Genomic DNA, 72,089 nt, shown 5'->3' with positions numbered 1-72,089 from the left:
GCGGATTTAGAAAAGTCTACTGTAGGCAGGATAAAATTATAGGCATAACTGTTTCTGATTGTTACACAGACGGAAACTTTTCACCAACACCGTTTGACCAATGCGGAATTCTCTTATACGCGCCTTTCTGTACCAGACCTCCTTCCTTTTCAACCCCGCCTCACGCAGCCTTGTGAGTGCAACGTCAACAATTTGCTTGTGCTGCACTCAGATTCTCGGGTGGAAGTCTATGACTTAACAGATTAGATCTCTGTATTGCCTGCTCTTGAAAATAGTTACTGGTGCTATCTTAGTGACTCAATGTGGCAACTCGTTCATCACACCCTGGAAGTCGTGTAGGGAAACATCCCAGCTTCCATGTCGTTTCGTGCAGTGTATACGCAAAGGGTTCCCAGGATTTTCATTATCCTTCCTGGCGGAGACGATTGGGGATGCCGTATGGATAAGCATATCAATTTATCCAGTATTTCCTTAACATAACTTTGCATTTCTCTGAGGGGAACTGAGGTCCATTGTTGGAGGTAATCCTATTTATATGGCCTACCTGGGTGAGGAAATATTTGCAGAAGGCTGAGTACACTGTCTGCTCTTTTGCGTAATTCAGGATGGTCAAAATGACATACTTGGATATCTGCTCTACCACTCCTAGGATGTAGCTATAATCTCTGCCTGGGAACCCAAGAAGGCCCATTAAATCGATTTCAGCGAGATGTTTTAGTCTGGTTGGAATTATGGGGTGCAGAGGCGCCTGCATTGTCACCGAAGTATTTCTGTTTCTGGCGGGCTTTACACACCGCCAAAACCTTCCGAATTCGTCCTTCCATATTTTTAAAATGGCACAATGTGCGTAATTTCAGGTAGCATTTCCTGTCTCAAAAAGTACATAGCTAAGGTGAGTGTGCCAGATAACCTTGTTCACAAAGTCATCTGGAATGCAAACATGGCAGGGCGGTCCTTCCCTTCGCTGTAGTATTCCATTCTGCAGTAGGTAGAACTGCTTAACCTTACTTTCCATCCTGTCCTTTAATCTATACTTCAGAGCAAGCTGATGTAGCCTTCGGTGACGTCAATGACGACTATCGTGTCATGACTTCCTTTTCCTCCTGCAAGCGCTCTCTTGTGTCTTGATCGCTGCTGATATCCTTTAGGCTCGTGGTGACTTAATTCTGAAAAGGCCAACTACACTCCTGGAAATTGAAATAAGAACACCGTGAATTCATTGTCCCAGGAAGGGGCAACTTTATTGACACATTCCTGGGGTCAGATACATCACATGATCACACTGACAGAACCACAGGCACATAGACACAGGCAACAGAGCATGCACAATGTCGGCACTAGTACAGTGTATATCCACCTTTCGCAGCAATGCAGGCTGCTATTCTCCCATGGAGACGATCGTAGAGATGCTGGATGTAGTCCTGTGGAACGGCTCGCCATGCCATTTCCACCTGGCGCCTCAGTTGGACCAGCGTTCGTGCTGGACGTGCAGACCGCGTGAGACGACGCTTCATCCAGTCCCAAACATGCTCAATGGGGGGCAGATCCGGAGATCTTGCTGGCCAGGGTAGTTGACTTACACCTTCTAGAGCACGTTGGGTGGCACGGGATACATGCGGACGTGCATTGTCCTGTTGGAACAGCAAGTTCCCTTGCCGGTCTAGGAATGGTAGAACGATGGGTTCGATGACGGTTTGGATGTACCGTGCACTATTCAGTGTCCCCTCGACGATCACCAGTGGTGTACGGCCAGTGTAGGAGATCGCTCCCCACACCATGATGCCGGGTGTTGGCCCTGTGTGCCTCGGTCGTATGCAGTCCTGATTGTGGCGCTCACCTGCACGGTGCCAAACACGCATACGACCATCATTGGCGCCAAGGCAGAAGCGACTCCCATCGCTGAAGACGACACGTCTCCATTCGTCCCTCCATTCACGCCTGTCGCGACACCACTGGAGGCTGGCTGCACGATGTTGGGGCGCGAGCGGAAGACGGCCTAACGGTGTGCGGGACCGTAGCCCAGCTTCATGGAGACGGTTGCGAATGGTCCTCGCCGATACCCCAGGAGCAACAGTGTCCCTAATTTGCTGGGAAGTGGCGGTGCGGTCCCCTACGGCACTGCGTAGGATCCTACGGTCTTGACGTGCATCCATGCGTCGCTGAGGTCCGGTCCCAGGTCGACGGGCACGTGCACCTTCCGCCGACCACTGGCGACAACATCGATGTACTGTGGAGACCTCACGCCCCACGTGTTGAGCAATTCGGCGGTACGTCCACCCGGCCTCCCGCATGCCCACTATACGCCCTCGCTCAAAGTCCGTCAACTGCACATACGGTTCACGTCCACGCTGTCGCGGCATGCTACCAGTGTTAAAGACTGCGATGGAGCTCCGTATGCCACGGCAAACTGGCTGACACTGACGGCGGCGGTGCACAAATGCTGCGCAGCTAGCGCCATTCGACGGCCAACACCGCGGTTCCTGGTGTGTCCTCTGTGCCGTGCGTGTGATCATTGCTTGTACAGCCCTCTTGCAGTGTCCGGAGCAAGTATGGTGGGTCTGACACACCGGTGTCAATGTGTTCTTTTTTCCATTTCCAGGAGTGTATTTTTATATAATACAACTGAAATTTTATTCTAGCGGGACTGCGCCACTTCCTTCCAATCCCAAAGGTGAACATGATATCACATTCACGATTACGGTCTTCTCTCCTGCTATGTGCGTAGCAGTGAAACCCAACTTCTGTAGCGAGAGTGCCCATCTCGTGAGTCTCTTATTGCTAAGCTTCGCCGTGAGCCGAAACTCCAAGGCCTTGTGATCGCTGGAGACTCTTTTTTTTCTGCCATATAGAAGAAATTGAAATTTTTTGAAACAAAATCTGATCGTCAGTACTTCAAACTCAGTTATCGTGTGGTTTCTCTGGCATTTACTGAGGACACAGCTTCCAAAACCAATGGTCCTATGCATAATGTTCCTCCTTACTGATATCTCTGGAAGATACTATGCTCAGGCCAGAATATGAGCTGTCCCTCGCAAAATTCCTCCGCCAGGTTGGGGTGCGATAAAATCGGTGCATTAACCAGCGCTGGTTTGAGGGTCTGGAGATCATCTTCCGCCACATTGTCCCAGTCCGACGGCGCCTTCTTCCTGTCAGCTGACATAATCGCGGTGTGGCTATTTTGTTCACGTGAATGAATGTATTGTAGAAATGTGACACCGAGAAAACGACAGAGTTGTTTCTCAGTTGTTGAAGTTCCAAATTTTGCCATTGTCTTGAACTTTTCTGGATATGTCAAGGCTATTCCTTGTTTCATGGAACACTTTCAAATGCCATTAAGTCCACAAATGGAGGCAGATGAGGACACGTTTAAACCGAATGGCAGCCTTTTCAACTGGCAACATCTACCAAAGGCAAGGAATGCGGTGTATTTCCTGCCTTTTGGATGGAGTTTAATTTGCCAGAAACTGGATGGTAAGTCGAAGAGCGAGAATACACTTGCGCCTTAGATCTATGTTGGAGTTACTCCAACTTCTTGGGACTATCTTTTTCTGGTTCTTGATGGTATTAATTTGCCACGATTCCAGTACCAAATGGAGTGAGCAATCAGACTTTTCTACTAACTTGAGAGTGCTGTTGTATGTGGAGGTCGCTGGTTCAATGATGTCTTCATCTGGCATATTCTTTATCTCTAAGAAAAGCTTGTGACGATTGGCCAGGGGGAACTGGTAAGGTGGTGCAAAGAATTTTGTATGCTCACGCACTCGGAATGCATATTAAAATTTACGGATAACTCCCGTTTACGGCACAAATACATCCGCATTTTCAAGCAAGACTTCTTCCAGGTCTTCCCTATCATTCATTGAAATGTTTTTTACGTTCCCTAGCATGTTATCAATGACATTGCGCACATACCTACGAGTTTTTCCATCTTCTTTCACGGTGCAAGAACGCCAATTACTATCTTCCACCCGTTTTGTCGTGAATTTAGGTTGAGGCATTCTGGAGAAATTTTCGCCTCTATTGCATTATCAGCACATGTAATTTTCTTGGCGACATCTTTTTGCAATGTGAGCTCTTCTCGTCTCACGTCCTATACGTCCTGATGTTGGTTCGGGATATCCAAGCCGAATATTATTTCAATTGCTAGCGAAGGGTCGACCAGAAAATTAGCTTCCAAGGTGTACCATTGGTTTGTATCTGCACCTCCGTGTGCTTTCCTCTCAGAGTGCCAGTAATTTCGCTTTCTTCAGCGCATGTGCTGGCCATGGGTGATTGGCAGTGCATCTCTTGTACGCAGATTCCGAGATTGCCGTAATGTGACTTCTACCATCCACATTTGCCGTCAGGCTGATGTAGCCTACGGTGACGTCAATGACGACTATCGTGTCATGACTTCCTTTTCCTCCTGCAAGAGCTCTCTTGTGTCTTCATATTCTAGCATATTGATGTTGCTCGTTCCGATTGTTCCTGTGGCCTTGTTTTGAGCTGTGTCCGCAGCAGAGCGTCAATTTCTATCTAAACTTCTGCTTCGTTCCCCCTGTGGCGGGTTGAGTGCTCTATTCTGGATATTATGATATTGTTAGTTTTATTGCTGCCATTGACTGTTGTTCTCGAAGTTGTTTCTTTGTTGCTGTGGTTCTCTAGTACCGCACTTGCCGCACTAGAACTGGTTTGGACTTCGTTTGTAACAGCACAGTTTAATACTGTAAATATTTTTATTTATTTATTATGAGTAATGTAAAGCATATATTCTTTAATATGTAATGTCTTTGATCTACTTTAAAGAAATGTAAAGGTTTTGTCACAAGTTTACTCTTTGCAAGTCAAGTTCTTTGCATTATTTGGAGGGGAGTAGCATTTGACTATGTTTATTTGTGTTGACTTCTTAATATGCTTGAATGATGAGATTTTTTAAAAATATGTTTGATGGTAACTACGTTGTAACTGGTTCATACATATGGACATGGCATTATATAAAGAAAAGCCCAATTTAGTTCCCCCCTGCAACGGAAGCGAGTTGGCGTGCATGGATAAGGTGGATGTGGCGCTCGTATGGGCTCCAAACCAGAGAGCACAGTAGGCAGTCGACAGCAACTAACTGACGAGCAAACAGCGCAGGTACCGAGTAAGGCTTATAGTGTTACAAGTGGAATGGTGTGGCCTCGGATTTAATATGCGGATGTAAAATGGTGCTCTTGATTTGGGAAAAGCTCTAAAATTATCATTAACAACGCCATGAAGAGGTAAATAGAGCTCATTATTGCCAATGGAAAGACCACCTAGCCACCACATATTCGTCACCTTCATTGCACAACCACTTCGTCACTCTCACGAAAGATCAGAAATGTATTAATGTGTGAAATAGTGATGTTGTGTTTGGTTCTATGGAAGTATAATGCTAATGTTCAAACATGTGTTTGAACAAAGTGTCCAGCCTATGCACTTTTCCAAGTAGGATCCTCTCCGTTAAGTAATGAAATCCGAGAATGTCCTTTGCATAAAAAGCATTAACAATTCTATGGAGCATTTTTTTATGTGTGGCAAAGCTTTAAGCCAGTACACGTAACGTGCTGGGCAAGAATTACTTGTTTCTCATACATATAACAGCGACTGTCCATGTTTGAATGTTTTGAAACTTAACTAGAAAATGAACTTAAAAATCAGTTTAGGAAAGAGTATTACTTGGAAAAGACAGTACTAATGTTTGCTGATTTGAAATTATTTTCAAAACTTACTTGTTTCACAAGTGGTACTTATACTACATTTGCACATTTTGTCTAGAGGTTGTTTGAAGTAGAATTTTACTGAAGAATTGTCTCTGTTTTGTAGAGGTTATTGTCTGGGTAAAAAGTGTTAAAATAGTACAAACTTAATGATCTCAGATTGAAAGAGTAATCCAATCCTAGCTTAATGATACATAAATTTTAAAGTGTATACAATTTTGTTGTTACAATGAAAGGGCTAGTTTGTGGGATCACATTTCTTTTCCATCATAACAAAGAGAATAAATCAGCTTAGTAGGTTTCTAGCTAATGATTCTTGAAGTAATCACTGAGAAACAAAGATAGAAGGTTTGTATTTGTGTGTCCTATTCGCTTCTGTATAGTGAAAGTGCGTATTAATTGTACTTTACTATTATTATGTGTTATCTGGTCTTGTGTGGTTAGTGAAGGGCAGGTTTAAGCAATATTAGTTAAAGACAAAAGTAATGATTAAAGTAAACAAGAGAAGGGGGTCATTTTGCAAATATAGTGACTACTTAACTACTAAAGTACATTCCGGGAAGAGATGGGCAACATATTACTACCGCCCACATATATCTCGCGTAATGATCACAACGAAAAGATCCGAGGAATTAGAGCAAATACGGAGACTTACAAGCAGTCGTTCTTCCCACGCACAATTCGTGAATGGAACAGGGAAGGGGGGATCAGATAGTGGTACAATAAGTACCCTCCGCCACACACCGTAAGGTGGCTCGCGGAGTATAGATGTAGATGTAGATGTAAAGTGACAACTACTGCTATCCACTGTGTAATTTGTCCATTGCACTTCATAGAATGGTATTTAATGAAAGTTCGCTTTGAAGTAGTAAAAACAGGTTCTTTATGAATAATGCTTTTACATTATTATGCGGAATTAGGCTGACGACCGTATAACTATTTCACTTAACAGTAATCAGTTACTGTTGCTCCTTGCAAAATTATTTCTTTATGTAATCTGCCTACAGCTATTCTTACGAAAGTAAGATTCGATTCCAATTTTTCGTTAGGCAAACTCGGTCACATTTCTAAATTCCTCTTAGAGGGCAACATTTACTGCAAGTTTAGGCAGTATTTGGCAAATTTACTTTCGCTGTAGTGCTATACGTCGCTGGCTTGTGACAAAAATAAACCTTGTAGTCACTAGGTACATTGCATGTCAGTACAACGAGCGGAGAAGTGGTGTTAAACGTTGTTCTATCCAGTTACCTTTTTTCCGTACGTTGTAATTATTGTTGTAATTGCCTCGTCTACCTCTGTTCTCCCACGGTGGCTGGTTACTTCCTCTTCCACTGTGGCTGGTTATTCCCTCTATTGATGGAAATGTTATTGTTTCCTTTTGGTCGTCTGTTGTCACTCCCTACTGATGAGCCTTACCAACTGCAGTCGTTGTTTCTTTTTCTGCCTCTTGCGTTTTGTATATCGTTGACATAGTGTAATTCGCATATCGCCCTGTTAGAGGATTCAGTGGTATCGTTGCACTTACCGATGACACGTTGTTGATAGTGCAGTGGTAATCTGACGTAACAGTACCTCATAATTTGCTTAGCACTGTACGGGTGGTCCAAAAACTGATTCTTTTTAATTAGCGATTCAAAGAACCTCACCGAGTTACGGACCCTGACGCTTTTAGAAATTTGCCCAGCATAATCTCCTGTTTGACTCTTTACTGCGTGTCTTGCGGCCAATGTGTTGAGGAACGCGTCCATGAACTCGGTATATGAGCGACAAACTCAGCGACACTGCGCATATGTTCCACATTCGATCCCTCTAAAAACCCGCAGATAAATTCCAGCTTGGATTTCAGTGGCCACGATTCTGGCAGCACTTCATCGTATTGGGGTATCCAACATTTTGGATTTAATGTCACAGTATTCTCCCTGTACACTTGGGAATATTGAATGGGTAAGAAATGTTTGTGGTCGAGTGGTTCGACATTAGCTGTGAAGCGCCCATCTCCATAAGTCGGTGTCCAAAACGATCCTCCACTGTTAGGGCCTCCTCTTGTGTCGTCAGAATCACGGAATAATATTTACCTTTGCCGATGACGTACACAATTACGTTCTGGTTCAAAAAATGGTTCAAATGGCTCTGAGCACTATGGGACTCAACATCTTAGGTCATAAGTCACCTAGAACTTAGAACTAATTAAATCTAACTAACCTAAGGACACCACACACACCCATGCCCGAGGCAGGATTCGATCCTGCGACCGTAGCAGTCCCGCGGTTCCGGACTGCAGCGCCAGAACCGCACGGCCACCGCGGCCGGCAATTGTGTTCTGGTTCGGCTTCCATCAAACTCTGCATCTCCGACGCTGCGTGCTCTGTCGTGCGCCCTATGACGGCTGGTGTGTTCTGCGGCATTCGCCTTTGTGCCCGTGAAATAGCCTCCTGTTACGCATCGCAATGCCGCAACACACTCTCTCCTCTCCTTTCCTGATCGTGAGGTGTGCTGTCGTAACAGATCATAATTCCAACTGCGCAAGCCGCTGACGTGCTTGTTGGACGTCTTTTGCTAGTTCGTTTTGCTATGCCGTGATACGAGTCTGCCGTCCCTTAAACTCTAATATTTCTGCCGGTTTGCGCTCGATCTGCTCGATGTGCTTCAACTTCTCGCAATTTTTTTTTTTTTCATTTCCTGTACGTTGCTTTTTCCACGATTTTGGAGCGTGACCTTTTTTTTCAGATCTCAGTTTTGGCCTCTTTTACATGTTCTTTAACTAACAAAGCGTACCTTGAGCTACTAATCCTGCCGCCCACATCGCGTTTTGCCTCTCTCACGACCTCTTGCGTCACTGTCGATGTTTTCTTGGCGCATTCTCTCTCTTCTCTAACGTCATGATTTCCTTCTAAACCTGCTCTGTAGTTTCAACAAGCTGTTCAGCTTCCATCCGTATCTCCATCGTCTCCTTAGTGACTAATTCTTTCATTTCCTTCGTAGCAATCTCCTCTGTCTCCTGCCACTTATTCCCGACTCCTGCCTCTTCTTCTCCGCATCCTGCATAGATCGAAAGAGGTCCTCAAACTGAGATCCACCGCTAATACCTCCAGGACTCGAGGAACGCGATTCCATCGTTCTGTGATGTTTTGTTGATGAGTTTGCTCCGCTACTCTCACTAACGCTACGTCTTACCATGCCTGCAATCCTGCCTGGCGCTATGTTGTGGTTTCAATTTCGCGCTCGTTGTCTCACTAAAGTACCTCGTCGTAATCAGAAAATTCTGCTTTCGACTTATCCGTATAGTCAGTTACTACATCCGCCTGAGAATTCTCCGCAACTTTTTCCTGATCAATGTTACAGGTCTTACATTTGTGACGAGATTTAGATATTCCCACTAATTTGGGGCCAACGTGTCATGCTTCTTGTAAGAATGCATTCAGGTTTCTACTCAAGAGAGATTTCTATTGCTTCTCGTCGCAACGCGACACAAATCTACCCTGAAATTTGCTCTGGCGAGGCACTAATTCTAAATCGCTGACAAAGCATATCAAATAAATAAATAAATGCCGTGTGCCTAGGGCCTCCCGTAGACCGTTCGCCTGGTACAAGTATTTCGCCACTTCGGCGAATTGCGTGTCGATTGGAATGAAATGATAATGATAAGAACAACAAAACGCCCAGTCCCTGAGCGGAGAAAATCTCTGACCCAGCCGGGAATCGAATCCGGGTCGTTAGATATGACATTCCGTCGAGCTGACCACTCAGCAACCAGGGGGTACTGTATCAAATAAAAACAACCATAATCTACAATAAATGTAATTGCCATAGAGAATCTACCTTCCCTCACGTTAACACAACGCCGTTCTTTGTCAGGAACAATAAACAAGAAATACAGATATGACAACAACATATGAATGAAAAATACAAACCAACAACATGCACAAAATATACAAATCATTAAAATATTTAGTGCCACCAATTATTATGGATACGCGAAACTACTTTACCTCTGTGCACCAACTGAATTTTAACATGTGAAAACCGAAATCTAGTAACGGAAATCGTATATGAAGGTCACAGAGTGCCATTAATTCAGTATCCTGGCAGCGATCACCAAATTTCAATACTGCACTGGAGTTGCGGTTTGTTTAGGAAGGCGAGAGGTGACCCTGGGTTACCGCCCTGGCAGCGAATCACTTTAAGTAGCAAAACTTCTGCTTGACTATGAGCCCCATGCGTCTGCTAAATTCATTTTGCCCTTTCACTGTGTTTGTTGTTGGTAGCCTGCATTAGAGGTTATCACAGTTATCAAAATCTAGATGAACGTGAGTGATGAAACAGTATTAATGAAATGGTGCTCTCTCATTATTTTTTTATATTGTAGATTGGTGATTAATATATCGACATGTGCTACTTTTCCTCTAGTGGCTTTGTATTGTTGTGTCGTAGGATTTGGGTGGTGTGGACTCCTGGCTGGGGGACGTGAAGACGTGGCCCAGTTAAACAAGTAATTCATTACAGACGAAATATTCTTTTTGACAAGAGAGAAAAAATAAGAAAACAGGAATTAATTTACAGCCCAGGTTACAATTCTTGATGATAGGAGTCAAAAAAGGTTTACGAACACGTAATATCTGTAGTACAATGGAAATGATATTCTAATTGACTTGGCCCTAACAAACAAAATCAGGCCGACCACAATAAGAGCTTACAATATAACGCCGCTCGTCAAAGGCAGAGAAATAACAATAAAACTAGCTTATGAAATTAATCGCAGAACAGCAAACTGGGAGACAGCTAACTTTCTAACTAGTGAAGGCTATCTACACGAGCACCCAAATAAATCTAAATCTAAAAGGGACAGTTAAATGGAAACGAAACAGTTGGAGAAAAGTAAGCGAACTGTTTATTATTTCAAAAGTAATCGACATTACTGTTAATAGCCTACGGTATCCCACTGTGAAGCAAGACCGGTAGTGCCTTCATGGAAAAATGTTTGCGACTGCCAACGGAACTACGATTATCCATCTCTTCCTGCAAAGCAAATCAACGAGAACAGATGACTTTCTTCGGAGCTCCAAAAATACGGAATTCCTTGGGGAGAGACCGGGACTGTATGGAGAATGAGCACGGACTATCCAGTGAAACGTCTGCAGCGTAGTAAAAACAACCTTGGCATGATGTCGTCGGGCAACATGGATCCGTAGCCAAATGCAGACATTTTTGCCTGAAGGAACTGACTATCTTCCCTCACAGTGGCGATTACTTCTCAAATAACAGACTACTTATATCTTTAAATTTGTCTCATTTTCATTTGGCTTCCCAGTATACGGTCTGTCCCATCACCAGGCAACTAGTCATCAAAACAAATCTATCATCAATCATCAAAGGGACTACCTACACAAACCTCTAAAACCTATTTTCTGTACAATACGACATGCATAATAGATCACTTTCACAGGATAAAGTGACGAGATAAATTTTGGTAACATGGTACATAAGGAAATCAGTGAGACTCACAGCGCTGTAATGACAGAATGACCCTCTGTAGCCTTCAACGGCACATACAAAATATCATGCTCACGCAACGTAAAAAATAAAATCAAAGTGGCTCGCGCTTTTAAATAAAACATCTGGACGCTCAGCATGCCGTCACAGGACAAGCAACACGCCACTTTCCACCCATGAACCTTTCGTGTGTTATATTACAGATCAACCGACATAACGTATACCCTTAACTATACACTATGTTGCATCACTCGGCTGAGCAAAATACTACTGCTGCTCACTAAAGTACCCAGTTAATGCTACTCTTGTAATCTGGAAGCCGCTGTCTGCATCTCCAATGCTGGCTCTAAGCACTAGGGGACTTAACATCTGAGGTCATCAGTCCCCTAGACTTAAAACTACGTAAACCTAACTAACCTAAGGACATCATACACATCCATGCCCGAGGCAGGATTCGAACCTGCAACCGTAGCAGCAGCGCGGTACCAGACTGTAGCGCCTAGAACCGCTTGGCCACAGCGGTCGGCTCATCTCCAATGCAATTGCTGTCCTGTCACCCAGGCAAAGACATTACACTCTAGGTTGTTTGCGTCCACATAGTGGGCACATCCCGCGCTGAGCGCTAGTTACCTACCAACGGCTGCTTGAGGTACCACATTGAAGAATGCTTCCCGTTCTTGGCTCTCCAGAAGCTAACTGCTACAGCTGCACCACAGGAAACACCGGAGTGCATGGACGGCCCTGCTAATGGCACACACGGCACTATGAACAGGCTGTGTTGTCAGCAAAACAGCTCTGTATTAGATGTCCAAATACAGCGTATTAGAACCGTTTTTAAAGTTACGTAGTGAGGAAAGGAATGTTTTTTAACTAAAAATACGACAATATTTAGCTGTCTGAGCGGATGATATTGCCTTAAACGGAAGTAATAACGTGAAGAATAATTTTTTTACCGTTTTTCAGCGTTAGCCACCCCACGGAAGGTGAATCCACTTTGCGCTCGTTTTTCGGCATCCCGCGCATATACCTCTACCTGCCGGGACTGCCTTACAAAAAAAAAAAAAAAAAAAAGAACCTTCGTCCCTCCTGCGTTGACTACATGTTGCTTCTCAGAAAAATACAGCTCCTAGTTCGCCCATGTACCACTTTCAATAAAACAGCACAACATTACACTGCTTTTACTAACATGAACAACAGTCTCTAACACAAATTGTGACGTGTGTTACCTAACCGACTACTATTATTAGCAAGGCAACTATTTATGTTTTAAATTTGTCTCCAAAGCGAGGTATGGATAACGGGTTTCGATTTTCAGGATTGGTAAGAAACACAAGTTATTACACTAGGGAAAGTTTATATGACCTACCCGGATTTGGTTTTATCCGCAATCCTGCAGCAAACAGCTTGCAGCTATGTAGCCTCACGACAGATCCATTAAAGGAAAACTATATCTACGAAGATTGCTGTGGTCACCGGCTCTCAAGGAGAAATTTCAGTACTTTATTTCAGTTTATACTTCTTTAATTCTGCCCGACGTAAATTTATGTTAATGACTTTTTTGACAACAATTTTACTTGGAAACAAGATAGATGCGGACTGAGATATTCTTAAGTGGCTTAACACCTGCCTTTTTTACTCTGAATAGTTACGTGAAGTTAATATTCTGATAAAGCAAATTTCAAGGTAAGACATCTCATTAAAATGAACTTTATTTTGACATATCAAAGCGACCACACTTCTTGCCTCTTCAATTTGTAAGTAAACAATTACTCTTGGAAGTTATTTTCATATGACACAGCAAGATTGTTGCAATACCAAAATTAATTACCTATGGTTTTTTGAACGTACAGAGTGACATAAAATTTACATTTAACAAAATAGGAAGGGAACTTTGGATCGCTATATAAATTTGGGACAATGATTCTAACAAATACTTGTAACAAAACTGTATTAGAACTTTGGCAAACCATGGAGTGGACTGTAACATTCTGATACACTGCTAAAGACTGATAATACGAAAATGTCTTGCCTTGTTCGTTGCAGTCGTATCTGTGTTGGTGCTTGCTGCATGAAAAATTGAATAGGCTCTTCACGTCTTCAGTCATGGAGTTAATTTATAAGTGCCACCCAACTGCGGTAGCCATGTTAACCTGCTGCATCATAGGCTTCATATTCTATTCCTACTTCTCTACAGAAAATAAACTGGAGACAACTTGAAGAATTATAAACTACTGCTAAACAAAATATTAAGCATTTTCACACCGACTTGTTATTGTTTAAGGCTAACATCGCCAGATATGGCACGCCACGGTACTTACAAAGTCCAGGCTCGAATGCAACTGGTTTTCGTGGTTTTCCTCCCTTTTATGCTCGCGCCAATGTCATCCAAAAGAATGACGGTCGAAAACCCATAGCGGATTCCCTAACTTTATGATTTCAAATTGATTAAATGAACTACATATTTTGATACCCTTAGAATGTTACAGTCATTACATTTGTAGCGTACATTCATTTCTATATTTTGTTTTTCATAAAATTATTAATATTCCGTCGGCAGATGTGTTGCACACATACTGAGTGTTACCTAATAACGATCACTTGCTTTACATATGTGATCAGTGTCTTACTAGATTCACCGCGTGGGGTGGCCAATTGGTCATGGGCGCCTTGCCACGGTTCGCGCGGCTCCCCCCATTGGCGGTTTGACTCCTCCCTCAGGCACGGATGTTTGTGTTGTCCTTAGTGTAAGTTAGTTTAAGTTAGATTAAGTAGTATGTAAGCCTAGGGAACGATGACCTCAGCAGTGTGGTCCCATAGGAACTTACCACAAATTTCCAAATTTTTACTAGTTTCATCTGAAAATCGAAGGCGGTAAACTGTCTAGAAACTGAGTGTGGACATACAGAGAGTCATATAACCTATAGAACATCTTTGTTCTGCATAGATATCCACCTGTCTGTTACCTAATAAAAAACAGTGTTTATAAAAAAATTGAACTTGTCAATGTTTAATTCAGGTTTTGTTCCAAAATTGGTGATTTGTAATGTGAAACAGATGGATGATGTAGAAAAATGAGGAAAACTATACAGACGCATGATATAGTGCTAGAAAAAGCAATTTCCACAACAAAAAGCTAGAATTAAAAAGAAACGGCAAAACAAAACTGTATCAAACATCGATTCAGTATTTTGCCGTAGTTATATAAAACATGTTACTGTTTATGTGTGTGTGTGTGTGTGTGTGTGTGTGTGTGTGTGAGTGGGTGTGGGTGTGGGTGTGGGTGTGTGTGGTTTTGTACGTAAACTATACTTGATCACAAGTAATGTCTTTGATTACTTGAAAGGGCAGAAGTTTTACGCCATTAACGAATTATTACATATAAAATACACTTAATATCCTGAACGAATGTAAAATACACAGTGAACTAGCATTGAATCATGTGCGTTTCTGACAATTCTTAAAAGAAAGACAACCAAGGAATCAGAAAAACCAAGAGAAATATTTTACTGCCAGTTTCTCACTCAGACATTCATTTATGTTTCTTTGCCTACCAATGACACCAGTATTGCCTGTAATCCTACTATTTACTACGCCATTCATGTACTGTAACAAACCTATTGATCCGTAGATTTCTTAGAGCACAGCTGTGCTGGCGGCTGATATTTTTCCGTGATCGTCGCGCCGTTTTTGCAAACAGATCGTTCACGCAGGACGACACCCAAGTGTAACTGGATTCTGACTGCCACGCGAGTGTGAACTTGCGCCATGCTACATGAGTTAGAAGCACGGACGTAAGGAACGTTTCAGGCTAATAAGGGTACTGTTTGTTTTGTTACACCACTGAGCGAGCCTCTGACAGGACACTGTGTCAACGGCATCTCGGACCGTGCCTTTGGACGCACAGTATTAAAGCAACGCCAGCCATCCAACGTAATCTGAACGCACGGCGTCGCTGCCAGTGGAGCAGCAGCGCAACGCGACCTCTGCTGACGCCTGTTAATTGTCGGCGACGCGCGACCCGCCGTAACGAGCGTTTTGACATATAGTTGCGGAATTACCGTAGTTAGCCGCGGGTAATTGTGCCGCGCCGGCTCGAGATCAGAATCGCGGTCCCATTTAGTGGCCAGCGTTCGCTCGTTATAACGTAGTGGACGTAATGAGTAAAACCGGCGGGTCCTTACGCCTGCGAATTAACGGCCTCCGATAAGATTAGCGCCAGCCGGGGGAAACAGCCTCATTCTGCATTCTTCGCCTGCAGCTTAACGTCGAGTCCACGCCGTGTGAACACGCATTTGGCACGGAAAATATACATAATTCCTTCATATACATTCTATGGTCCCTAAACCGGGACGGCAGGTATACATAGCTTCACAGTTGACTGTCCCTGCCACCCACGCAAGGTTACTACACACCTACTGGCAAGTGTGTTTCATTTACGGCATTTTAATTGCACTTCTGCAGTTGAAATTTGCGATTACTCACCGCAATGATGTCATTTTCAGCGTGGGTTTGATTTCCATAGCGTGTTACAGCGCAATTATCTGTGTGCCTATTTGGTCATTATACTCTCAAAGATAAGCACTATGTTTCCACACAAGGTAGAATGAGACGTTACACTTCTGAGGAAATTTCCACTAAATAAGTGACAAATAATTGGAACCTCTATGGGTGGGGAGCGGGGGAGGGGGGAGGGAAGGTACATGAAACATCGAAACACTTCGAACAAAATACCTACGAAAATGAAGCAGGAGTAAAGGTACTAGGGCTGCAAACGGTGGCAGTATGGAAACCATTGTGAAAGTCAAAAATATTTTATTTGCAACAGTTGGCTACACCTTCCAGATACTTCTCTACATACTCGCCACACAGACTCAAACATTTGTCGTAGCGTTGTTTCAACTGTCCAATTCCCTTGTCTTAGAAGGCAGCCAACTGTATTTTCTGCTGATTCTCTACTTTAGTCTACAGCTCCTTGTCTGTTCCAAAATGTTGTCTTCATAGCCAGCTCTTCATCTGAGCAGAGATGAAGCTTAGGGAAGGCACTTCCGGCTGTATTGTGGTTGACAAAACACTTCCCATCGAAATCGCTGCAGGAGATTCTTCATCGCCCCTGCAGAGAGTGGCCGAGAAATATCATGAAGAAGCAAACACATGACAGTTATGTTATGTCTGCTGCATGATGTCAGGCAATATCTCATACCAGGCCCTTATTACTGGCGGGAGACGCTATTTTCTACGCTCCCTGTGCGCTCATAACCAAAAGAATGACATGCGCGATCCACAGGCATACAAGAGGCAGTGCACAACATATCTGTGCAAAACTTCATCCGATTTAGACCTTACTTTCCGAATGGCCTGCGTATAAAGAAGTGTAAGAAATAGCCACTGGTGCCCCCAATACTTATCTTCTCACATTAAACACCTATCATCATTCCACAACCGCAATACCAGATCGGATACGTCTAGCATCTTGGCTGTACCTTTACATAACACGAAAGCTTTCTCCGTGTCATTCTCCATCTCAGCCATACGACTATGGAACACGCTTCCCTGTGATCTGCGTCTTATCCAGAACCACTCAACATTCAAGAGGGAACTCAAGACTTACATATTAGGGACGGTATAGCCACCATTGTTGTGCCCCTCTCATCTTTTTCTTTCTCCTCTCCATCATAGCTTCGAATTTTACCATTCTATTTCTCTTCCTCTAACCTATCTACCTCTTCTATATCTCTTTCACCCCATTCTATCGTCTTATGTCTCTGCTTGATGAGAATAACTCACAAGCTGCAAGAATATAAGGAGTAAATTCCCAACTAGCAATACGACTGACATTCATAAAAGAAAATTATGTTTACTTTCATATACATAGTCATTACTATTATTATTATTATTATTATTATTCTTGATTGTTATAATTATTTTTTGATTGTTATAATTATCATTGTACTACTTTTATAATCTCTATTTTTTTCCTTAACATTAATACTGTATAACATGTTATATGTCCTTAATGTTCTGTAGAAACTGAAATTTGTTGAATCTGAGTATGCCTGGTTAGGTGTAAGAGAGGGCCTGAAGGCCCTAATCTTTCCATGTAAAATAAATGCATAAAATAACTTTGTTCGTGATTTGCTACAAGACGTCACTACCATTACAGTCAACTGTCTGTTCTAAGTGTAGTAATTAAAAAAGTGAATCACTTCTCAGAATGGAAATAATTATGTACGACGGAAAGAGACCCAAGATTACATTATATTGATCGCTTCATGTTGAAGATTTAATAACCTTCAAATGAAATGTGCAACCGGTAAAGCACACAAACTGAATCAGAGAAAACAAAGCGAAGGAGCAAGCAGGAGTGGCAGAATCGAGAATGAAAATTTTCTGAGCACGTAAACGAGTAGAAAGCAGTAAAAGACATTAAAGGTAACCAGCAAGCAACTCTAAGAATCTGTATAGGACTAAACTGACTCAAGAATCAAGTTACGAGGGTTGTCCAGAAAGTAAGTTCCGATCGGTCGCGAAATGGAAACCACAGTGAAAACCAGAAACGTTTTATTTGCAACAGTTAGGTACACCTTCCACCTACTTCTCTGCATGGTCGCTTCTCCAACCTCGAGTGTTGTCGTAGTGTTGTATCAACTTTTCAATATTCTTGTCATACAAAGGAGCCGCCTGTGATTGCGGCCAGTTATCTGCACTGGTCTGCAGCTCGTGGTCTGTGGAAAAATTGTGCCTTCGTAGCCAGCGGTTCCTGTGAGCAGAGATGAGACTCGATGGGAGCCAATTACGGACTGTATTGTGGGTGGTGACACTTCTCATCGGAAACGCTGCAGGAGCGTCTTCATTGCCCCTGCAGTGTGCAGCCGAGAACTGGCATGAAGAAGGAACTGCTCGACAGTTATGTTTTGTGGGCTGCATGATACAGGCGAAATCTCTAACCAGGTCCTCATACTTGGCGGGAGACGCTATTCCCTACGCATCTTCTCGTGCTCACTGTTCATTCAAAACTGAAAAGAGCTACACGACACGATCGACGGGCGTACTAGAGTCACTGTCCAACACATCTGTGCAAAGCTTTATCGGATTTTCCCATTGGTTTCCATTTCGCGACTGATCGGAACATACTTTCTGGACAACACTCTTAGTTTACTATCAGCTTCGGCATAGGTTACACAAGTTCATTACGACGCGGCACAAAGAGGAGTGGCAACCAGCGAGACAAATTACGATTCCGAGTAGCCGATGTAATCAAAGTTCACGCAGCGATCATCTGATTAGAAACACAGTCCAAAACACATCAAGCTTGTACAAACATACAAAATAAATCCACAGTCAATACCCAAAGAGGGAAAACCTCAGTACAAGGAGTAGTTGAACACCGCGTCAAATGACGTGGTCTGGATACGTTACCGCAGACGGGTATTTAAGGGCAGGACTCCGCCAGATGGCGCGCCTGTTCTGTCTCGGCTTACAAGACTTTTTTTATTTTAGGTATCACAGAAATGCGTCTACCGTTATCGGCATGTTACATAAGTTTTACGTCGTTTAGTTATCAAATTAATTAGCATTTCATCCTTTCTGAGGCTACATGTACGGCATCATCACAACCGACAGTTCCGTTCTCATCTCGTTCTTCCTTCCTCCCCTTCTTCTTCTTCTTCTTCTTCTTATTATTATTATTTTGTCTGCTTCACTGTATGTTTAGTGTGGACACACAGCACTGGTCTGGAAACCTTTCTTCAAAATAAAAACTATATCAGTGTAAAGTACTGACATGGGCTTGAGATGAAACAATATGTCTATGGGAAAGAAAAGTGCGAAAGTGGTATGTTAAACGTGTTAACTGTGGAAAAACTTATGGACATTGTATTCGAAATTGCGGACTATAGAAACATAAAGAAAAGACATTAGTGTAACATGCTGATATATCCAGAAGTGGAGAAGCAAGGCATAGAAGGAGCAATAGAAAGCATTCCCGAAATTTATGTAACATGTTATCACGGATGTTAAGTAAATCAAATACTCAGGAATGGATAGAATCACACAAGGTAGAAGTTCTGAATGATATTAACCGTATCAGAACAGTAATTCGTTAAAAAACTGCAGTAAAAAAGTGACAGATATAAAATAAGTACCAACGGAATATGCTTGCTGACTTCTGCGATGAAAGCTTGTAGCCTCGTATAAATTTGCAAAATTATTATTGTGTTTATTTTTGGAAAGATGTTCTCTCAGTGGGAAAACACTGATAGACTCTATTATGACACACGCAAAGTGATAGCGAGCTGTATCTACGGAAGTCATACACTGTTCGGTCTCGTTAGCAACACCAGTCAAAAGTCTCAATAATCACGTTTTCGGTGCGGGCTGCTGTGAAAAATGCAGGAAGAGAGAAACTGAGTTTCTGGAAGGTGCTGCCATGGATGTAGAACCATTCTGATGCCTGCGCCGTGCCCAGCTCGGTTGAGGGTCAATGGTGCGTAAAGCTCGACCGAAGTTGTGCCACAGACTCTCGATTGGGGTTAAAATGCTGTGAGTTCGGTGTCCAGGGAGTACGATAAACTAATCCTGACACTCTTCGAATAACGCAAGTACGCTGCGGTCTGTGTGGGACGTTGCATTGTCTTGCTGTTAGCTGACATCATGCCGAAGAAAGACAAACTACATTTACCGATTTGCATGGTCCCCAAGGATAGCTGAAAACTTGTATTGATTTGTGGTGCCTCTCAGAATGACGAGATAACACAGGAAATCCCACGAAAACATTCCCTTCTCTAGCCTAGACCCTTCGGACGATTGTTAAAGGGTGTTTGCTTCCAGACGTTTCACGCCGATGGAGTATAAAACGTGATTCATATGAAAACACCACCTGTAGCCAGTCAGTGGACTTAGAGTTGCGGTAGTGAAGTGAAAATTCCAGCCTTCGTCGCAGATGAACAGCGGTCAGCATGTGTTCATAAATCATACGTGTGTTATGGATGCCCAAACACAGCAACATTCGCCGTACGGTCGTTGACGAGGCACTGTTGATAGTCTCTCGGTTCATCTGGGCTGCCAGTTGCTCTAAATTTGCACGTCTATTCGCCCCAACATAGCTTCGCAGCTGTCTTCATCCCTGTCATCTAGGGCCCGTCGATTTTTAATAGCGCCATTTCGTCATGCATGGTATTCTTCAGAAACACGGTGGCACGCGAATAGTTTACAAACTGAGCCATATGGGAAGTGCTTCGCCCATTGACCCGAAAGCCGATGATCATGCACCTATGGACGTCAGATAAATCACTCCGCTCCGCATTACGACAACAACTGTTCTGTTGTGCGCGTCCCCCGAAACGTTTTATATATCCTCAACTGCTACTGCTAACACCTGCCGTCTGTGCGTGGGTAATTTCATGAAGATGTACAATACACGTGGTGGCTACATTAGTGTGACAGTGTATGAAACAATAGACTCTTAAACGGAGAAACACTCCAAAGGTGATTCGTACAATTTTCTCCATCTTGTACGAGCCATCTTAGTTCTAACACAACATCAAGCAACAAACAATCTTTTTACCACTCTGTACCTTTCTCTGATTATAAAAAATATTGTTCCTATATGTGTTTGTTTGGGAAGGGGGAAGGAGAGTGGGTGGACGGGCGTTGATTCCGTGATGGTGTTAGGAACTTTAAGAACCAATTTGTGGTAAGGCACACTAATCCAACAACGACCGAGTAGGAAAATATGAGTGAAAATATAATCAAGCATAGCACAGGCCCCAAGTTCCGGACCCTGATAATGAGGTACAGAATCTCCTCAATACCCTCATGAAATTTCACCTGTTGTTGGTAGGGACGGCACACTTAAATTGCCATCTGTCAGTGATAACGAAAATACTAAGTCTACGGTACAGTAATACTGAATTCCATTTACTTGCACAACTTACGCAAGCTGCTGCATATACAACAGTTGTGCAAAATGGCGTCCCCCAGCGTTAATTCAATCGCGGCATCATAGCACAAAGTTCCCTGGTACCCGTTCCAATATCCCCGGTGTTGTTTGAACAACGTTGCAGTCAGCAAGAGTTATTGCCAGAAAATCCTCTTCAATATCGGCAGTTGTCTCCTATATAAATCCTTCCATACGGTCCCACATGAAAAAGTCAACTGGGTGAGATCAGGTGAACTTAGCAACAACAATATCGTACATGTATTCCACTCTAGTAGCGATCAGACCGCTTTTCACGTTGAAATTTCGAGTCCGTAGGTTCCAGATCAGGGTCCTCTACGTCAAATTGATACATTTGTTCTTCTCCGTCATTCCTGACAGTTTGTAACATCATCACTGAATGGGACCTTGTGTAATGGACGTAAGTGCAAATATTGTTCTTGGTGATTGAAGACTGTGTAATGTGCAATGTGACTTTACAAACAAATAATTATAAATATTACACATCTATGTTTTTAGATTAGTTAGTTCCTTGGAGAACATGTGGCAAGAGTAAGCCGTTAATGCTTATATTCCACTGGGCAGCAAGTTTGGTGTTGTAGCGTGGATTCAAAATGGTCAATCTGTACTGGCAGTTCTACTCCACTTACTGGTGTTGCTATGGCGGTACAGAAATTATCAGGTCTTAAAATTTTTGACCTGTTTGTGGGAACAATGTTCGAAAAAGAGAAAAAAACCAACACACCGATGTACGTACATATGGAGGGACGACATATTCCAATATCTGCACTTATACGCGTTATATCCTGTATATACAGTGTGCTCAGTAACAAGAAAGTCAACCAGCGGCTAGGCCCGCGAATTCGAGCGACCCTCCGGACATAATTAATGTCAGTTGAAGACAGCGCTGAGTCTTTGGCTAACTACCATCTCATTTTGTATAGCTTTGTTATTGCGTTTTAGAAAGCCAAATTAAGAGTGCGTTCGGTGACACCATCTATGGCAGGCGGCTGGAATTTTCGTGAGCAACGCCCTAATTGGCCAATTTCAATGCTAATTGACTCTGAAACAGTGCAACGTATCGAATTTCTTTCTGAATAATTATTTCTCAGCACAGCGTACGCTGCATCACTCTTATAAGCTTTTCATTTTGTTTCTGACCCCCACCCCCTCCATATGTGCATTAAGTCTTCGTAAAGATTTGTAACTACGTGCCACGCTGGGACTCAAAGCTACACTTTTCCTTTCGAAGACACCAAGTCACGACTCCCGGCACACAGTCATGGAAAGACAGGCAGTGTCACTCTCGTTGAAACCCTGTTGATAGCCAGTTGAATTTGGCACCCAGAATCCTGCCTCTCCCAATCGATACTCTCACGAGCTCAGATGCATCCATGATTCACCATCGGCATCTATGATGCGTTTTATATAGTTTGTGGTACAGTCCTGCATGGACAGCTAAACTATCAGTTTTGTATAAATGGTCCACCCACAGCCCAGGGCTAATTTCCAGAATTAATCTTTCACAACGGCGCACACACCTCTGCTGAGTCAAACTTTGCGAGGAATTAAAACTATGTGGCTGACAGAACTGCGACTAAGCATACTATCACGCTCTATTTTCTACCGTAATATATGTCTCATCTGGTTATGGACCAGTACGCTGTGGAAATTTAAAAACTAGGAGAGAATTTCGGCTGAACTGAGACAAGAGCGGAAGGCCATCAGTAGTGCCTGGATACTGGCTAATTGAATTTATGACAGATTTTAGATTATTTTTTATTTTTCTTAATTTTTTTTTTTTTTTTTTTTTTTTTTGTCGAAAGGAACGAGGTCGGGTTTGAGTCCTCTGCCAGAACGCTACTTTAATCTACCGGGAAATTTCATATCTGCATAGTGCTGCAACAGAATGTAGCGTGTTTGCTATTCGCTAATTTCGTTGTTAATGAAACTGTTAAAAATGAGAAGCTCAATATAGGCCTACGTTGCAATTCGAACCTCAACGTGCGCGATACGTTTAACTGAAAACCTGTATTCTTGACGGAGTCACCATTCTGTGAGAGCGATAAAGTAACTAAAAATGCTGCGTTTCACGGCGAAGATTAATTTTGTGCTATACCAAACACTGATCACCTGTTATAAATATCCTTCCTACGGACTAGCCTGAATTTCTTGCAATGATGGAATTTGAAATACGCCGCGTACACGCTGACCGAACGCCACGATACTGATACTCTAGGTCTGTTACACTGTCCTGCAACATTAGTGTGACCACCTGACTAAAGCCTGAATAAGAAACACTTTAAGCGTGAACCGCTGCGAGACATGAAGGAAGAGAATCAATAAGGTTCTAGTAGGTACCGACAGGGATGTGAAGCCGTGCGACTGGACCCATGCCGGAGGAGCCATGCCGACTTTACTACCGTGACCAGCTGCGCTAAGTTCCTCGGTTGAGTATCCATGGCACGAAGAGCCCGATCGAGATGGTCCCACAGATTCACTGCTGGGTTCAAATCCGGGGAATTTGACGACTAGGAGAGTACGGAAAGCTCATCCTGAACTCTTCGAACCAAGCACGTACACTTTGAGCTATGTGACAGGTTGCATTATCCTCTTGGTAGATATCTTCGTGCCAAGGAAAAACAAAATGCTTGTTGGGGTGGACATGATCCCCAAGGACAGATGCATCGTTGTGTTGACCTGTTGTGCCTTCCAGAATGACGAGATCATCAGGTAATGCCACGAAAACATTCCGCATACCATAAAGCTATGAAGCTCATCCTCCAGCCTTGACCCTTCTGACGTCTAATGGAGAGTGTTTTGCTTGTATATGTGATTCGTCTGAAAAGGCCACCAGTCGCCTCTCAATGGACGGCCAGTTGCGGTACTGGCGTGCAAATTCCAGCCTTCCTCGCCGATGAACAGTAGTCATCAGGGTAGCATGAACCAGGCACCTGCTTCGGCAGCAACGTTCGCTAAAGGTTGGTTGAGGATACACTTTTTGTTCATTTGGGCAGTCGGTTGTTCAACAATTGCAGGTCTATTCGCCTGTACACATCTGCGCACTCGTCGTTCACCCCTGTCACCTATGGCCTACAGTGATCCTTAGTTTAGTAAGGCGCCGGTTTTGGACAGAGCTGTATTCCTATGCTCAACATACTTTAATATCGACGGCATTCGAATAGTTTATAAACATAGCCGTTTCGGAAGAGCTCCCTCCCTTCACCCGAAAGCCAATGATTATGCCCTTTTGGGCGTCAGATAAATTGCTCCCTTTCTGAAATACGGCAACTACTGTACTGTTTTCCGCATCACCTCGACACAATTTAGATGCACTCTACTGCTAGTGCTTCCATCAGCCGTCTGTCAGTGGTGACTGCACGAACATATGTTATGATCACATTATTGTTACTGGACTGAGATATGTTGATCAAAATATTTAATATCTTCATTACAACAGAAAGGCTTTCCGACAGGTGATGAATGGTGTTAGTACAGCATGGATATAAGTGGTGCCTGACCTGTGTGTATGTTTTGTGTTTAGTTTGAGGTGCCTACGTGGACGGTGTGGTGAGGGGGTGAGGGAGAATAATATGAGTTCTCGTTTGGCTGCGTTGTTGAAGGTTTAACTGTGTTTGTGCGTTTTGTTGTTGGTTTGTTTATTTCGGTGCTCCCCAACAACTACGCCAACATAAACTATGTGATGAAAAGGTATCCGGACAACTGGCTGAAAATGACTTACAAGTTCGTGGAGCTCTCCATCGGTAACACTGGAATTCAATATGGTGTTGGCCCGTCGCTAGCCTGGAAGACAGCTTCCACTCTCGCAGACATACGTTCAATCAGGTGCTGGAGGGTTTCTTGGGGAATGGCAGCCCATTATTCACGGTGTGCCGCACTGAGGAGAGCTATCGATGTCGGTCGGTGAGGACTGGCACGAAGTCGGCGTTCCAGAACATCCCAAAGGTGTTCTATAGTATTCAGGTCAGGACTCTGTGCAGCCTAGTCCATTACAGATTGTGTTGAAAGATTCAATCGCCATCCCCGTATTGCTCTTTAACAGTGGAAAGCAAGAAGCTGCTTAAAACATCAGTGTAGGTCTGTGCTGTCATAGTGCCACGCAAAACAACTAGGGGCACAAGCCCCCTCCTTGAAAAACACCACCACACCATAACACCACCGCCTCCGAATTTTACTGTTGGCACTACACACTCTGGCAGATGACGTTCACCGGGCATGGCCATACCCACACCCTGCCATCGGATCGCCACAGTGTGTACTGTGATTCGTCACTCTACACAACATTTTTCCACTGTGCAATCGTCAAACGTTAACGTTCCTTGCACCAAGCTAGGCGACGTTTGGCCCTTACCGGCGAGATGTGAGGCTTATGAGCAGACGCTCGACCATGAAATTCAACTTTTCTCATCTCCCGCCTAACTGTCATAGTACTTGCAGTGGATCCTGATGCAGTTAGTAATTCCTGTTTGATGGTCTGGATAGATGTCTGTCTATTAGACATTAGGACCCTCTTCAACTGTCGGCGGTCTCTGTCAGTCAACAGACGAGGTCGGCCTGTACGCTTTTGTGCTGTACGTGTCCCTTGACGTTTCCATTTCACTGTCACATAGTGTAAGTAGGCTGTTTAGGTTTTTTTATTGGTAACGCCACCTCTGTATGAAAATCACTGGCTGTGCTGTGTGCAGTCTGTGGCTGCTTTGCATTGTTGTAATACTCGCCATTGTAGTGTTAGGCAGCTGGCTGTGAACAGCGCGTAGCGTTGCGCAGTTGGAGGTGAGCCGCCAGCAGTGGTGGTTGTGGGGAGAGAGATGGCGGAGTTTTGAAATTTGTCATGAACTGCTATATTTATATATGATGATATCAAGGTAAATCCATTGTTTGTTCTCTATTAATATCTTTCATTTGCTAACTATCCCTATCAGTAGTTAGTGCCTTCCTTAGTTTGAATCTTTTATTTAGCTGGCAGTAGTGGCGCTCGCTGTATTGCAGTAGCTTGAGCAGCGAAGATTTTTGTGAAGTAAGTGATTTGTGAAAGGTATAGTTTAATGTTAGTCAGGGCCATTCTTTTGTAGGGAATTTTGAAATTCAGATTGCGTTGCGCTAAAAATATTGTGTGTCAGGTTAAGCACAGTCTTGTATAATTGTTCAAAGGGGACGTTTCAATAGGAAACAGTGGACCTAGGGATGTTTAGGAGTGGAGAAATCTCGCATACAGACGCATGACACAAGTGACACCCGATCACCTGACCACGTTGGAAGTCCGTGAGTTCCGCGGAGCATCTCATTCTGCTCTCTCACGATGTGTAATGACTACTGAGGTCACTGATGTGGAGTACCTGGAAGCAGGTGGTAGCACAATGCACCTAATCTGAAAAAAGGTATGTTTTTGGGGGTGTCCGGATAATTTTGATCACTTAGTGTAAGAACCAACGTCCTTCAACACAATTACCAACACATCAGCCGTCTTAACTAACATCTTAACAACAATCGGAGGTGCAGTGCACGCACTGCCCCCATGCATACGTGACAACATATCCTCCATAAGGTTATAGGCTTCGTCATCACATATGGTACACGGCTCGCAATGGCCTCTCCAGGCCAGCGCATTGCTGTCATACAAACAGCTTTCACCACACTATTTACACTCTCCATAACTAATACACCACAACTGCCCCAACACAGAGACAACGAAACACTGGCGCAGATCCTCTTCTGGAACACAGACGGGATCGGCAACGAACGGCCTGAACTTGCCGCGTTCTTGGAGGAGAAGGGAATCAGGATCGCTTTCGTGAATAAATCTGCACTCCAGCCACACAGACAACTACGCTTTCCAGGCTATTGCGTCTACCGTACCAACCCAACGAACGGCGCGGCTGCAGGTGGAACAGCAGTCATAATACACTCCTGGAAATTGAAATAAGAACACCGTGAATTCATTGTCCCAGGAAGGGGAAACTTTATTGACACATTCCTGGGGTTAGATACATCACATGATCACACTGACAGAACCACAGGCACATACACACAGGCAACAGAGCATGCGCAATGTCGGCACTAGTACAGTGTATATCCACCTTTCGCAGCAATGCAGGCTGCTATTCTCCCATGGAGACGATCGTAGAGATGCTGGATGTAGTCCTGTGGAACGGCTTGCCATGCCATTTCCACCTGGCGCCTCAGTTGGACCAGCGTTCGTGCTGGACGTGCAGACCGCGTGAGACGACGCTTCATCCAGTCCCAAACATGCTCAATGGGGGACAGATCCGGAGATCTTGCTGGCCAGGGTAGTTGACATACACCTTCTAGAGCACGTTGGGTGGCACGGGATACATGCGGACGTGCATTGTCCTGTTGGAACAGCAAGTTCCCTTGCCGGTCTAGGAATGGTAGAACGATGGGTTCGATGACGGTTTGGATGTACCGTGCACTATTCAGTGTCCCCTCGACGATCACCAGTGGTGTACGGCCAGTGTAGGAGATCGCTCCCCACACCATGATGCCGGGTGTTGGCCCTGTGTGCCTCGGTCGTATGCAGTCCTGATTGTGGCGCTCACCTGCACGGCGCCAAACACGCATACGACCATCATTGGCACCAAGGCAGAAGCGACTCTCATCGCTGAAGACGACACGTCTCCATTCGTCCCTCCATTCACGCCTGTCGCGACACCACTGGAGGCGGGCTGCACGATGTTGGGGCGTGAGCGGAAGACGGCCCAACGGTGTGCGGGACCGTAGCCCAGCTTCATGGAGACGGTTGCGAATAGTTCTCGCCGATACCCCAACAGCAACAGTGTCCCTAATTTGCTGGGAAGCGGCGGTGCGGTCCCCTACGGCACTGCGTAGGATCCTACGGTCTTGGCGTGCATCCGTGCGTCGCTGCGGTCCGGTCGCAGGTCGACGGGCACGTGCACCTTCCGCCGACCACTGGCGACAACATCGATGTACTGTGGAGACCTCACGCCCCACGTGTTGAGCAATTCGGCGGTACGTCCACCCGGCCTCCCGCATGCCCACTATATGCCCTCGCTCAAAGTCCGTCAACTGCACATACGGTTCACGTCCACGCTGTCGCGGCATGCTACCAGTGTTAAAGACTGCGATGGAGCTCCGTATGCCGCGGTAAACTGGCTGACACTGACGGCGGCGGTGCACAAATGCTGCGCAGCTAGCGCCATTTGACGGCCAACACCGCGGTTCCTGGTGTGTCCGCTGTGCCGTGCGTGTGATCATTGCTTGTACAGCCCTCTCGCAGTGTCCGGAGCAAGTATGGTGGGTCTGACACACCGGTGTCAATGTGTTCTTTTTTCCATTTCCAGGAGTGTACATCGAGACATAGAACACATAAACATCGAGCTCCCTGCACTTGAAAGATTAGAGGCCACGGACGTCAGGGTCAACTTCAACGGATCGAACACTACACTGTTATCGGTATACAATCCTCCTGGAAACATCAGAACACGCGATATCAGCACAATACCGCGAGTAATAGCTGCTGGCGATCTCAAAGCTAAACACCCTGATTGGAACACACGCATACGAATCGCCAACGACAGAAAACTACGCGAACATGCACTAGGCCAAAACTACATCACACTAGCGCCGGCCGAGCCGACGCTCATCAGAGGGTGCACAGGCCAGACGTGATAGATATGACCTTCATCAAGGCTATCAGCGTCAAACTCAATGCTAAAGTTGTAAACGCACTAGCCTCAAAACACACCCCTTTTATGCTTCACACGTGAGAGACACTGCAGTGCAATGAACCACGCAGGACAGTGAACCACGACCGCGCGAACCGCACGTTGGTCAAGAAATCGCTTGATAGTCGTATCCCAGAGACTCACGACATTACGCAAACAGCACAGATTGACGGAGCCGTTGAGGTCCTCACAGTCGCGGTTCAGGGCGCAATAGCCGACATTGTTCCAGCAATCACACCACAACAACGCTCAGCGGTCCTGCCCCGGAAATCCAGGGGAGACCTTAATGAGAAACCAACCTAGGATATATTGGCAGAGCGACAGGGGCCCGCAGTAGAAACAGCACATTAACAGGCTCAACGGTATCTCACTGGAGAAGATGTAAGTAGGCTGTTTAGGTTTTTTTATTGGTAACGCCACCTCTGTATGAAAATCACTGGCTGTGCTGTGTGCAGTCTGTGGCTGCTTTGCATTGTTGTAATACTCGCCATTGCAGTGTTAGGCAGCTGGCTGTGAACAACGCGTAGCGTTGCGCAGTTGGAGGTGAGCCGCCAGCAGTGGTGGATGTGGGGAGAGAGATGGCGGAGTTTTGTAATTTTTCATGAACTGCTATATTTATATATGATGATATCAAGGTAAATACATTGTTTGTTCTCTATTAATACCTTTCATTTTCTAACTATCCCTATCAGTAGTTAGTGCCTTCCATAGTTTGAATCTTTTATTTAGCTGGCAGTAGTGGCGCTCGCTGTATTGCAGTAGCTTGAGCAGCGAAGATTTTTGTGAGGTAAGTGATTTGTGAAAGGTATAGTTTAATGTTAGTCAGGGCCATTCTTTTGTAGGGATTTTTGAAAGTCAGATTGCGTTGCGCTAAAAGAAAATATTGTGTATCAGTTTAAGGACAGTCGTGTATAATTGTTCAAAGGGGACGTTTTAAAGATATAAACATTTAAATTCACAAAGTGGGACAACAAGTTCGCAGGGCTAGATCCCACGCAACCTGGTGTGTGGAAACTAACCCGTCACTTCACAAAGGAGAAACACTACATACCAAATCCACAAGAACCTGACGGACCAGCATTCTTCTCGGACAAGAATAGTGATATGATGGACAGAACACTAACAGTAGCTTTCACACCGAATCTGATTACCTCCGACCCGCTTTCACACTTGATACGGACCAGGGGATCACAGGACTTGTTGCCCATCCTACACGCGACTAAATAGGAAGTTCTAGGACACATGAAATCTCTTGAGTCATCATGCACACCACAGCTATAAAAGCTCCTGGTCCCGATGGCATTCAAAAGCGTGTGCTCCTGGACCTTATGGATTAAGCTGTCGAGTACCTAACACACAGTCCGCAGCTCGTGGTCGTGCGGTAACGTTCTCGCTTCCCACGCCCGGGTTCTCGGGTTCGATTCCCGGCGGGGTCAGGGATTTTCTCTGCCTCGTGATGACTGGGTGTTGTGTGATGTCCGTAGGTTAGTTAGGTTTAAATGGTTCTAAGTTCTAGGGACTGATGACCATAGATGTTAAGTCCCATAGTGCTCAGAGCCATTTGAACCATTTGAACCTAACACACACTGCGAATGCCATCCAGCGACCTCAACACTTCCCTGACTATTGGAAGGCGGCCAAGGTCCTGTTGTTCAGGAAGCCAGTGAAAGACCGCTCCTTCCCGCAAAATTACTGACCAATCAGCCAACTGTGCTCATTCAGCAAGGTTGTTGAGAAGGTTATTCTTGAACGTCTCACTAGGCACTGCATCACTAATAACATCCTGACGCCGGAGCGATTCTGATTCAGGAATCACCACACAACTCCTCCGCATAGTAGAAAACCGTGTACTGGAACAAATCACACGAGGCAGTAACACCGACAGAGCAATAGGGGCGTGTTCCTGGACATTGAAAAGGCCTTCGATCATCTACGGCAGAACGGTCTCATTCGCAGACCCAGTGTTGTTTGTTTCCCCGACGGACTCATACGTCTCATACACTCTTATCTCATAAACAGATACTTCCACAAAACGGGAGCACCCGAAGACAGCATCCTGCCTGGCAACCCCCCCCCCCCCCCCCCCCCGCTTTGTTTAACCTGTACATCCAAGCTATACAAAACACGACATTAGCTACCTACACGGAAGACTCGGCAATCCTAGAGAAAGACTGGAAACCGACTAACATTAATTAACGATTACAGAGAGCAGTCAGAACTGCCGAGCCTTGGTTGGAACGATAGCGTGTTATTGTAAACGTCGACAAGTGGTAGTCTGTTCTGTTCGCACGCAGACCGAAACACCTGCACAAACAAAACAGACACAACACACACACGTCTCTGTAATAAAGTCAGGTACCTCGGTATCTGGTTGATCCAAAAACTTTCTTGGGGGGGACCACATTGAATACATAACCAACCGATCGAAGACGAGGCTCAAACAGCTTTACCCCATGCTCAACAGACAAAGTACGGTGAAACGGAGGGTGTCGAGGCCCATGTGCACAACACTAACTAGACCACTGCTGAAGTGTGCAGCTCCATTTTGGGAATACACAGGTTCAACACCCCTCGCAGCCTGTAGATCATACAGAACAAAGTTCTACGTATCATACGCAATGCTCTATGTCACATACACACATCGCGGGCCTTCACAGAGAGTACTGCCTTGAAACTCTCACGGAGATACTCAAAAACTTACCACACGGCTGTACAAGAACACGAGACATTGGAACAATCCTTTCACCCTTAATCTAGGTACGATCACATCCATAGGCGAAAACACAATCGCCCAAAAACACTACTACTTAGGGTCAATTAAGGACCTATAGATAATACCAATACACAAATATATAAAAAAAATATTACTTTCTAATACATTATGGGAGTGGCAGTGATCAATGTGTTACAAATATTTACTATTAAAAACAGTCTTGATCACGATTTATTTATCAAGGCGACCGGATTCGACCACTGCTGTGGTCATCTTCAGACCATTGAATAGGAACCTCTTTCTGTTGGAGAATCACTACTAGTATATTCTCCAACAGAAAGAGGTTCCTACTCAGTGGTCTGAAGATGACCACAGCAGTGGTCGAAACCGGTCACCTTGATAAATAAATCGTGATCAAGACTGTTTTTAATAGTAAATATAAAAAATACTGGTGAACTTGTGCACCACAGCAAAATTAACTGTCACCGCCAGGTGTAAAGTAGCCGACCAACCGGCAACGCATGGAAGCCGTACTGTACTGTAAACGCAAACAAACCCAATAAAAACCCTTCCACAGTTACCGATTTATGCCGAAACACCACTTATATAACAATCTTGGCGTGGTACAGATACAGACGCTGCAGCTGGCCCAGGAGACTTCGCAGGTGTCCAGTCTAGTCATACCCCTCCTAGAAAGAACTGACAGTCTTCATGACGACGTAAGCTATAACGTTATCGAGCATTGCACGTTAGCCATAACTGACAACCATCTTACCCTTGCATTAGCTGTCGCAGATGGCAAGAAAACTCTACTGCTCTTACTACCCGACCAGACTATCGCAGAGGTTTATTAGCCTTGGCGCTTGTTTTAGCAATCACTTTTTCCTCTGCCCTTGAAACCGCTACCCCTCTTTCGATTTTCTTCCACTACCTATCTCGTCGATGCGACCGTGTTAATGTGTAATCCTACCCAGACGCACTGATATCATCATGACCCCACAACCCTTAAAGTCCTCGATTAGTAACTAACAAATACAGAGGTAACAGAAGATCTTTTTTGATGGTCACCACGTCAATGTGGGCGTGGAGGGGCTCAATCATTTATGAAATAAATAAATAAATAAAAAGAATATTTTCATGTGGAGAAGGGGAGATCGCATCACGCAACACATCATAGAGAAAGGAAGCGCACGGATAACTTAGCGGCATCTTTCGTAGTTCGAAAAAGGCGGTATCAGAGGCATGAGAGAAAAGGAAGCATCATACCAACAGATGGCACAGACAGTTGACTGTAGTACAAAGACTGCAGGATAAGTGGTGACGAGACGGACTCAGGACAAATGTCTGGCAAAGAGCGTGGATGTCCACCCTTACACCAGCCACCAGTGAAGTATCTTCTTAAATTGTCATAAGATACAGTTTACGTATGGATAGAAATTTCTCGAGTTGACATTCCGATGTTGTCTGCCTCCATGTCACAACGAACATAGGAGTTCCTGTTGAAACGTCCCCTTAGAAAAATTATAAATGACTGTGCTTAAACCCCTTACGTTATTTGATTTTCTAACAGCTGAGCAAAACTGAACGTACTCAGACATTTCTCTCTTTACTTATTCTGATCATCATTAAACTGACACACAATATTTTTAGAGCAACGCAATCTGACTTTCATAAATCCCTACAAAAGAATGGCCCTGACTAACAATAACCTATACCTTTCATGAATCACTTACCTCACAAACATCTTCATTACTCGAACTATTGCAATACAGCGAGGGCCAATACTGTCAGCTAAATAAAAGATTCCAACTACTGAAGGCACTAACTACTGATAGGCATAGTTAGAAAATGAAAGATTTTGATAGAGAACAGACTATGTATTTACCTTAATAGTGTTCAGTTCATAACATCCAGTGTCACAAATTTACTGTCTGTGATGGACACACGTCCAGATCATCCGCTCTCAAAACTCCGCCATCTCTCTCCCCACATCCACCACTGCTGGCGGCTCACCTCCAACTGAGCAACGCTACTCGCTGTTCACATCCAACCGCCCAACACTACAATAGCAAATTCCAACGTTGCAAACCAGCCACAGACTGCAAACAGCACAGTCAGTGATTTTCATATAGAGCGCTACATGGCGTTACCAACATAAAAACTTAAACAGTCTACTTACACTTACACTGTGGGTAAATCAAAAAATGGTTCAAATGGCTCTGAGGTCATCAGTCGCCTAGAACGTAGAACTAATTAAACCTAACTAACCTAAAGACATCACACACATCCATGCCCGAGGCAGGATTCGAACCTGCGACCGTAGCGGTCGCGCGGTTCTAGACTGAAGCGCCGAGAACCGCTCGGCCACACGGGCCGGCTGGGTAAATCACACCTCATCCTGATACAGATGACAAGTCGACAATTCCGAATGGAATGAATGTTCAATAGCTTAACACCTGCTATGTGTTGAACGACTCTACAAACTCTGGTAAGTATAGGATTGGTGTTTCACCGTCTAACACGGTGCACTTTCGTATGTACAGTAGCGCTACTTCTTGATGATAACCTGTAGCATCAGGAGACCGCCTAGCCCGTTGCCTCTGAAGCCGCCCACACACATCGGCAGCAGACCGGCTTTGTGTGTGTGTGTTGTGCCGCGGTGCGGTCCTGGTAATGAATCGATTTGCTGCTCCATGTCGTTTGATGTCGCGTGCCGCCGCGGCCTGTGTGTAACTCGCCGACAAACCAGCCGGGCTGCCCCCGCCGCACAACCGCAGTCTAATGGAAGTTTCAATTTGCCGCCGTCGAAGAAGACGGGAGGCGCCCCTCTGCGGTGCCGTTACTGGCGGCTTTGCGGCTGACCGAGCCTTTGTCCGCCGGCCGCAATCTCTGCAGATGAAAGACTGCGGTTTTCAAGTGCTACCGCTTGTCAGCTGCTGCTGCCGACCGCTTCTCCTCGACTGTCTTATTTGTCCGTCCTGGCCCAGAGGCGTAGTATTTCGGTACTTGCTTAGCAGTTGAACTTCGTAAAAAGAGCCAAGTGTAGCGATCAGCATCTCGTCAAGATAGAGGTCATTAGATACAGAGCTGCGGCTCAGTTGGAAAACAGAGAAGAAAGTCTCGAGTGGTTTCGTTATAGAGACCAGCAAGAGGGAAATACATTTTCCTCTCCCCGCCACTTCCCCTTACGCCAAGCCACGCCATTCCCACCTCCTCCTTTAAAGTGGTGAAGAGCTTCAATCGTTACAGAATTCTTTCAGATTGATTAAAAAGTGTCCACATGACACTGCTAAACAGTAACTCGCTTACATTCTGGCATTACGAGGTCTAGTGTGATCGGATATGACACAGTTTTAGCCGGCGATGGGTGACATAGTTTATGGAAGGTATCGATGCTCTATCCTGATAATGTTAAATTTAACATATTTATATCCCGTTTTCTCATGATTTATCCGAAGTAATAAAAGAAAAGTTTACTAAGACACAGAGTCATACTTTATATATTCGCTTATCTACACTCCTGGAAATTGAAATAAGAACACCGTGAATTCATTGTCCCAGGAAGGGGAAACTTTATTGACACATTCCTGGGGTCAGATACATCACATGATCACACTGACAGAACCACAGGCACATAGACACAGGCAACAGAGCATGCACAATGTCGGCACTAGTACAGTGTATATCCACCTTTCGCAGCAATGCAGGCTGCTATTCTCCCATGGAGACGATCGTAGAGATGCTGGATGTAGTCCTGTGGAACGGCTTGCCATGCCATTTCCACCTGGCGCCTCAGTTGGACCAGCGTTCGTGCTGGACGTGCAGACCGCGTGAGACGACGCTTCATCCAGTCCCAAACATGCTCAATGGGGGACAGATCCGGAGTTCTTGCTGGCCAGGGTAGTTGACTTACACCTTCTAGAGTACGTTGGGTGGCATGGGATACATGCGGACGTGCATTGTCCTGTTGGAACAGCAAGTTCCCTTGCCGGTCTAGGAATGGTAGAACGATGGGTTCGATGACGGTTTGGATGTACCGTGCACTATTCAGTGTCCCCTCGACGATCACCAGTGGTGTACGGCCAGTGTAGGAGATCGCTCCCCACACCATGATGCCAGGTGTTGGCCCTGTGTGCCTCGGTCGTATGCAGTCCTGATTGTGGCGCTCACCTGCACGGCGCCAAACACGCATACGACCATCATTGCCACCAAGGCAGAAGCGACTCTCATCGCTGAAGACGACACGTCTCCATTCGTCCCTCCATTCACGCCTGTCGCGACACCACTGGAGGCGGGCTGCACGATGTTGGGGCGTGAGCGGAAGACGGCCTAACGGTGTGCGGGACCGTAGCCCAGCTTCATGGAGACGGTTGCGAATGGTCCTCGCCGATACCCCAGGAGCAACAGTGTCCCTAATTTGCTGGGAAGTGGCGGTGCGGTCCCCTACGACACTGCGTAGGATCCTACGGTCTTCGCGTGCATCCGTGCGTCGCTGCGGTCCGGTCCCAGGTCGACGGGCACGTGCACCTTCCGCCGACCACTGGCGACAACATCGATGTACTGTGGAGACCTCACGCCCCACGTGTTGAGCAATTCGGCGGTACGTCCACCCGGCCTCCCGCATGCCCACTATACGCCCTCGCTCAAAGTCCGTCAACTGCACATACGGTTCACGTCCACGCTGTCGCGGCATGCTACCAGTGTTAAAGACTGCGATGGAGCTACGTATGCCACGGCAAACTGGCTGACACTGACGGCGGCGGTGCACAAATGCTGCGCAGCTAGCGCCATTCGACGGCCAACATCGCGGTTCCTGGTGTGTCCGCTGTGCCGTGTGTGTGATCATTGCTTGTACAGCCCTCTCGCAGTGTCCGGAGCAAGTATGGTGGGTCTGACACACCGGTGTCAATGTGTTCTTTTTTCCATTTCCAGGAGTGTACTATCAATGATGTAACTTTGCTAGATAAATATTTCAGACCTTTGCCTTTAACTATTTTCTGAGATAAAAGGAAACTGGCAAAAGAGCGGTTATCAGAAATCGCACTTGAAAATTGAAGAAAGGAAAACTCACTACTGAATGAAGACACAGCCTAAAAAATGGCTCTGAGCACTATGCGACTTAACTTCGGAGGTCATCAGTAGCCTAGATCTTACAACTAATTAAACCTAACTAACTGAAGGACATCACACACATCTATGCCCGAGGCAGGATCCGAACCTGCGACCGTAGCGGTCGCTCGGTTCCAGACTGTAGCGCTTAGAACCGCACGGCCCACAGCCTAAAACTACACAACATTGTACTACTTATCTTCTTAATCTTTATCTTCTTAAGGATCAACTAGATGGAGCCTCTTTCTCTATCTGAGTGATGCGGCTGCTTGTGTTGTATTTTTGCCTATAATTTCTGCCTTGGAGACACACTGTCTATCCAGTTATATTGGATTGCTTCTGTATTAAGGCCAGATTTCAGCCTTCATTTCTGTCACTGAAGGTGATCAAAGCATCATTAATGCGAATCTTCACTGTTTTTAAGCCCACAACCCTGATCCGTACACCATTGTTGAAAGACCCATTTACATTTTGCGTTTTTTCGGTGAGGTATTTTTTCAGAAGAACTGGGTTGCTGGATCTCAATATGCTGACTTTATTACTGGTCTAAGAGCTTCAGGAATTTTGTTCCTATGGGTATGTTTGTTTCCTGTTCCCTCAGATAAGCAACACTGCGTGAATAGTGGCAGAAATCAATGTGGACCTACGACGAACACATCCATTGGAAGAGTGCGGGTAAATTTGGCGTTAATGGGCTATGGCAGCAGACGACCGACGAGAGTGCCTTTGCTAACAGCACGACATGACCTGCAACCCCTCTTCTGGACTCGTGACCATATCGGTTGGACCTTAGACGACTCGAAAACCCTTGTCTGGTCAGTCGAGTCCGGATCCGACGAGTCCCCATTTCAGTTGGTGAGAGCTGCTGGTAGGGTTCGAGTGTGATGCAGACCACACGAAGCCATTGACCAAAGTTGTCAACAAGCCACTATGCAAGCCTGTGGTGGATCTGTAATGGTGTGAGGTGTGTTTACACGGAATTTACTTGGTCCTCTGGTACAACGGAACCGATCGTTGAATGTAAATGGTTATGTTCGGCTGCTTGGAGACCATTTGCAGCCTTTCATGGACGTTATGTACCAAAGAAAAGTGGAATTCTTATGGATGACAAAGCGTCATGTCACCAGGCCACAATTGTTCACGAGTGGTTTGAAGAACATTCAGCGCAGTTCGAGGGAAGGCTTTGGTCCCCCTAGTCATCCGACGTTCATCCCATCGAACATTTATGGGGCATAATCGAGAGTTCAGTTCGTTTCCAAAATCCTACAGCGGCAAAACTTTCGCAATTATGTACGGCTATAGAGACAGCATGGCTCAATATTTCTACAGGCGACTTCCAACGACTTGTTGAGTCCACGTCACGTCGATTTGCTACATTTGCCGGGCGAAAGGACATCCGATGCAGTATTGGCAGGTATCCCATGACTTTTGCTACCTCAGTTTATAATGAACAGTCGATTTTTCAACATCATTTAATAAATTTTTTCTGTAATCATCGATGCTTAATTACTTTGCTGATGAGTGTTTCAATACTTTTGTTGTACATATCACACAATGTGATCCAGTTTTGGGAGCGTACTTCTTTTGCTATTATTCCTTTGAATTACATAAAAATATCTAAAATGTTTCTCTCACAATCTACTCTGCCCCTCCCAGGAATTATGTTTCACTAACCCCACTGTCTGGGTAATCCAAAGTGTCAAAGCATCTATGTGTACCTCTTGAAGGTCATGGATATTTGGGGTAGTTAGATGCTATATTAATTCATCCATGCCTGTGCAAAAGAATTTAACATTTTTTGGTCTCAAATTTCTTCACCTCATAATCATCATGAAAATCTACAAGAAATGTCTTCGAAACTCTAAAATAAACTTTCCTACAGCTATTGATCTGTCAGAAACAGTGGTATGTCTAATAATGCAATAGCAAACATATCTCTTTTAATGTTGCACTGCACTAGATACACGATCGGAAATTAGAGCAGCAGTTCGGTATATACTTTCACAAAGTGTTTCTATCTTCACATCAATCATTTTACGGAAAGTCCGCTTTGATACGCCAAAAACCCTGTTATTCAAAGTTTGAACGAAAATTCGTTTCGAAATTATTGTTTGCATTCATAGATTTCGCATCATTAATGTCGATATACATTGCATGAACGCAGCTAAATACACCGATAGTATGCAGAGAATTTTGCTGAGAATAAGATTATTGTTTAGACACTGTTTTAAAATTATATAGTAAACCACGTAACTTTAATACCGATATCGTAAAGTATTTTAATCAACTTCTTTGGAAATCTCACGTCGTTGATGCTAGGTGGTGGTACCATTTTCTCTGGGCGTAATGGTACATTAGAGTGAACGGCGTGCATACTTTTCGGAGACTCAAGGTTGGTATTGTTGTGGTCTTCAGTCGAGAGACTGGTTTGATGCAGCTCTCCATGCTACTCTATCCTGTGCAAGCTTCTTTATCTCCCAGACCTACTGCAAGGTACATCCTTCTGAATCTGCTTAGCGTATTCATCTCTTGGTCTCCCTCCACACTGCCCTCCTATACCAAATTGGTGATCCCTTGATGCCTCAGAACACGACCTACCAACCGATCACTTATTATAGTCAAGTTTTGTCACAAATTTCTCTTCTCCCCAATTCTATTCAGTACTTCCTCATTAGTGTTGTGGCCTATCCGTCTAATCTTCAGCGTTCTTCTGTAGCCAAACATTTCGAAAGCATCTATTCCCTTCTTGTCCAAGCTGTTTACCGTCCATGTTTCACTTCCATGTATGGCTACACTCCATACAAATACCTTCAGAAAAGACTACCTTACGCTTAAATCTATACAAGACGTTAACAAGTTCTCTTCTTCAGAAATGCTTTCCTTGTCGTTGTCGGTCTTCATTTTATATCCTCTCTACATAGACCATCAACATTTATTTTGCTTCCCAAATAGCAAAACTCATTTGCTACTTTAAGGGTCTCACTTCCTAATGTAATTCCCTCAGCATCACCCGATTTAATTCGATTACTTTCCGTTATCCTCGATTTGCCTTTGTTTAGTTTATATTCTCCTTTCAAGACACTGTCCATTCCGTTCAATTGCTCTTCCAGGTCCTTTGCTGTCTCTGACGGAATTACAATTTCATTAGCAAACCTCGAAGTTTTTATTTCTTCTCTATGGATTCTAATTCCTAGTCCAGATTTTTCTTATGCTTCCTTTACTGCTTGCTCAATACACAAATTGAATGACATCGGAGATAGGCTACAACCTTGTCTCACTTCCTTCCCAACCACTGCTTCCCTTTCATGCCCCACGACTCTTGTAACAGCCATCTGTTTTCTGTACAGATTGTAAACAGCCTTTCGCTCTCTGTATTTGATCCGTGCCAGCTTCGAAATTTCAAAGAGAGTATTCCAGTCAACATCGTCAAAAGATTTCTCTAAGTCTACAAATGCTAGAAACAAACGTTTTTTTCCTTAATCTATCTTATAAGTCATAAGGTCAGTATTGCCCAACTTGTTCCATCATTTCTAGGGAATCCTAACTGATCTCCCCCGAGATCGGATTCTACAAGTTGTGTATAGAATTCGTGTTAGTATTTTGCTGCCGTGATTTACTAAACTGATAGTTCGCTAATTTTCACACCTGTCAACACCGGCTTTGTTTGGGATTGGAATTATTATATTCCTCTTGAAATCTTAGGGGAAATCCCCTGTTTCATACATCTTGCTCACCTGATGGTAGAGTTTTGTCAGGGCTGGCTTTCCCAAGGTTATCAGTAGTTCTAACGGAATGTTGTCTACTACCAGGACCTTGTTTCGACTTAGGTCTTTCGGTGCTCTGTCAAACTCTTCACGCAGTATGATATCTCCCATTTCATCTTCATCTACATCCTCTTCCATTTCCATAACATTTCCCTCAAGTACATCGCCCTTGTATAGGCCCTCTATGTATTCATTCCTCCTTTCTGCATTCCCTTCTTTCCTTAGAACTGGTTTTCCATCTGAGCCCTTGATATTCATACAAGTGGTTCTCTTTTCTCCAAAGGTATCTTTAATTTTCCTGTAGGCAGTATCTATCTTACCTGTAGTGATACATGTCTCTACATACTTGCTTTGGCATTTTGCACTTTTTATCGATCTCATTTTTGAGATGTTTGTATTCGTTTTCACCTGCTTCATTTACTGCATTTTTATATTTTCCTCTTTCATCTATTAAATTCAATATCTCTTCTGTTACCCAAGGATTTCTACTAGCCCTCGTCTCTTTACCTACTCTACCCTCTGCTGCTTTCACTATTTCATCCCTCAAAGCTACCCATTCATCTTCTACTGTTTTTCTTTCTCCCATTCTTGCCAATCGTTCCATTATGCTCTCTCTGAAACTCGCTGAAACCTCTGGTTCTTTCATTTTATGCAGGTCCCATCTCCTTAAATTCCTACCTCTTTGCAGTTTCTTCAGTTTTAATCTATAGTTCATAACCAGTAGACCGTGGTCAGGGTCCACATCTGCTGCTAGAAATGTCTAACAATTTAGAACCTGGTTTCTAAATCTCTGTCTTACCATTATATAATCTATTTTAAACCTTCCAGTGTCTCCAGGCCTCTTCCACGTATACAACAATCTTTCATGATTCTTAAACCAAGTGTCAGCTATGATTAAGTTATGCTCTGTGCAAAATTCTACCTGGTGGCTTCCTCTTTCATTCCTTATCCCCAGCCCATATTCACCTACTACTTTTCCTTCTCTTCTTTTTTCTACTATCGAATTTCAGTCCCCCATGATTATTAAATTTTCCTGTTCCTTCACTATCTGAACAATTTCTTTTATCTCATCATACATTTCTCCAAGCTCTTCGTCATCTGTGGAGCTAGTTGGCATATAAACTTGTACTACTGTGGTAGGCGTGGGCTTCGTGTCTATCGTGGCTACAATAATGCGTTCACTAGGCTGTTCGGAGTAGCTTAACAGCGCTCCTGTTTTTTATTCGTTACGAAACCTAATCCTGCATTACCCCTGTTTGACTTTGTATTTATAACCCTGTATTCAAATAACCTGAAGTCTTGTTCCTCCTGCCACCAAACTCCACTAATTCTCACTTTATCTCGCTTTAACCTATCCATTTCGCTTTTTAAATTTTCTGACCTACGTGCCCGATTAAGGGACCTGTCATTCCGGTTTCCGATCCGTAGAACGCCATTTTTCTTTCTCCTGCTAACGACCTCCTCCTGAGTATTCCCCGACCGGAGATCCAAATGAGAGACTATTTTACCTCAGCAATATTTTATCCAAGAGGACGCAACCATCATTTAACCATACAGTAAGGCTGCATGCCCTCGGGAAAAATTACGACTATAGTTTCCTCTTGCTTTCAGCCGTTCGCAGAACCTGCACAGCATAGCCGTTTTGGTTAGTATTACAAGGCCAGATCAGTCACTCATCCAGACTGTTGCCCCTGCAACTACTAAAATGACTGCTGCCCTCTTCATGAACCACACGTTTGTCTGACCTCTCAACAGAGACCCCTCCGTTGTGGTTGCATCTACGGTACGGCTATCTCTATCGTTGAGGCACGCAAGCCTCCCCACTCACCAACGGCAAGGTCCATGATTCATGCGAGGAGGAATACTTCTGAAAAGTAACCTGTGTGTGAATCGTCTGGTTTGCACATTAAATCAACACTGTCCAATTCCGCAGACAGCCACGTAAAAACAATGAGTGGTAAGTGTTGTTTCATTGCCCACCTGTATCAGCAATGAGCATAATAATCGTCGTTAGTGTCATTACGACCAGTCAATTTTCAACCGGCAGCTATAATAGCTTTATGTCTTTCACATGATTATGATGTTTCAATACATACAATGGAACCACTTTTTTTTTCTTTCGTTTTGTTTTTCCTCTGCAACAAGCAAAATATTGAATATGGTACACATTAACAGATAAATTTTTGTTGTTTCTCCCAAATATTTTATCACGCTTCAGAGCAGAAGTTTCGCGAAATTTAATGCATTTTAACAAGAAAGATAATCAGAGGCGATGAGGGTACAAACCTTCAATAATGGAACATTTTGAGCAACACTTATCTTGTTTTGTGTGAACATTCACCACAGCATGTTTGTTCGCAACCTTTTTGGTAATTTTCTGTGCATCCCAGCATAATGGCCTGTAATTTATACGCATCTTAACGCAAAGTTTTAAAAAAAAATTTAATGCCGATTGGGAAATCGAACTTGGAAGTTTTCTGATTCTGGTTACTCGGTTCATAACATTCACGTTTTCAGACCGCAATAAAGTATTCCTATTTTTCTTATATCTTCCCCTAATCTCACCCAACTTGAGAAGCGGACATTTGCAGACAAGTGTGCTATTTATTTGAAGTGACCAATTGAAGTGGTGCATTGGTTTGGTGAACAGCTTTTGAAAGTGTTTTTGTTGTTAAACCCAACTCAAACTCATGTAACACTAACACCATCGAATTCAATCATCGTTGAAACTGATTGACGCATTATTTACAATTATATCGTCTTTACTAATAGACGAAAATGAAATGTTACTCCATTCCAATGAGCCATTAGAATATCAAGGTTATGTTCCATATCTACAAGAAGAAAAAAGAAGAACAAGATCTTTTAAGCTGTATGAAAACTCTGGTGCAGAGAATATAAGAATGATACTTTTACTAGTAATATCCCTTATACTTAACTTTTGAAGATGAAGGGAGTTACGTATCCGCGCACGCAAATCTCTCGAAGTTGATGATGCCACAGAACAGGCATTAATGCAAGTAACTCCACATAGTAACAACACGTATGAAGTAAACAAAGGGTTTCATATTTTTTTCTTGCAGTTTTGCCTTGTTAAGTCACTTATCAATGACAAAATTTGTTGATGACATTGTTGTCTTCAGAGAACGTGAAGAAGAAAAACAGGTTCTGCTAATGGATTGAACAGTCTAGTGTGCACAGAATACGAACTGAGAGTAAATCGAAGAAAGACATAAGTAAAGAGAAATAACAGAAATGAGAATAGCGAGAAACTTAATATCAGGATTGGTGATCACGAAGTAGACAAGGTTAAGGAATTTTGCTACCTAGGCAGCAAAATGAGTCATGACGGACAGAGTAAGGAGGACATATAAAGCAGGCTATCACTGGTCAATATAAGACTAAACGGAACAACGTCCATGTTACTAGACGGACCTGTAGGGGGTAAAAACTATAGAGGGAAACAGGGATTGGATTACATCCAGCAAATAACTTAGGACAAAGGCTACTCTGAGATAAGATGTTGGCGCAGGAGAGGAATTTGTGGCCGGCCGCTTCAAACCAGTCGGAAGATTGATGACTCAAAAAAAGTCACTTAATTCCAAGTAAAACGTGCTGATAGGTTTAAAGACGACGTGTTTAAAGATGGTGTTGTCTTCGATGTGGGTGCCATCTGTTGTTGCTAAACATGTTCAAGAAACGACGGGTAAAAAATAAACTGAACTTACACTACCTATCCTATTTTTAAATCATTTGCCAAAAACAATTTTCTCCACCAACCGTAATTTTGGATACCACTGTATTCTGGTTAATACTGGTTTCGATTTCAGCTTCAGTGGTTCCGATTTTAGACTTATTAGAACAGCAGTGACACGACGAACAACAGGTATCACAAAAGCAATGTAGGCACAATACAAATGGAAAATCAAAATATAATTGGCAAATACAGAAATTTATTTACTGTATGAAACATGGTAAAAAGCCTCACTACCTGTGGTTTTTACCTAATGAGCACTTTGGGCATAAATAACAGTAAACATTTCACACCTGTTTAGTTTTCTCTCTGTGTGTGTCTTAGGCACAGATTACAGCTCTAAACTCTACAATCTTCCCGACTGAAGGTGTGTTACTGTCTACTTATCCCTTGAAAAGTGCTTTTCATTCTTTGCAAGTCCTAAGGAAAGAGAGTAAATTCTGTGTTTTCAGTATGTTGGGAAACAAGACCATTTCCAAAACACGTTTTTTTTCTCTGACATTTGTTTCTTTGAAACAGAATATTGATACATTTTAACCATAAATGTTCAATGTGGCTGAAAATATTTTCATTGACCATATTATCATTCATCTCCATAAAGAATAATAGCTGTAAGGTTGATCTTATTTGTCAGTCCCAAACTTTTCGTTGTATTATCCATTTATGACGTCTGGCTTTCCCTTTTCTGGGCTCACTTCTTGATCGGTGAGAATCGGAGATAACAATACAATTGCCTGATTTTTTCCTTGGTCATATTACCGAAGCGCAATATCATCAGTCTCAAAGTAGACAAAAATGTGAAGCATACATCATAATCACATGAAATTTGCTTCATAAGAAGCAAATAATCTTCATGGTCTGGCTTGTTACATCCTGGGGTATAATATTTCAAGAAAAGCTGTAATTCTATAATGTACAGTTATTTTAGGTACAATGAGTGTTGTTCACTGAACGTTTCTCTGATTATTCGGTCTAAGGCGCTACAGTCATGGACTGTGCGGCTGGTCCCGGCGGAGGTTTGAGTCCTCCCTCGGGCATGGGTGTGTGTGTTTGTCCTTAGGATAATTTAGGTTATGCAGTGTGTAAGCTTAGGGACTGATGACGTTAGCAGTTAAATCCCATAAGATTTCACACACTTTCTCTAATTATTCTTATTTTGTCATTTGCCTACGACAGTACAGTATTCAGCACAGCATCAGAAAAAAATAAAATACCAGCTACCACAGATAATTCCAGTTTAAACATTTATAAATATTTCATTCAGTCCGGGAAAGTGAACAATTACATCTTCAAATAAAGTGCATTTACATGTCTTTTATATTTTACACCTTTCCTAGTCAACGTTTTTGTCCATTGCAGAATTCGTTGGTGTGGTTTTTTTTTTCTTTTTCTGTAGGAAGTTCGTTAGAAGGTCTGTCAGACTCAGATCAATGATTAATTTGAATAAACCACTTCGTTCAACATCAGTCTCATATTCTGAGACGCAGAAGTGTAGATCATTGAGAATCCTCCGATATCCAGCCCGTATAAGAGGCCTGTTCTTCAGTTTTCGCAAAGCTGCGTTACTGTGAAACTTTATTTCCTTCTATCAAGTTATATTCAGTCCAATGGCACCTTTCATGAGAAAGATTCAGCTAACTGAACGAAACTTGTCCTAAGATCCGATAGGTGAAGGGAAATTGTAGACATACTTGCTTATTGATGGAAAAAATCTTGTGATATGTTCGCTTCGAAGAGCAAGAAAGTACAACACCTGCTCCAGTGATCGAATACCAATCTAGATTAAGATTAAAATGAGTTTTGCAGCTGTCTTATTCTTACCATGTGAAGCACTGCAAATAAAACGTATTTACCGAATGCTTATAGTTAAAGTGCAGAAATGCTAAGGTGTTAGTGCGGAACCGATTTTCACTGAAAAAAAAAAATAGTACCAATTCTTGTCCACCAGGTGCATATCTGGCGCTGTAGACTGCTTGTATGTCGGTATCACATCCACACTTCCATCTGGCAAGCCATAACTTGTGTGAATAGTATGTCTATCGAGAAGAGAGGCCGTGACACTGTTATATGTGAACGGCAGAAATTATAGTACTGCGTTGAGATAGTAACGTCGACTGAAGCGTCTGAGGAGAAACTCGATGTCATTAGATGATTTAAAGAAAATGACAATGAAATTCGGAAACGGGTGAACTTGGTGTGACACCTGGAAGGCGAAGGCGTCCTTTGCCAGTGGAGGTTACTGACGAGGATGTCGTTGCTGTAACTGACTATGCAGTAGGTGGCTTGGGTAGTGCTAGTGCTCGTGCAGTGTAACGAGAATTGTCTGTACCACGGTCAGTGGTACGGAAAGTTTCGCGGTCCATGTTACAATGGTACCCGTACAAGATTCAGACGGTGCAAGAACTGAAACCACAGTAGCCGTAGCAACGTTCTGAATCTCTTATTCCGTTTCTGGCACTGACTGAAATTGGTGACATGCTCATGGGCAACGTTCAATATTCCGTGGAATCGTGAGGCATATTTTAACTACAGGGCGCAGTGAATACACCGAACTGCCCAATTTGAGGTACTGCTACACGGCGTGTGGAGCACAGAGAGTCATTGATCTCGCCGTATGTGAAAGTGTGGTGTGGATGCACAAGCACCCTTATTCTCGGTTTTCTCATGTGGGTACTGCTTTCGAAGAGCACAGCTGTGTGGAATCAATTTTTTGCATTTAAGGTGGGGAAACACCTCATGTCGCTCGCCCACTGAAAGATTTGCTTAATGCAGCCTTCCACGAACGTGTCATCTCCAAAGATTTTCAAGATGCCGGGCTTGCAAGATCACTTAACTTGAATTCATGTGACTTTTGGTTCTGGGGATATTTACGGGAACGCATTTACCATGGACACGTACTGTTGCTAACTAATCTGAAGGCCAATATACACGAACAAGCGCTCAGCTTCCACTATAACTGCTGCTAGCAAATGTTTATCACTTCGTTTTACGGTTGCAGTATTTCGTTGACATCTCCAGCGCTAATATTGAAAAAACTGAGCAAGTGGCTCTTAATAATAAAATCAACAGTATTTCGTTATTATTTTTTCGAACTTTTCTGCAACGCCCCGTTTCTAATCTATTACATGCGGAAATATTTATATACGTCTATCTTGCATCCACAAATACAGATTTCCACCTGGTAGCCAAAATTGGAACTACTTTTTCCGTTATAAATTGCTCCGCATTAATACTTTATAATATCTACCAGGCTTTCCTGCTAAGCGGTAATGGTAGGCTACATTAGACCTCCGCGAGTACCTGCACTTCGTACCTGCACTTCGTACCCGCCCCGCTAGCGGTAAAGCGTGCCGGTCCCCGGCACGAATCCGCCTGGCGGACTAGTGTCGAGGTCTGGTGTGCCGGCCAGACTGTGGATGGTTTTTATAGCTGTTTCTCATCTGTCTCGGCGAATTCGGGCTGGTTCACTTGATTCCGCCTCAGTTACACTACGGCAGCGATTGCTGGGCAAACACTGTCTCCACGTACGCGGTGAGGCAGCGGTGGGGTGGATGGACTACTGGCCCTGCTGTGGGGTTGTGAACTACTGAGGGCTAATCAGGACGAAGCCTCTCCGTCGTTTCCGAGTCCCCGGTTTAATACACAATACACACACCTATACTTTAATTATAAGCACCCAGTAGGCAACCTGAGATACCATCATTTACATTTACATACATATTCCATAAGTCAATGTAAAGTGCTTCGTGGAGGGGATCCGTATCAATGTTATATATGTTCTGTCCTTTTTCATTCGCGTATCGGAAAAGGGAAAGTTGAATGCCCGTATATCTGAACGTGACTTAATCTCCCTTAACTAATTCTCATGTACACGGTATACGATGGTCGCAAAGTCTTCTTCGAATGCAGGTGATGTAAATTTTCCCAACAGATTGTCACAACTACGTCATCCTTCTTCCAAGAATTTCCATTTACGATCCCCGACAATTTCTGTTCCACTTTTGCTTGGAGTACACCAATTTCTTGGTGTCATTGAAGACAGTATTCGAATTCATTCCATGTCTGTAGTCATGCTTACTTGATAAATATTTGTAATGGTAACCGGCTTCCGTCCGAATGTGACTGTCTTCAGAGCAATTATAAGATGGTGGTAGAAGGTGGCAGTGAATGCAGCAGGGCCTGTGACTCAACGAACGTCAATTGCTTAGCACCTGTCACCATGATATAAATGGTCTGAAGACGGTTACATTCTGACTGAAACAGGTTACCGTTGTAAATATATAAATATTTTATTTGCGGTGAAGATTGTTTTAAGACATTTGAAAGCATATCAGCTTGACGACTGATTTTCTTAAACTGAAATAGTCTCAAAAATTATTACTTGATAGGGAATACTGGAACCGTAGTCTAGCTTCTTGTTGGGATTTCTTTGCAGCTGCACTGCATATTCCTTGAGGCCATCCAACAAGTTTTCCATTCGCCTTTTCTACTGCATATTGGTTCTTAGCATAACCCAAAAAAATATGTATGTTGTGACGTCCTCAAAATGTTTACTACTAATCTTGTAACCAAATACTATACAGATATTTATTACTGTTGTAGGTATCCTACATATATTCACATTTGAAAACTTGTCATTCATTAGCCGGCCGCGGTGGTCTCGTGGTTCTAGGCGTGCAGTCCGGAACCTGGAGACTGCTACGGTTGCAGGTTCGAATCCTGCCTCGGGCATGGATGTGTGTGATGTCCTTAGGTTAGTTAGGTTTAAGTAGTACTAAGTTCTAGGGTACTGATAACCTCTGAAGTTAAGTCCCATAGTGCTCAGAGCCTGTGGACCATTTTTTAACCCTCGCTTGCTCCATGGAAACTATTGGTTATACAGAATAAATTAACACTGTCCTTTTGATGGAAATTTAATGTAGTTTAATTTTGTACTGGGATACGTTTTTCCTAAAGGTGGCAGTTTTAGAATTATCCAAGGAAGAAGTACAAATGTGACATTCAGACTCATTTTTCTAGAAAAACTCAAAATCGTGGCCTCCAACGAAAACGTACGGCTGTACAAAATTTAAATACATTAAATTTCCTCATGAGCGTCCTCTTCGTGTTATCTGTAGGATCAATAGTTTGCCCGTAGCGAGCGAGAGATTATGGAAATCCCGTGCGTGGTTTTTGAAGCCATTATACGTTACGTAGATAGGGGCAGATCAATCACTCTGTTTACCTCACAAACAACTGAGTCGTTGTGTACTGAAGAGGGACGAGCTTGTGCTCCGTCTCTAATGACCTCGTTGTCGACGGGACGTTAAACACTAATCACCTCCTGCTCCTCCTGAAGAGGGAGAAATATGTCGCCGAGCTACTCATAAAATTTCAAATAGATTGACAACGCCGACGAGAGCAGCCAGATTAATGCACTGTGGAGTACTCGTGCAGATACTGGAACATGTGTCAGCTCACAAACGAGCATAAAGTGATTCGGCCATCTGGGTGCACAGTGGGCGGCGCCCGCGGCTGAGCAACGGCTGCAATTACGGCGGGGCTGGCGTTTAACCCCGAGCCCCGACGGCCATAAATAGCCCCGCAACCTGCCGCCACTGTGATTTACACGGGCCGCATCCCGACCTGTGGCTTATACGTCCCTACCGTACCACCAGCCCTACCTAGCAACCCTGCTACCTCTAGCTGGGCGCCTGCCTCATGCTACCCTCCCAAGGCCCCTGTAGGACTCGTGTGTCCTCCACACTGGCGTTCTGCCACTGTTTGCCTCACTGAGACGATACGATTCAAGAGTGGTACCCTTACGACAGACAGGTGTTCTATTTTCAGACACTTTGAATAGCAAATCGTCCCGGAAATGACGCATGACTGAGTGATGTTACCGTTGAACAATGTACAGTCAGTTGTCATGTCACGGGAAGGCACTGGACGTGATTTTTGTAGCATATCGTTCCTGTTCAACCCTCGAAACTGAGCACGACGGAGCATGATTCTTAGAGGTGTAACGTCTCTATAAACACATCGATGGACGCGTCGTTTAGTAATACAGACAAATGCTGTGTATTTATTGCTGGGTTCATCGACCGTGCACATATATCGAAAGCATCCCTCAGATGCTGCTCCATTGTGTCAGCTCGTACAAAACCCAGCTCGCCCTTTACTCACACGATATCCTACAGACCATGAATGGAGGGCTGCAGGCAGGTTCCATATGCCTAGATTTTCGGAAAGCAGATTGTTGACGAAGGTCCGAGTCCACAGTTTAGGTTCCCAGTTATGTGAGTGGGTTAAGTAACTTAAGTAACTTAACCCAGTACGTGGTCCTAGACGGTGACTGTTCATCAGAGACGAGGATATCGTCAGAAATGCTCCAGCTAAGTGTAATATGGCCACTTTTATTCTCTACGTACGTAAATGAGGTGACGGACAGAGTGAGCAGTAATTCACTGCTCTTCGCTGATGATGCTCTGTTATACGGAAAAGTGTCGTCATTGAGAAACTGTAGGAGTATACAACATGACTGAGACATAATTTGTATTTGGCGTGATGGATGGCAGCTCGCTCTAAATATAGAAAAAACTAAGTTAATGCGAATGAGCATTAAAGACCACTAACATTCGAATTCATTATGAATAGGGTGCAGCTTGACTCAGTAACAACGGTATGAGACGGAACGAGCACGTCAGATTGGTAGTGAGGAAGGTGAATGCTCGACTTCATTTTACTGGGAGAATTGTGGGAAAGTGTAGTTCATCCATAAAGGAGACTTCGTGAAGAGCGCTAGTACGACCTATTCTTTAATACTGTTCAAATGTCTGGGATCCACACTTTTTTTGGATTAAAGAAAGATATCGAAGCGATATAGAGATGTGAAGCTAAATTTTTTACCGGTAAGTTATATCAGCACGCTTGTATTACGGAGACACTTCATGAAGTTAAGATGGAATACCCGCAGGGAAGATAAAGCTGTAACCGCAAGGCACTGTGGCGCAAATGTAGAGAACCAGGATTTGAGGTCAACTGTTGAACCATTCTAATGCCTCTAACGTACAATTCACGCAAGGGCCATGAAGATAAGGTGCCTGAAATTAGGGCTCGTACAGAGGTTTTTAGTTATTCGTTTTTCTCTCTCTCTATTTGCGAATAGGACAGGGAACTAAATGACTAGTTGTGGTATAAGGTACACTCGCCATGCACCGTAAGGTGATTTGCGAAGTATGAATGTAGATTTAGATGTAGATGTATTCATATTTTGTAACCTGGAAGGTCAAGCCAGCCTTGTGAATTGTTTGGAGAGTTCATCAAGTCAAGTGCATGTGGTCATGTTGAATTCTCCTTTTTCAAACACAATCTCCATCAGCGTAACATGAGCCGAAAAACGGATGCTGATGGTCTTCAAAATCTCAGCATAATGTGCGCTTACGGCTGGTCCCTACAATCACACAATGGCGGCTAATTACGACAGTGTGGGCTGTAACTGAGCTACTTTCTGCTAGAACACAAGCTACAGTAATTGACACGCAGCGTGTGATTATTAGCAGCTGGCTCGCGGAGCAAGGTGCTGGCGGTGGAGGTGTTAACTGTCAATAGGGTGTCCCGGCAGGGCTGGATTAGTTAAGGAAAGTGACCGGTGGACGTAGAATTGTCCCTGGTGGCCCATCCAAGCGGAGATGTGGTGGTCGACGGTAACACACTGGCAAGGTGGTGACTGTACTGTATGAAACATACGATCTGTTAAGTAGGAGCGAAGTTGGCATTAAACACAGATGATAAAAAATATCGCCTTAGTTCTATCACATCCTTCACGCAGTGTCCAGAAAGCATTACTTTACTTCTTACTCTTCCCTGAGATACACAAAATAGACATGATGCAGCCTACGTGTCGCACTTTGAGTCTGTGTTTCTTTGTAGCCCCCCCTAAGGTCTAGAAAATGAGTCATATTGCGTGCCTCAGTCGGTAAAGCGACTTCAAAAATGAGAAATACTTTTTTCGGGAAATTCTGCGTCAAGCACAAGCAAAATTCACTTCGAAACAGCTTTCAAGGCAAATTTGATGCATTTGCAGCTATCTTCCATATTAATTGGCAGAAAATATCGTTTCAAGCATGCCTTGGAGATGAGAGGCAATTATAGACACTGCGAGCGACTGTACGTATTAGTACTTATAATTGCATCTTTTTTGCTCATATGTGATGTATGTACATGTTTTAGTTAGTTGTCAAACAATTTTTTTTTACAAAGTAACCTGATCACTATCTTACTTAAAAGGCTGTAATATGGATACGTTACAGACGTGATACATTAAAAGTGAACACTCCATAAAAATCATGGCAATAAGATGTACTCATTGTTGCTTTACAGACGATTAAGGAAATTACAAAAGATTTTTATGGATGTTATGCTGGGCAGCAGGACCTAAAGATAATTACATCATTGAAGTTGTTATTTTGCGTGAAATATTAAATGAAAACTGATAACGTTAGAAAACACAACAGTGGCCTGTATGTCATATCGTGCATGTATATAAGAAGTTACCAATTGTTACATAAACTATACATATACAAATGCGCCACAACCATAAATCCTACGCAACCTACACATAGTGTGAAGACAGCGTGAGTAACCCAGTTCCTCATCGAAACAAGCCAGGTATTTACAACCTGCCATTAGCCATTAGATATACTTTAAATTACTATGCAAATAACCATTAATAAATGTACAAATATGGAGTCGCAATGGGATGTAGTATTGCTGGAACCATAGCTGACTTATTCCTTAACAGCTTGGAAGAAAAACTTTTTGAAACAAAAAAACACAATTAAAAAATCATGTACTTACTATTACAGTTATGTAGACGACACTTTAACGCTTATAGAAGGTAACTCAACTGACACAGACGAAATACATCAAGTACTGAATCAATTACACCTCAAAATGAATTTGACCATAGAACACGAAACTAATAAAACAACTTCCTCGACCTGACTATTACGAACACTAATAACAAACATTGCTTCGAAATTTACAGAAAGCCTACCACAACAGACTGTGTTATCAATGCACATTCACGCCATACAATAGCCCACAGTCTCGAATTCTTCCACACAATTCTGAACAGATTAATAAATCTACCACTACAAGGCGAAGCAATCCAGAGGAAAATCTATCTAGGAAACATCTCGAACAAAATCAACTAATTATTCAACAAAACCGACATCACATTTGCATTTCAAAACACACACAGCCTCAAACAAGACGTTCACAAAGGCTGCTCGAAAATTCCCATACACAAGGATCCCGGCGTTCACAAAATTTCGTGGAACACATGTCACAAATTGTACATAGCGCAGACTGATTGAAACTTCAAAATTAGATACAAAGAGCACACCAGAGGAAGTGAAAGACAACCCAAGCACATTTTTTCAACATTTACAAGCAGAGAAACACTATGTAAAACCCATAAACGAAGCTCTAGAAATCCTTCGTATTAGGCTACAGGGAACATTGATGAACATCCTTGAGGAAATAGAGATATATTCACATGCATACAGCAACCCAGGAAATTTACTGACCGAACAAACCTACCAGAAGCACAAAATGTATATAGAAAATTTTATTCACATTATAAATCGGGAAAACAAGTAAAATAATCATATCAGTGATTCTAAACAACACATATCAATAGTAACAGCGATAACAGCATGAGCGTTATAAAACAGAGACACAACACCAACATAGATAATGGACAACAACAATTACTATGAAAAAAATTAAAAACGTAAACTAAAGATGTCAAATAAAACTAAAACTAACTTGCGACAGTAACATAATTAGAAACAAACCCAGATGAAGAAATAATAATAAATAACTGAATTTCACACATCACTTATTTATAATGGTAACTTTGTAAACATGTATCATTGTTGATCTACTGTCATCGAAGCTGCAGAAACGTGGTATATATGGAAAACAAGTAACATCCGATATACAGCTCCACTGTACGCCTGGGAGAAAGTAATAATTTCAAAACAGATAGAACATGACAGCAATGATTTTACGTGAAAGGTAAAACATCCAATGATATATTATGAATTTTAAGATCTTAGTTACAAAAACATTATATTAAGACCATATCTTATCTATGTATTTCCTGAGCACCTGACGATGGCAATTTACTGAAATGGGTTCATTGTGAATGATAAAACATAAACAACTTACATAGCAGTGTAGCTGGCTATTATTCATAAATAATCATGTCATTAAAAGACATATTTTGCACTGCGGGCCCCCAAATAATAAAAGTTATCAACAAAGGTACATTAAACCACTAGGAAAGGTCTAATAATAAAATGTAAATCGTTTGCATGAAAGGATATGTACCTAAAGAGTAGAAGGATGCACTTTCTTCAAGCGGGCGACAAGTATTTCACGATTTTAATGTAGCAATTAGCTTAAAAACCCTGCATTGCCAGGGTAATTCATTTTTCCAGTTTTCAATTGGAAATGAAAACCAAAAATGAACTGTGTTTGTAGTGTATATATCGATAAAATTTCATTTCCATGTAGGCTTACTCATGAAAACTATTGAAATTGTGATACAGTCGTACAAATATGCGTATGATACAAATGTGTAGGAGCAGTATTAAAGTAAGAAACATAGTATGAAAAATACAGTTTTTCTGTAATGTTTATTTCTGTATGTTGGGCGCAGATGCTTCGCGTGTCCACAATGTGATTTTGGAAGCGTTAGTGTAGCAACGCCGCTTCGTAGTTCTATAGACTGCTATTGTTTCCACCTGCAGACTTTTACGCTTCGCTGTCGAAAGCTGCCAAAAGCACTGTCATGTTTCAGGGATTTCCGTAAGTTGACTCAACTGTAGCGGTGTCGCGGTAATAAAGAATAAATCTATTAAAATTTCATGCATGACGCTGCATTTTTTCACGCGTCACCTGTGTTTGTAACGTCATATCTCTTGAACTATGTGTCGAATGACAATATGCAGAGCGTTTGCAGTTAACAGTAACTAATGTAAACAGGAACGTATACACTAATGTGATTTTATTCCTATTATCTCCTTAAGCTGGCTTCTCCAACCGCAGGTTATCGACCTGAAATTGGTCAGTGGAGAATTCTCTACGTCCTGTTAAATTTTTTCACGCTCTTTCGGAAGTACGCTGTATTGTGTAGGTATGTTCAGCGTCATTTGTACATACTGTCTGCGATATATGTCGAGAATATAGTTAGTAGCAAAGAAATAATAAATTTAAACGTCATGCATGATGCAGCAGTTTTTCATGGACCTCAGCGGGGATTTATGCTGCCATGTATCCTGATCTACAGGTCATACAATGATATCATTTTGTAGGTACAATCAGCGGCGTATCTAGATACTGTGTGCATGATGTGTTGCGGATAGAATTTATAGCAAAGAAGTAATTAATTGAAATGTCTTGCATGATGCAGCAGTTTTTAACGCATATAACTGTTTATGAAGTCATACGTCCTGAGTTACGATAGATAGGTCGTTTGTACCTCCATAGCGACTGTTGAATAACAGGAAGGGATATATGTACCAAGTATGGCGGAAATCGGTCCAATGTTTACGAGGAAATGTGGAACATACATCCATACACAAATTTTTAGAATGCTAGTGTCGACTGTGGTAGAATTTCGACCAGTTGAGTTAGTGAATCAGATCTGTGATGGAAATTGTCGTGCATCTTAAAGTGACATATTTCACGTAAAACTGTTTAGCCTCAGAACTGACCCATAGCAAATGCTGCATTGTAGCTGCGAATGTTCTTAAAAGAATTCCTTGATTACTCTGTAATTGGTCGATAATTTGAAGTGAGTCTCCGATTCAGTGCGTTTAAAAATAAATTTTGTTTTAACGGCAGCAAATTGACTTTTCCCTTATGACAACACACTGTGAAGCCGTTGCGTCGCTTAAACTCAGATGCGAAATGGCCTGCATTACGAAATCTGCACTAGAAATTCATTAAACTGCAATTATAACTCCCAAAATTATCTAGTATTACGCTCAGTGCACATTTCAATTAATGTTTCAAAATAGAATGAGCATTATCAACTTCCACATTATTCCTATTACTTTGTGTACACAAAACTTGCGTGTGTCTCTAGCTCTTCGTCGTTCAGCCACTATGACGTAACAGTTGTGGTATTTTAGCTGACAGATATACGTATGTTACTGCAAATGAACCGTATGCAACGTTTAAATATGAATGTCCCTAGAATTCGATTTGCCGAACCGTTGTTACTTTTGTGTCTCATTTTCACCGTAGCACCTGACCGATACGCGAGGCAGACTTTGGTATCACTCCAATTTTAGATGGTCACGTAGGAGATGTTAATACGTGATAGAGAAGGTACCATCAGAGCTACGAATATGAGAAACATCTACTTCCATTCTGCCACTCTTAACGGCTATGAGCACATGCTTTCTTCTTTGTCCAACATCGATGGCAAAGTACGTTTTGAATAATATAAGTGTCGTTGGTCTCTTTGTCTAATTAATATTAAAAATTGGTACTTCAATTTTCGTGTTCACGTATTAACATTATGATGTATGTGCTTCAGACTGCAAAACTAGATATAAGCATGTTTGGGAATTTCGCTTGTAACTTACATAACACTATACTTTTTGTATCGGGAAGCCACTAAATGATCCTAATAATTGTGGGAGTATTCTGTCATTATGGGTATAGATTCACATAGACGTAATTTTTAATCGTGGTCATTGTTTGAATATCTTGTGGATTCATTGGTGGGTGACGTAACGAAAAGCATTTAACGGCGAGCTTGCATCGCAAACACGACATTTGGACCGTGGGTTTCAGTTCTTAGGCCGAGAATGCTTTTACCTTTTTGAAACGGTATTGTGTCGGGGGTTTAGTTAGCTGCAGTCGAAATAGTCTGGGCGGCAAAGCAGCCATTTTAACTTCGTGCCAGTCACTGGACGTAGAATAAGGACTTGGAATAATTTTGCAAAGTGCGGGCACATACTCAAACTTTTGGCTGTACTTGCAATATTTGACGGTAGTTTCCATGACTTTAGTTTGAGCGCCCTACGAACATTAACTTTAATTATGGGACACGAGGCAGCTGACAGTCTGAACTATTTTGCTGCAGTTCACATTCTCATGAGTTACACTTGCGCTTGTTTTTGCTGTAATAACTTAGAATAACGAAACTTAATTTTACGTCGTCGTTAATAGTGAGAAAAAGTTTTGCCCGACTTAAGAGTGCTTGCTTACAAATTTCGCGATTAATGGCCTGTGAAACGAACTTCGCACGTATGTGTTCCATTTATCCGGCTGTGCTCCACAATATTAATATTTATTACTCTTTGTTTTCATTTAAATCAGCAAAATGTGCAAGGGCACCCTTCGTTTTTGCAATAGACATTTATAGATGTAAACGGCAATTGTCTTGTTTTGACAACACTGTTAATCTCATGTGATTTATTCATGTAGTGCTCTTGTTTATAAACTTTCCGCCAAGCTTCGTAATAAACTGTATTGGTCTAATAGTCAATTTTTAGCAAATGAATGTGCTTTAGTGTGCTGGAGGCACTGAAGTGGACCATGAAAAAGTCTAGGTCGTAGATCGCCCGGGTTATAGAACTGCCGGTGCAGGCGTAGCACGCACTATAGATTCGTGAAGCATATGCGATACTCTCTATGTCATTAACAGAACACTGTTCGGGCGTTGGTTGGCGAAGCCTCTGCGCAGTGCCTGTCTCCTTAGTCCAAGTGTAAAAAGGTTTCTGACACCTCACATTGAAATCAGCACTGATCTGACTGACAATAGGCTACTGACTGCATTTTGTGGCTTTGCAGAGCCGAGGTGACGTCCGCTCGTTAAGCAGTTCTGTTCGTAGAGTGCGCCCTGGTGTGACTTCATCTGTCAGTAATCGACGAAAAATTTCTTAATTGGCTATCATATTGTAGAGCCTTAGAAAGCTAATCATACACATAGCGGCATTTTCCTGGTGTGCCATAGGTTGTGGGTTCGAATTTTGTCAGGTGCTTTAATATTCTTTTTTTATTTTCAACTCTTTATCTAAATAATTTAGAACACTATTTCATTAAAATAATTGGATTAAATGTATTTTTTATTTTCTAATGCTCTGTCACGTCATTTTTATCATCATAGTAATTATTTCATTTGCTCTTACTTTTCTTTGAAAAAAGAAGGACTGGGATCTCTTTTCACGCCATTTTCATTGGTTTCTTTATCTGTAATAATAGTTAAATGTTTGGAAACGCCGATCTTTTGGTTAAAAAACAAAAGACCAAATGATCTATTTATATTGGTTGCGAAATGATACCTTAGAAATACTTTTCGCCACAAGAGGTACATTTTTATGGTATTCGTTGTATAAACATATAGTAATCACACAAACATTGAACATATAAGTAATTTTTGCACAATGGGCAAAATTACGCAGATGAAGATTCGAATGAGAGAAGTGGTTACAAATAAAACGAATTAAAGCAACATGAGAAACAGAAATAATGAATGAAATAACATGACTAAATATATAAACTGATAAAATCGAAAAATTAAATCAAAGTTAATACATAAAAATAACTAAAATCACAAACAAAAAGATTCGAAATGGAAAAAGAATGACTGGTAGACAAACCACGAGCAAACGATATAGTTAATATGATGAAACTTCCTGGCAGATTAAAACTGTGAGCCGGACCGAGACTCGAACTCGGGACCTTTGCCTTTCGCGGGCAAATGCTCTACCGACTGAGCTACCCAAACACGACTCACGCCCCGTCCTCATAGCTTCACTTCTGCCAGTACCTTATCTCCTACCTTCCAACTTTACAGAAGCTCTCTTGCGAAACTTGCAGGACTAGCACTCCTGAAAGAAAGGATATTGCGGAGACATGGCTTAGCCACAGCCTGGGGGATGTTTCCAGAATGAGATTTTCACTCTGCAGCTGAGTGTGCGCTGATATGAAACTGTAAGGTTCGCAGGAGAGCTTCTGTAAAGTTGGAAGGTAGGAGACAAGGTACTGGCAGAAGTGAAGCTGTGAGGACGGGCCGTGAGTCGTGCTTGGGTAGCTCAGTCGGTAAAGAAATTGCCCGCGAAAGGCAAAGGTCCCGAATTCGAGTCTCGGTCCGGCACACAGTTTTAATCTGCCGGAATGTTTTTTATCAGCGCACACTCCGCTGCAAAGTGAAAATCTCATTCTGGAGTTAGTATGATGATTGAAATGACACGACAAAGGATTAAAAAATTAAAAAAATTACGTTTAAACTAATTAACTGAATTTTGTATCCCGTCTGGTAGGCGGCGCGTGGGTCTGTTCCTTTGAACTGAAGGGCAGGCCGAGTGTAAAAAGTGAGTAGGAGCAGTAAAAGGTGAAATGCTTCTGTACAGCGTTTAAATTTAAATCACCTTCACTATAGGTAGGATTAGGATTACATTAGGCTTACGTAACTTTGGCTTTGATGAGCACCTAGGTGCCAAGCTGCATATCAAAGCCAACATCGGCTATAAGTTACAAAGGTAATATCTGCAGTGGCTCGCCCAGCATGAAATAGAAACAATGTTGCTTGGTCGTCTATTTGGAATCAAATGGGCTGAATCCGGAGCGGGGCTCGTAGACCTGCACAGCGCCGGCTAGAGGACGCTGTCGTCGGTGTCGGTGTAGTGCCAACCTACAAACTTGCACCTACGCCGTGGCATCGTAGCTATCGATACGACAATAAATAAGCTAAGGGAGGATATACAAATAAAATAAAAATTATATGCTCGTGACTGTTTGCGCCACGCGCATGCGACTTCTTTGGTGCCTAGGTAGCGATGGTTGCGTATGCCCTATGTTGGTTTCTTACCCATTGCTGGGATAGCAGAGGTCGTCTGGCCGCAAAGGGTTCGTAAGCAGTGGCGGATGTGGACACAGAGACACGCTCGGCTACCCAAGGGAAATGACTTGCTGTCAGCGGTGTGGGCAACTGATGTCCTGGTTTACCGTGTACGTGTGAGCGCTGTTTGAGGCCGCACATTCACTGATGAGCCAAAACATTATGACCACCTGCTTAACAGCTTGTTTGTCCGTCTTCCGCACGATATACGTCACTGATTCTCGGTACCACGGATCCAACAGTTTCTTGGTAGGTTTATGGACGTATGTGGCATTAGATGTCTACGCACAGGTCATGTAATTTGGATAAACTACGGGCCGCTGATTTAACTACTCGGCGACGGCGCCCGATAGCGACCCAAATGAGTTCCATATGATATTCATCAGGCAAATTTGGCAGCCGAAACATCAACATGAGTTCATCCAGTGCCCCTCAAACCGATGTAGTACGGTTCTGGCTCCGAGACACGGACAATTATACTGCCGAAAGATGACATCGTCGTTGGGCAAGACATCAAGCATGAAGGGATGCAGGTGGATCGCAGCTCTCGGTGTGTCTTTGATTACTACCGTAATACCCACACAAGCGCAGAAGAATGTCTTCCGTGGCGAGCTACACTTTTCGAGCCGTCGTTCACCTCGGTGACAGCGTTTGTGGAGACGGCCATCAATCTGGTGTAGCAAAAATGTGATTCACCCGAAGAGCCAACATGTTTCCATTGATCGACGGTCGAATTCCGATGGTCCTGTGTCCACTGCAATCGCAGTTGACGCTGTCTTTGGTTCAATATGTGAACAAGTAGGGATGGTCTGCAGCGGGGCTTCATGTTCAACAATGTACGGTGAACATTGTACCCCGAAACACTTGTGCCTGCACCAGCATTGTGCTCTTTCAGCAGATATGGCTCAGATCCCATCTGTCCTACTTTACAAAGCAGACAAGCCTTAAGAACGCCATGTTCTGTGAAGAATAGTGGATGTCCAACCATTTAGAGCCTAGTGGTAGTTTCACTGTGTCTTTCTGTAGATGCTCACGGCAGCAGCAAGTGAACATCCGACCACCTTCGCCATTTTCGAGGTACTCGTTCACAGGTTTTGCGCATAAATAACTTATCCTTTGAGAAAGTTGCTTATCTCAATAGGTTTCCCCATTTGCAGCCCATATCTTCGCTAGGGTGATCCCCATGCGTCTCTGCTGCGCTTACATATTTTTCATGGCGCGTGATGTGCCCACAACGTCATCGGGCGGCATCCAGCCTCGTGGTGGGCAGTTGTAATAATGTTTTGGCTTATCATTGCAGTCAGAGGGCAGCTGCATGGCCGGTGGAGTATTATTCGCACCGTCACGCCGGGTGGAGTATAACTGAGAGCTATGTATGCCCATATTGTGAACTACATGGGAAGACCTCATGTAGCGGGCAGTAATATTGTTCACAAAGTATCTATAAGCCACAGTATACTGACTCCTTTCCGACCTACTTGATTTTGATGTCGTTCCTCCAGTCATCTGCTGTGAGGCAAAGGCGCTCTTGCCTTTTGCTAATAGGATGTGTACAGTACAGTGTACAGTCGATTCTCTGGGCGCATATTCGCGATTTGTGATGAACACGTATTAGATTTTCATTTTTTCGTCTATTCGCCACGTGACTAAGCATCGGGACGTGTTGTTTGTGTGTGCAAGCTACGCTTTCTGTCAAATCATTCTGTAAGTTACCTGCCTGGCGAATTACTTATTCAATATTCGGCAACCTTCCGTAATTCACTAGCGTCTTGTGGTTTATGAAAATGTTAATGTCAACTGTAAGTTATCTGCCTGGTATATTATCTATTCAATGATCGTCAGCCTTCTTTAATCCACTGCTGCCTTGTGTTATCTTGAAATAGTGTTTAGCGTTTCCAGTGCTTGTGAAGTTGGCTTAAAATTCATAGGCGTTCTGTATTTAATTGAAATACTGTTTAGCAGTTTAATATTTATTTAATGCTTCATTTATCTGGCGCAAACCCAGAGAAAGGGCTCATTATATGCTCTGGTCGATCTGGTTGCATTCATCAAATCGTTTTGTAAATTCCTCATACACCTGTGGATAAGATATCTATTCTCTTAAGACATTTGTCCGGCTGATTATAGTATCTCCGCAGTACCTGTCATTATGCTATGTTCCTAACCAGTCAACTGTGTAACAATTATCCGGTGGTTGGCTGATTTTCCGTTTCGGCACCTGGTCTAGCGATTCCGTCTGTACATTTTGTCGCCTACTGCCGCTATTAGCTGTCAAGTAACCCCTGAATTTAAGGCTATCAAGTAAGCCCTGAATTTAAGCGTTTGCTTTGCTCTGGTGTTTTATATTTCAATTGTGTGTAGTTTAATGTAACTGATTTCTTCCAAATCCTGTTTAAGTAAATCGGTGCATCACTGTCTTGTGATGGTCACCGGCCGTTACTTCAGTTACCACCCATCTGTCGTAAATATTATTTAAGTTACTTGTATTGTAATACTCTCCATTTAAGATTGCTGAGTGTTGGCGGAAACTGATCACTACGCCCGAGCCATCGTATTTCGTAACGGAAACTTCATATAAATTTGTGTTACTTGAAGTGATTCAGTCGTGGTAGATGTTTATCATATGGCCTTGCGCTGTTTGCTCAATTTCTCTGTATAGTCATATCCTTAATCAACTGATGTTCTTGAACTGTCTGTTAACGAGCAACGCCGAAGGGTGATTATAAACTCCCTTGCAACTGCTTAGTGCTTGAACTATCGGGTAATTCCATTCTGGCCGGCCAACGTGCGGGGATCATTGTCGTCTTTTAAAATCGTCATCGTACTCCCATACATTTGAACGACTGTATTTCACTTGATATTTTCTCATTGTAAGAAGTTAACCTTTCTGTTATTAAAATTTTTGTATACTTTACTTTGCTGTCTCTGGACCTTATCTCTCCACAACTAGCTGCCAACTGCTTAACTGTAATTTTATGTGTAACATTTTATGTAAGGATAGGCCACGACCCATGTTTTTCTCTTTCTTCCAGTCATCAGACTTGCGACAAGTTTGATACGGCCCGCCACTGACTCCTCTCCTGTTCCAACCTTTTCATCTCAGAGTACCACTTCCACCATACATCCTCAATAATTTGCTGAAAGATTTCTAATCTCTATCTTCATCTAAAGTTTTTACCTTCAACAGCTCCCTCTAGTACCAGAGAACTTTTTCCGTGATGTCTTCGCGCATATCCTATCATCCTGTCCCTTCTTCTTGTCAGTGTTTTCCATACATTCTTTTCTTCTGCGATTCTGCAGAGAAGCTCCTAATTCCTTGTCTTATTATTACATCTAATCAGTAATCTTCCGTAGCATCACATCTCAAACGCTTTATTCTCCTCAGTTCCTGTTTTCCTACAGCCCACATTTCACTCTCCCACAATGCTGTGCTCCAAGCGTGCATTCTCAGAAATTTCTTCTTACCTGTCTTACAGGCTTTTCAATCGAAGCTCTTCGTTCTTGGTCTTCCTGTATTATTTTTCCTATTGGTTCTGGTACATACGGTATATGAGCCCTCTTGTCCTATACCTTACCCTTGTTTTTCTCAGAATTTCGAGCACCTTGCACTATTTTAAATTGCTGAATGTCTTTTCCAGGTTGACAATTCCTATGAACGAGTCATGATTTTTCTTCATCTTGCTTCTAATGTCAACCGCACAGTTATAACTGCCTCTCTGATGCCTTTACCTTTCCTAAAGCCAAACTGATCGTCATCTACTGGACCCCCGTTTTCTTTTCCATTGTTCTGTATGTTATTCTTGTCTGCAACTTGGATACATGAGCGGTTAATCTGATTTTACGACCATTCTCTCACTTGTCGACCCTTGCTGTCTTGGGAATTGTGTAGATAACGTTTTCCCGAAAGTATGACGGTATATCGACAGTGTCACACATTCTACACACCAGATTGAGGAGTTACCATTTTCCACCTTGATCTTAGAAAATCCGATGCAATGTTATTTGTCGCTTCTGCCTTATTTGATATTGAGTATTCTGAAGCTCTTTCAACTGCTGATTCTAATGCTCGGTCCTCTGTCTCTTCGCTGTCGATGATGTTTCTTCTTCCATCACGTCATCCGACAAGTCCTCTTCACAGAGGCATTCAAAGTTCTCTCCCCACCTATCTGCACTGTACTCTGTATTTAACAGGAATTCGCACTGCGCTCTTAATTCTGCCGTCCTTGCTTTAATTCCATTGAAGGTTGTTTTGATTTTCCGTATGTTAGGTCAGTCCTTCCGACGATCATTCAGTTTTCGGTTTCTTCACATTTTTCTTGCAGTCATTTCGCTTTTGCTGCCCTGCACTTCCTATTTGTTTCATTCCTAAGTAATTTGTTTTTCTGCGTTCCTGAACTTTCCTAAACTTACTTCTACTTCCTTCTTTCGTCCATCAGCTGAAGTATTTGTTCTGTGACCAATCATTTCTTCGAAGTTATCTTCCTAGCGCATATACCTTTCTTCCCGACTCTTTCGGTGGCTGCTTTTGGATACATTTAGTCATTTTCAACCAGATTACCTACTGAGTTATTTATTATCGCAGTATCTATAGCCTCAGAGAACTTCAAGTGTATCTTTTAATTCGTTAGTACTTTCGTATCCCACCTCACTGCGCACTGATTCTTCCTGATTCATATCTTATTTGCCCAGTTGTGTTAAATAAGGAAAACGGGTATATCTGTCGATTTGGTAAAGTTAATGCCTGTAGGAGTCATTGAGATACATGAATCTAAACTGTGCGATTTGTAATCACAACACCTGTCATAGTTGATGTCGCTGCCTTTTATTACTCACATTAAGCATTTAACGACGCATTTTGACGGTAACTTTTACAGTCAGTTTCACAACAAATTGCACGCCATAATGTTAAACGTAACGCCCTCAGCGACAGCTCTGGTAGTAGTCTCTAATCTGCAATCAATGCGCTTTTGCACAGTGTATGGATAAAAAGTGTGAGAGTTAAGTGATTTGTTTTGTCGGTTGCAGTTTAAAATGAGTGCAAAGTATTTGAAGCGCCAAGAGTCAGTGTTCCTTGTAAATGATCCAAAGGGGTGAAAGCTTTTATATGGAACTGCCGCTAAAATTCTTAGAAAGTCAAAGAAGTTCGTTGGGAAATGGCTCAGACGATATTTAAAGCTGTAAACGTGCACGACGTGCCTATTTGCACTTATATACAGCCAATTTATATTTTGAAAAATGTGAAATATTTGTCCAAAACGCTTTCTAAGATCCGTTAAGAGGCTACTTGGTTCGAACGAAACAAACTGGGTGCTACAAGAGGACAATGATCCGAAACACCGCAGCCGTATCTTTACAGCGTGGAAACAAGTCAATGGGGTGTCCACGATGGGGTTGGCCTGCAGTGTCTCTGGGTGCAAACCCGATCGAAAATGTTAGTTGCTTATTAATATGAATCTGAAAGGAAACCCAATATATACTTTGAAGCAACTGTCATATAAAATTAGTACGATATGGAGATCGTTATCTAAAGAACGTGCAGAAAATGTCGTGGAAAGCATTTCAAGAAGGTGCCAAGGTATAATCGATAATGGCGACGATTGGATAAACTATAAAGTAATTGTGCAGTTAGTAATAAAATGTATTTTTATGTAAACATATATTTATAATAGTATCTTAAATTTCATACAGATAACAGCGTACACTTTCTTGTGGAACTCACCGTAAATATCAAATCGTTACTTATTCATTCTGTACGGTATTACGTGTTTACATGACAGAGTCACTCGATAGACTGTGTAGCGACCACTTCCACCAATTTCTCTGTTTCCCACGCAAGCAGCAGTATGTCGGAGGTCGACCGTGTCCGCTAATGTTCGTAGCGTTAATTTAATTTCTTTTCCCAAAATCTTTTTTTTATATGATATTGCAAATATGTAACATCGGTATGACTATGGCTTCGAGTGTGGTCAGCTAGACTTTTTGATATGTTGTTTATTAATTGTAGAGACTATTATGTGAATGATATCCACGGCGGATGGTGGAGCCATACTTCTAGTGAACAGGATGGCGTTCATCTCTCCACGTCTTGTGTGGTTGCAGCAACGCGTCGGTGGGAATCACGTAGATGCATAATGTCCAATTATAAAGACGGTAATTTCATAGGCATACGAGTACTTATTCCGACTGAAAGTTACAGTAGTCGTATTGTTGCCATGCGGCGGACAGCACGCCTAAGACAGAGGATGACGTGTGTCGGCGAAGTGTGTTTAGGTCAGCAACTGGCCTCCAGTGACGGCCAGCGATCAGCGTCGCCTCGTTGAGTAGGAGGCAGCTGAGTGGAGGTTACGTGCTGAGAACTCCAACGGCGTAGCACCGCATTAGCTCCCTGGCCGTCGGTCGGTGAGCCGTTAAGACAGACTCCGCAAAAGCGATCGCATTAACAGGGCAGGTCCGCGGATAACTATGGTAGAAACTCGAGTACGCAGAGTTAAAGGAAGGTGGCAACAACAACAGGTGAAGTGCGCCAGCACAGGGCGATGAGCAGTAGCAGCAGAGTTTGCCTGCACGAGGCAGCTAGGCAGGCTCAGGAGCCAACCGCAGGCTGCCAAGTAGCAGTCCTGTGGTGGATGAATGTCAGCCAGTCGGTAGCCTCCAACTTGAAGGCACCAGGTCAGCAGCATCTGTATTTAGGCACAACTGGCCAACGCACAGTTAGCGAAGACAGCGTGGAGCGGCGTCAACTCGATGACCCATTTCAGGACGACGACCTGTGTAGGCATACCCCTGTAGCTGGCTTCTGGCTGTGACTGATACTGCTTGTCCAAAATTGGCAGCTTTTATGCTTGCCCAGTTCACCACTGTTTCTGAAACGGGAAGTCACTGGGGTACATGGAGTGGTTGATGGGTAATCATAGCATCACCTATCGTATCGTCGAAAGATCGTGTTGCTACACCATAGTCGGCAACACATATTGGTACCACAGACATTAGCAATGTCTCGCTGCAACCTTGAACAACGAATGGGGGAGGCTGAAGAAGACACGCCTTCTCTCTCAGCACAGCAGAGCCTTTGCACAGAGGTCAGTTCAGATACAAGCATGGATGCACTATGCCCAGTCCATGACCTAAGCTAAAGCAGCCAACGAGTAACGCTAAAGTGTTATTAGAGTCTTAGACGGAAATATACTTTTGTACTTTCATTGGACAGCTTGTTAATTGCAGCATCAAGTGGTACTTTAATAGTCAGTGACAGTTATGGCAAACAACTGTATAAGCTTAGTAAATCTTTCTAGTCATTCATATAATAAAGCGAACTAATACTTCACATCTTGTAACTCCAAAGACAGCAGTCACTGAAACCACAGCTATGGCCGCTCAATTGTAGTTTCGCATAGTCGTAACATCACTGCTTCGGTTCCCCAAAGTTTCCTGTGTGTCAGTGGCATCACTGTCACAGCCAGTGTATCAGTTCTGCCTTTCAGAAGACTCAGGTGATAACTTCTGCAATATCAGCATTGTACGGATACGGATTCTTGAGCCGCGCTGAGTGGCCGCGCGGTTTGAGGCGTCATATTGCGGACTGCGCGGCCCATCCCACCGGAGGTTCGAGTCCTCCCTCGGGCATGGGCGTGTCTGTTGTTCTTAGCATAGGTTAGTTTAAGTAGTGTGTAAGTCTAGGGGCCGATGACCTAAGCGGTTTGGTTCTTAAGGAATCCACACACATTTGAACGGATTCTTGAACAGGAGCACATACCGGCCACTGCTCTTGAGGTTTCCAGCGAGACCCTGCCGCGACGTTTCTCTGCTAATCCCATCATGGGACTCTTCAGCGAGGCTAAGCGAAGCCATGGTGCAAAATGGTAACTAAAATTTGAAGTAATGTTTATTGCCATCAAATTTTTATGGGAGCTTATATTTTTTGACTTAGCTGAAGGACATAAACTCGCACCGCCTGCAACTTTTCTTATCCGCTGAGTACTTGTATACTGATCCTCTGTCATAGTGGAGTGTGTAAGCTGTCCATGTCTTCTGACAATCACTGCTACAGCAGTGAATGTAATTTCGTACCGAAATAATATGAGGGTAACTCAATTATTACTCACAATTTAGTTATATTTTTGTTCATTTTGGTATTAGTACTGTCGTTTTACGTTGATGACGCGTGCTTTGTTTATTTGTTGTTAGATCTTTGCAATTTTCAAGCTGCTACTCTAGTTGCGTTATCGCTGCCGTGCTGTTAATCATGGCTGCTCCCCTGTTTATTTACACCAAAGAAGAGCAACGTTCAGTGATCCGTTTTTTTATTTTCTCTTTTTTTGTGGTTGGAAGGCGTATCAGGGGCCGAAATTCATCGAAGACTTTCGGTACAGTGTTTTGCCACAACAGAGTGTCTACGAATGGATTGAAAAATTCCGAAATGGTCTCACAAGTGTTACGCACGATGAAGGAGCCAGACGACCGTTTGCCGCCACAAATGAAGAAACCATTGAGCGTTCACGTGAGATGATTGTCTTACACAGACGATTAACTACTGACGAAGTGGAACATCGTCCGCAAACTAGTCACGGTTCTGCCTACGAAATCATCCACAGCAGACTTGGGTTTCATAAAGTTTGTGTGAGATGGGTCCCAAAACAACTCACACAGTTGCCTAAACAAACGCACTTGGACACCTGCAAGAAACATTTGCATCGCTGCGGTAACGAAGAGGACAACGTCTTAAACAGGTTCATCACTGGTGACGAAATCCATCATTACGAGCCGGAGAGTAAACGGCAGCGTATGGAATGGAAACATTCAAATTCGCCGTGCAAGAAAAAGTTAAAGACCCAACCGTCCGCAGGAAAACTGATACTTGCGGTTTTTTGAGACGCACAACGTACAGTACTGGAACATTATGGGGAAAGGGGCACAACAATAAACAGAGTACGTAGCAGTGAGATGCTTACTGCAAAGCTAAAGCTTGCAATTCGATGCAAACGCTGAGGATTGTTGTCAAAAGGTGCTGTGTTGTTGCACGACAATGCCCGTCCGTAAACTGCTGCCCACACTGCTGAAACGCTCCAGAAACTCAAGTTTGAAGTACTGGATCATGCTCCATATAATCCCGATTTTGGCCCTTCTGACTATCACTTGTTTCGTCTACTCAAACAGGCATTAAGGGGCCGTCGATTTACCTCTGACGAAGCAGTGAAAGAAGCGGTGCATTCCTGGTTCGCAGCTCAACCGAGAACCTTCTTTTATGAGGGCATCAGGAAGCTAGTACAACGATGGACCAAATGCGTTGCAACGCCAGGAGACTATGTCGAAAAATGATATTCTTGTAAGTTTCCTGTTTGATTACAATAAAATTTTACAACTACTTTGCGGATAATAATTGACTTACCCCTATATAAAGACGTACAGTGTGGCATTGTCATCACATTTTTCTGCACCACAAACAGTGACGTCTATGCAAATAACAGTCCAACCTATGTCAAATAACGCTTTCCGTAACAGTTTTTAAGAGGCCCCTTGATCCTATATCCTCTCTCATCCCCTAGGGCTTGACGCTGAACTTTACCCTCCGAAAACATGTAACGAAAGAATAACAGCCGTAGCATCCACTGGTGTACGCTCGTGAATAAGTGAAGAAAAAGGGAGTTCCCTTGTAGGAACTTGTACGTGAACTGGTTACAGCAGAGGGCCAAGGGCGTAGCGTAATGTGGGCACCGTAGCGTACACTAATAGAGTCCTCGGGGGCGAGCTGGCTACTTGTTCGAGTCGCGCGGAAACATTGATAGATATCGACCTGCAGCTGCATTATTGAGGCCGGCGTGGCGTAGCAGCCGTGCGACACTCTGCCGGCCAAAGGCCTCGGGCAACCACTGGTCTCACCACAGCAACAGGCAGCGGCGCGAGCTCAGCGACGCTAAGGCACCGTGACTGTACAAAAAATTGACCAGGACACAGACAACAATATACTCACATACCCACAACCACCGTAAAAGTGCACACGCCAGGATTTCACGGTATTCTGACTTCCACTCAGGCGATAAAAAGTCATGAGCCAGCGATATGCACACACAGGGTGGTCCAATAATAGAGACCGGGCCAAATATCTCACGAAATAAACATGAAACAAAAAAAAACTACAAAGAACGAAACTCGTCTAGCGTGAAGGGGGAAACCAGATGGCGCTATGGTTGGCCCGCTAAATGGCGCTACCATAGGTCAAACGGATATCAACTGCGTTTTTTTAAAAATAGGAAGCCCCATTTTTTATTACATATTCGTGTAGTACGTAAAGAAATATGAATGTTTTAGTTGGACCACTTTTCCTCTTTGTGATTGATGGCGCTGTAATAGTCACAAACGTGTAAGTACGTGGTATCACGTAACATTCCGCCAGTGTGGACGGTATTTGCTTCGTGATACATTACCCGTGTTAAAATGGACCGTTTACCAATTGCGGAAAAGGTCGATATCGCGTTGATGTACGGCTATTGTGATCAACATGCCCAACGGGCGTGTGCTATGTATGCTGCTCGGTATCCTGGACGACATAATCCAAGTTTCCGGACCGTTCGCCGGATTGTTACATTATTTTAGGAAACAGGAGGTGTTCAGCCACAAGTGAAACGTCAACCACGACTTACAAGAAATGATGATGCCAAAGTGGGTGTTTTAGTTGCTGTCGCGGCTAATTCGCACATCAGTAGCAGACAAATAGGGCGAGAATCGGGAATCTCAAAAACGTCGGTGTTGAGAATGCTACATCAACATCGATTGCACCCGCACCATATTTCTATCCACCAGGAATTGCATGGCGGCGACTTTGAACGTCGTGTGCAGTTCTGCCACTGGGCACAAGACAAATTACGGGACGATGACAGATTTTTTGCACGCGTTCTATTTAGCGACGAAGCGTCATTCACCAACAGCGGTAACGTAAACCGACATTATATGCGCTCTTGGGTAACGGAAAATCCGAGATAGCTGCGACAAGTGGAATATCAGTGACCTTGGCGGGTTTAAGGTACGGTGCGGCATTATGGGAGGAAGGATAATTGGCCCCCATTTTATCGATGGCAATCTAAATGGTGCAATGTATGCTGATTTCCTACGTAATGTTCTACCGATGTTAGTACAAGAGCCGGCCGGAGTGGCCGAGCGGTTCTAGGCGCTACAGTCAGGAACCGCGCGACCGCTACGGTCGCAGGTTCGAATCCTGCCTCGGGCATGGATGTGTGTGATGCCTTTAGATTAGTTAGGTTTAAGTAGTTCTAAGTTCTAGGGGACTGATGACCACAGCAGTTAAGTCCCATAGTGCTCAGAGCCATTTACTACAAGATGTTTCACTGTGTGACAGAATGGCGATGTACTTCCAACATGATGGATGTCCGGCACATAGCTCGAGTGCGGTTGAAGGAGTATTGAACAGCATATTTCATGACAAGTAGATTGGCCGTCGAAGCACCATACCATGGCCCGCACGTGCGCCGAATCTGACGTCCCTGGATTTCTTTCTGTGGGGAAAGTTGAAGGATATTTGCTATCGTGATCCACCGACAACGCCTGACAACATGCGTCAGCGCATTGTGAATGCATGTGCGAACATTACGGAAGGCAAACTACTCGCTGTTGAGAGGAATGTCGTTACACGTATTGCCAAATGCATTGAGGTTGACGGACATCATTTTGAGCATTTATTGCATTAATGTGGTATTTACAGGTAACCACGATGTAACAGCATGCTTTCTCAGAAATGATACGTTCACAAGGGTACATTTATCACACTGAAACAACCGAAATAATATGTTCAAACGTACCTACATTCTGTATTTTAATTTAAAAAACCTACCTGTTATCAACTGTGCGTCTAAAATTGTGAGCCATATGTGACTTTTACAGCCCCATCTATTAACAAAACGAAAAAAGTGGTCCAACTAAAACATTCATATTTATTTACGTACTACACGAATATTTA

Source organism: Schistocerca americana, chromosome 1 (genome assembly GCF_021461395.2).
Source record: "Schistocerca americana isolate TAMUIC-IGC-003095 chromosome 1, iqSchAmer2.1, whole genome shotgun sequence".
NCBI classification, from domain to species: domain Eukaryota; kingdom Metazoa; phylum Arthropoda; class Insecta; order Orthoptera; family Acrididae; genus Schistocerca; species Schistocerca americana.
This window is presented reverse-complemented; position numbering follows the sequence as displayed.